At 42.5% G+C, this 68994-nt stretch overlaps 1 protein-coding gene across 1 annotated transcript; it reads right to left on the reverse strand.

The window, feature by feature from the left end:
• Window positions 1–35987: 35987 nt before the first annotated feature.
• On the reverse strand, window positions 35988–53315 carry NDUFA10 (NADH:ubiquinone oxidoreductase subunit A10). Its single transcript, XM_073646743.1, has 10 exons — window positions 53160–53315; window positions 47544–47712; window positions 47216–47431; window positions 45525–45611; window positions 41970–42091; window positions 41787–41866; window positions 41635–41689; window positions 39224–39309; window positions 37706–37814; window positions 35988–36258 (listed from the first exon to the last, which is right to left on the reverse strand). Exons 1-10 carry the CDS (start codon window positions 53220–53222, stop codon window positions 36190–36192), a joined length of 1056 nt encoding a protein of 351 aa, XP_073502844.1. The 5' UTR covers window positions 53223–53315; the 3' UTR covers window positions 35988–36189.
• Between the last annotated feature and the right edge of the window lie 15679 nt (window positions 53316–68994).

Here is a 68994-nt window from a genome sequence, read left to right on the forward strand (position 1 = left end):
GCATCAGGGACCGATTTTCCATCCGGCTCCTCAGAATTTGTCTCTAGCAGCTTGGCTTCTGAGACCGCCCTCTTAAAAGCCAGAGGCTTCTCAGTACAGGTGATCCATACACTACAGAAAAGCATTAAACCGGTCACGAATTCCATCTATGGAAAAATCTGGAAAGCTTTCAAGCTGTGGTATGAGCCTTGTCCATTAGATCCTTTTCGGCCTGACGTGGCCAGAATATTGGATTTCCTACAGGACGGTTTGTCTAAAGGATTAAGACCAAGCACACTGAAGGTCCAAGTCTCGGCTTTAAGTTCCTATTTTGATGCTGATTTGGCCCAAAACAGATGGATTAAGAGGTTCATGATAGCTGCTTCTCGGATTAATCCAACAGGAGCTAAAATAGTTCCACCTTGGGATCTCAACGTAGTTCTTAGAGGCCTAACTATGCATCCTTTCAAGTCAATAGCGGAGGCACACATAGACAAATTGTCTTGGAAAGCGGCATTGCTTATAGCTCTGACTACAGCCAGAAGAGTGAGTGAAATCCAAGCCCTGTTTATCTGAGATCCTTATTGTCGTATTTTGGAGGACAGGATCATCCTCCAGTTGGATCCTTCTTTTCTACCCAAAGCGTCGTCTAATTTTCATATGTCTCAGCCCATAATTCTTCCGTCATTCTGTCAAAATCCATCAAATAGCAAGGAAGAAGTATTCCAGAAGTTGGATATAAGAAAGACTATATTCCGCTATTTGAGGGAGACTGAAACCTGGAGGAAGGATCAGAACCTATTTGTCCAATATGGAGGCCCAAATAAAGGAAAGAAAATTGCAAAAAATACGCTAGCAAATTGGATTAAGAAAGCAATTTGTGAAGCATACGTAGTTCAAGATTTGCCTCCTCCGGAATCCTTGAAAGCTCATTCTACTAGAGCTATGTCGGTCTCCTGGGCGGAAAAAGCTAGTCCATCCATCGAGCAGATTTGCAGGGCAGCTACATGGTCGTCTGTCCATACCTTTGCTAAACATTATAGACTAGATGTAATATCTAATAGAGACTTAGCATTTGGAAGGAAAGTCCTTCAGGCTGTTGTCCCTCCCTAAAATTAATTCTTTGGTATTACTGCAGGTGTGCTGTCATGGAGGGGATTGGAGAAAATAGAATTATACTTACCGGTAATTCGGTTTCTAAGACCCTCCACGACAGCATGGGTAATTCCCGCCCTTTCCTTATTTGATTGGAAAAATCCTTAGTGTTAATAAATATTTAGAGCATTCATACTGTGTGGCCCTTTGAAAACACTGGGGATTGTAGCGGGGAGGGGCTATTTAACCTCTTGTTTTCCTGTCCCTAATTAGGATGGGGAGGCTACCTCCAGGTGTGCTGTCGTGGAGGGTCTTAGAAACTGAATTACCGGTAAGTCTAATTCTATTTTTTCCATTAGGTCTATGACATCATGTGATTAAAAACGGGCTAGCTGAATCCATCTAAGCTCTATCTACAAACAGAAGGTACATTTTCCCTGTATGAGTCAGCAGTCACTGCAAAAGTCCCTGGCAGGAGGAGGAGGGAGCAGCTGGGTCAGAAGATTAAGAGGGGAATGATAAATGCAGGGACAAGAGACTTCCTTTTTCTACATAGAGCAGAGAAAAGAGAAGAATTATCTGGTGTGACAGAGTCACTGGTGTTATATGTGAGGGGAGGTATGTGTCACTCCAGCTGCTAGCCTGTGTGAATTGAAACCTACAAAGTCCAGCATGTTATATGTTGGGGGTTAATTCCCTAAAGGGTGTACTTTTATGTGAATGGCAAAGAGGGTGGGAAGTCATTCACCCTACCTCCCCTCAGGGCGCGGCTGAGCAAGCTTAAATGCTCAGTCACTATTTTTTTTCTGTTGTTGTGTCTGCTGAGACAAGGTCTCCAGACTGGGAGGCCATAGTTCAGGAAGGAGCTGAAGGCTCTGATACAACCAGTGTGGGCGAACCCTACATTCCTATGGACTGTGCTATAGTTTATCTTTTGCTTTGTCGTTTTGCCAGTAAGGCCGTGTTTGTTTTTGCTGGAGCTGCAGAGCTTTATGCCACACAATGAAGCCTGCAGAGAAAACCCGGTTCCAGAGTGTACTTCCCAAAGCGGCCGAGCGAGTCCTCTTACCACACCGGGTAGAAAGGCAAAATGAGTAATTGTAAGTACACAATGCCATATAATATGATGATTGCAATATACTAACAAGATAAAAAAATTGATGGGAGAGCTTTAACAATCAGTCCAGGAGGAGAAAGAAGCTGATTTCTCTAATATATATTTCAAAATTTCTTCTTTTTGTATGTACTATTGATTTATGAAATAAAAATTAAAATGATGGTTACTCTTTAAATATTCTGCATGTACCAGGGGTGATATGAGAAGAGCCTATTCTGAGCACATTCACGGCCCAGTTTAATTGCCAGTGAGACACATTACATTTTGGACACAAGGAGAGCATCCAGTCTTCTTATGGACTTCGCTCTGATCATCATAGCGGTATTATTTTATAAAACAAATGCAGCCACAAATGCTGAGTATTTCCAGCTCTTCCAAGAGATGGCAGCCAATCACCTGCTCTAATCAAATAAGTTATTGCAAGTTTTTGGAAGCATGTGAAGTGGAAACAGACATTTGTAGATTCATTTAGGGCTCCAGTGAAGTGACCGTATACAGTGGCATGTAAAAGTTTGGGCACCCCTCGTCAAAATTGCTGTTATTGTGAACAGTTAAGCAAGTTGAGGATGAAATGATCTCTAAAAGGCCCAGAGTTAAAAATTACACATTTCCTTTGTATTTTCTGGAAAAAAAAAGACAAAAATGAAAATGGGCCGATGCAAAAGTTTGGACACCCAGCATGGTTAGTACCTAGTTGCACCCTCTTTTGAAAGTACCACAGCTTGTAAACACTTTTTGTAGCCAGAAAATGAGTCTTTCAATTCTTGTGTGATTGATTTTCATCCATTCTTCCTTGGAAAATTCTTCCAGTTCTGTGAGATTCCTGGGTCATCTTGTATGCACTGCTATTTTGAGGTTTAGCCACAGATTTTCAGTTTTGTTCAGATCAGGGGACTGTGAGGGTCATTGTAAACCTTCAGCTTGCGCCTTTTGAGGTTGCCTGTTGTGGATTTTGATGTGTCTTTATGATCATTATCCATTTGTAGAAGCCATCCTCTTTTCAACTTCAACTTTTTTACAGATGGTGTTATGTCTGCATCAATAATTTGTTGACATTTCATTGAATCCATTCTTCCCTCCACCCGTGAAATGTTCACTGTGCCATTTGGCTGCAACACAACCCCAAAGCATGATAAATCCACCTCCATGCTTAATGGTTGTCGAGATGTTCTTTTCCTGAAATTCTGTGGCCTTTTTTCTCCACACATACCTTTGATCCTTGTGGCGAAATAGTTCTATTTTAACCTCATCAGTCTACAGCAGCGGTGGGCAATTCATTTTCCAGAGGGGCCACATGAGTGACCGTGACTGTTGTGGAGGGCCAAACCAATAGGCTGAAATTAATTCTGCTCAATATTAATATTAACATTAATTCTAATTATTATATTAATGATTATATTAATATTAATTTTGCTCAAAATGAAGTGATACAATTAAGTATGCTGACATCCCAACTATATACCGTTTGCGCCCCAACAGTGCCCCCTATTGTCCAGCACGAGAACCCCCCCCATTGTGCATCATGAGAGCCCCCCCATTGTCCAGCATGAGAGCCTCCCAATATCCATTCAAGGGCTGTGTGCCCACTATGCGTTTTTTAAGCGTTTCCGCAGCGGCAATTCTGCTGCAGAAACGCTTAAAAAACGCTTGGTAGAAGGTCTGCTATGTTCCCCAATGAAAATCCGCATGTGCTGTGCACATGCTGCGGAAATTTCCGCTGCGGATTATCACTGCGGAAAAATCCGCAGCACTACTGATTTTGCGTAATCGCTGCGTTTTCGCCGCCATTGACTTGCATTGAATCGCTTAATATCCGCATGACTACATGTACACATGCAGATATTAAGTGATTCAATGTGCGGATGGTACCCTCGTCTGGAGAAGAGGAGACTCTCCTCCAGAACCGGGTACCATGGTACCTGTAAAAAATAAAATAAAATAAAAAAAAATATATACATTATACTCACCTTCTGATGGCCCCCGGTCTCCATAGCGATGCGTCCTAGCTTCCCGGCTGCTCGCGATGGTCTAAAAGGACCTGCGGTGACGTCATTTAGTCATGTGACGGGTCACGCGACCGGTGACGTCGGCAGTCGCGTGACCTGTCACATGACTAAATGACGTCATGGAAGGTCCTTTTACACAACCGCGAGACACCGGGAAGACCTGACCCATCGGATAAGGAGACCGGGGGCCATCGGAAGGTGAGTATATGTTTTGTTTTTTATTTTTTTACCATTTTTATTATTTTTTTTTTAACTAACTTGGTCACACTATATAAAATCCATGCCGCTGGCATGGATTTATATAGTGTGACCAAGTTGTCAAGCACTTTCCAAGTGATGCTAAAATCAGCATCATCGTGTCAGCTATTTCTCACGCTGATTGGTGGAAGAGGGGGGCGGCTGCCCCTCCTCCACCAGTGCATTCACCGCGGATGGAGACAGCTGTGACGGCGGGCGGGGAAGGACACAGTGTAGCCTTTGGTTCACTGTTATCAGCCCCCCAGCTGTCTTGGTCTGCGGGCCGGACTAGAACAGCCAGAGGGCTGGATGTGGCCCGCGGGCAGCACTTTGCCCAGGTATGGTCTACAGGACTTGTTACCAAACTACATCAGGCTTGTTTAGATGTTCTTCTGCATACTTCTGACGCTGAATTTTATGGTGAGGACATAGGAGAGGTTTTCTTCTGGTGACTCTTCCATGATGGCCATATTTGTGTAGGTGTCTCTGAACAGTAGAACAATGTACCACAACTCCAGAGTCTGCTAAATCATTCTGAAGGTCTTTTGCAGTCAAGCGGGGGTTCTGATTTGCCTCTCTAGCAACCCTTCGGGCAGCTCTCATTGAAATTTTGTTCAGTCTTCCAGACCTTATCTTGACCTCCTCTGTTCCTGTTAACTGACATTTCTTAATTACATATCGAACTGAGGTAAGTGCAACTTGAAAACGCTTTGCTATCTTCTTATGGCCTTCTTCTGCTTTGTGGGCCTCCACCATTTTCATTTTCAGAGTGCTAAGCAGCTGCTTAGAAGAACCTATGGCTACTGTTTTTTGGCACAAGGTTAGAGGAGGCTGGGTTTTTATAAAGCTGGGAAATTTGCATCACCTGGCCTTTCCTAACGATGATAGTGAACAAGCCATAACCCTAACAGGCTACTTAAGGTCTGAAACCTTGGTCAAAGTTATCTGAGCACACACATCTCCAAGGGTGCCAAAACTTTTGCATTGGCAAATTTTCCTTTTTGTAATTTTTAAAATGTAAAAAATTACAAGAATTTTTTTTTGCCTAAAATACAAAGGAAATGTGTTATCTTTAACTTTAGGTCTTTTACAAATAATTAAATCTTCAACTTGATTAACTGTTGGCACTTGTCACAGGTGCCTCCATATTTACCTCTAATAATACTGATATTAGACAAGCACGTGGCCTGGATTGTTTACAGCTAGAAATAGGCATAACTAGTCCCTGAAAAAAGGCTGACCGTCCAGCCTCCTGTCAGCAGGCCTGGTGTGGAGAGATTACAGGCCATTCTAGGACAGGTATATCAGTTTCTGCCCTAGACTGCAAATAAACGTCACTTGTCTAGCGTAGGTGTTGGCACCACGCTGAAATTTTGAACAAGACTGGTAATTACTGTTTGTTCAGTTAAATGTATTTTTTGTAACTAACTAAACAGACAACATCAGATGTAGAGACTTTCTCTATTTTAAAATCCGACATCCCACATTTGTTTAAACTTATTAGCACCAGAAAAATGAACGTGAGAAGTCATTGGCCAATCAATCTCATCCAGGGTTGCCCAAAACTCACAAAAAAACAAACAAGCAAAACAGAATTAAAAGGATAGAGATGTTCTAGTATATAATGTTAAGATGATGTGTTCACTTTGAGGTTTATTGTGAAGTTATATATAGTTGTTTACACTTCAGCTCTGAAAGTGACTGGAGTATAAGACATGATGCAAAATAGTGACTGCAGCTCTGGAGGTGACTAGGGCAGGGCCGCCATCAGGGCATTACTGCCCTTACTGGCGTATGGGGCCCGGTAAACAGAGAGGGCCCAGTCGGGACCTTGTTATTCTGCTCACCGGGACCCAGTGGCAGCATTCTGCCAGTTTAGTGAACATGCGTCCTCGGACGCAAGTTCACTTTAAATCTATTGCCATGTGGGAAACTTCCCGCATGGCAATAGTTAACAGCCGCCGACCAATCACAGTAATTGGCCAGCGACTGACATCAGCGCACGTGTCGCTGGCGTATGACATCACTGCGATCGTGCTTCCGGCGATGGCAGAGCAGGACACCGCGGGAGCTCCGCAAGGTAAGAAGAGACTTTTTTTAAAAAAAAAAAAGCAGCACCAGGACTGGTGGGCAGAAAACATGGTGGCAAGATGAAAATATGGGGGACATTGGTGGCAGGATGAAAACATGAAGCACATTGGGGGCTGAAAACATGAGGGCAGGATGAAAACATGGGGGACATTGGGGGCAGAAATCATGGGGGCATGATGGGGACATTGGGGGCAGGATGGAAAAATGGGGGCAGAATGGAAACATGGCAGAATTGAAACGGGGCAGGAAGGAGAGACGTGGGGCAGAATGGGAGACATTGGGGGCCGGATGGAGAGACATGGGGGCAGGATGTGGGACATTATTACTGTGGGGGCTAATTATGGAGACAATGGGGGCAGAATGGAGACATGGCAGAATTGAAACTGGGCAGGAAGGAGAGACGTGGGGCAGAATGGGAAATATTGGGGGCAGGATATGGGACATTATTACTGTGAGGGCTTATTATTGAGACAATAGGGGCAGAATGGAGACATGGGGGCAAGATGTGGGACATTATTACTGTAGGGGCTAATTAAAGGATATTATTGCTGCTGTGATTTATTTTATTTCTGAGGATACTGTTTTTAGTGCGGGGGGTCGTGTTATTGTGCAGGGCGACACTGTCACTTTTTTTCTTCATCTGGTATAGTGTAGAAGTTGGGAAAAATTGGGGAATGTGCTCTGTAAGCTGCTCTAGATAACTGTTGTTTTATGCAGAGACACGCTCTGGATGGAAGAAGTGATGGTAGTCTGCGCTGGATAAAGAGGAAAAGCGAAGATGAAAGACTTCAACTAGAGACGTCACCAGTGAGTCAGTGTGTTATCTGTACACTGACACTGTATACTATGTACAGATCTCCTGTGTATAATGGTACTTATGGTAATATTAGTATTCTGTTTTTTTTTATTAATGATCAGTATTGTAGTATTCAGTCACTATGTGGTGGTAACATGTGGTCTGGTCATGATGTGGCAGTATTTGTCCCTTGTATATGGTATTATTCGGTCACTATGTGGTGGTAATATGTGATATGGTCATAGTGTGCTGGTATTTGTCCCCTGTATGTAGTATTATTGGTCATTTTAAAAAATGTACAGTACAGACCAAAAGTTTGGACACACCTCATTTAAAGATTGTTCTGTATTTTCATGACTTCGAAAATTGTACATTCACACTGAAGGCATCAAAACTATGAATTAACACATGTGGATTATATACTTAACAAAAAAGTGTGAAACAACTGAAAATATGTCTTATATTGTAGGTTCTTCAAAGTAGCCACCTTTTGCTTTGATGACTGCTTTGCACACTCTTGGCATTCTCTTGATGAGCTTCAAGAGGTAGTCACCGGAAATGGTCTTCCAACAATCTTGAAGGAGTTCCCAGAGATGCTTAGCACTTGTTGGCCCTTTTGCCTTCACTCTGCGGTCTAGCTCACCCCAAACCATCTCGATTGGGTTCAGGTCTGGTGACTGTGGAGGCCGGGTCATCTGGGATAGCACCCCATCACTCTCCTTCTTGGTCAAATAGCCCTTACACAGCCTGGAGGTGTGTTTGGGGTCATTGTCCTGTTGAAAAATAAATGATGGTCCAACTAAACGCAAACCGGATGGAATAGCATGCCGCTGCAAGATACTGTGGTAGCCATGCTGGTTCTGTATGCCTTCAACTTTGAATAAATCCCCAACAGTATCACCAGCAAAGCACCCCCACACCATCACACCTCCTCCTCCATGCTTCACGGTGGGAACCAGGCATGTAGAGTCCATCCATTCACCTTCTCTGCGTCGCACAAAGACACGGTGGTTGGAACCAAAGATCTCAAATTTGAACTCATCAGACCAAAGCACAGATTTCCACTGGTCTAATGTCCATTCCTTGTGTTATTTAGCCCAAACTTGTCTCTTCTGCTTGTTGCTTGTCCTTAGCAGTGGTTTCCTAGCAGCTATTTTACCATGAAGGCCTGCTGCACAAAGTCTCCTCTTAACAGTTGTTGAAGAGATGTGTCTGCTGCTAGAACTCTGTGTGGCATTGACATGGTCTCTAATCTGAGCTGCTGTTAACCTGCGATTTCTGAGGCTGGTGACTCGGATAAACTTATCCTCAGAAGCAGAGGTGACTCTTGGTCTTCCTTTCCTGGGGCGGTCCTCATGTGAGCCAGTTTCTTTGTAGCGCTTGATGGGTTTTGCAACTGCACTTTGGGACACTTTTTCAAAGTTTGCCCAATTTTTCAGACTGACTGACCTTCATTACTTAGCTGCTTTTTTCTTGCCATAACACAAATTCTAACAGTCTATTCAGTAGGACTATCAGCTGTGTATCCACCTGACTTCTGCACAAGACAACTGATGGTCCCAACCCCATTTATAAGGCAAGAAATCCCACTTATTAAATCTGACAGGGCACACCTGTGAAGTGAAAACCATTTCCGGTGACTACCTCTTGAAGCTCATCAAGAGAATGCCAAGAGTGTGCAAAGCAGTCATCAAAGCAAAAGGTGGCTACTTTGAAGAACCTAGAATATAAGACATATGTTTTCAGTTGTTTCACACTTTTTTGTTAAGTATATAATTCTACATGTGTTAATTCATAGTTTTGATGCCTTCAGTGTGAATGTACAATTTTCATAGTCATGAAAATACAGAAATGTCTTTAAATGAGAAGGTGTGTCCAAACTTTTGGTCTCTACTGTATGTGACACATTCCCATAAATAAAAATATACCTAAAAGAGTATTGGATATTATAAGAAATGTTTAATAGGTTAGAGTAGAGTAGGGTCTGGCCAGAAGAGTCTCCGTGTCGTGGTGGTTGCTTAAAAAATCTTTTGGCCAAAACAAAAGCTGCTGGCTATGTATGTGATCTGGTGTTTGATGGAACTGTTAATTGGTGAAGACGTGGTGCAAAAAGTAGAGTTTTTCCAAGAGTGGGCGGTAGGACTGTGGAACATTCGAGGGGTGGAGGCAGGGCTGGGGTGGAGCCTGGGTGGAGTCTCAAGGGGGCCCGAAAATGTTGCCAGTATGGGGTCCCGAAATTCCTGGTGGCAGCCCTGAACTAGGGTATAAGGAATGATGTAACAGCAGGATTGTGACTGCAGCTCTGGAGATGGCTGGTGTATAAGACACGATGTAACTTGCATACCCTCGCAGAAATCTCAAACACCTTGACCTACACTCACTCTCTGAATTCCTTCTCCTTCTTACAGACATAAGCTCCTTACATGATACAGATGTTCCTGCCGCTTTATATAACACCACAACAGCTGCAGCCCTCAATTCGGTCACCCCGCTCACACCAAAGCTCGCACAATCAACAGGCAACCCTGGCACATCAGCCTGACTAAAGAACTGAGACAGGCCTAATGGGTTGCTGAGCGTAGATGGAAAAAGTCCCACTCCAACAAGCACTTCATCGCACTACTTTCAAGTTCACACTCACCGCAGCAGAACAAACATACTTCTCATCTCTCATATCCTCCCTCTCACACAACCCTAAACAGCTATTGAACACTTTCAATTCTCTCCTCCGTCCCCCATCGCCTGCTCCCTCTCAACTCAGCTGAGGACTTTGCCTCATTCTTCAAGCCAAAGATTGATACCATCAGACAAAGCCTTTGCCTAAAGTCCCCACAGCCCCTTCTCATATCTACTCAGTCCTCCTCCTCCAAAACCATCTTCTCCACCATTACAGAAGATCAACTTTCCTCCTTACTCTCCAAGTCATACCTCACCACCTGTGAACTTGACCCTATCCCGTCCCACCTCATCCCTAACCTTACTACAGTCTTCTTGCCAACTCTAACCCACCTCTTCAATCTGTCACTAACAACTGGTGTCTTCCCCTCATGTTTCAAACATTCCTCAATCACACCCATCCTCAAAAAAACATCCCTTGACCCATCCTCTCTGACTAGCTATCGCCCCATATCACTTCTCCCATATGCCTCAAAACTACTGGAACAACACGTCCATTTTGAACTGTCCTCCAGCCTCTCCTCCTGCTCCCTCTTTGACCGGTTACAATCTGGCTTCTGATCTCATCATTCCACTGAGACTGCCCTGACTAAAGTCACCAACGACTTACTAACTGCCAAATCCAAGCGACACTATTCTGTCCTTCTCCTCCTGGACCTGTCATCTGCCTTCGACACAGTGGACAATTCTCTCTTATTACAGATTCTCTTATCTCTTGGCATCAAAGACTTGGCCCTATGTTAGATCTCCTCATACTCACTTCCCGGGCATGTGCAAAGCGCCGCTCACATAGAGTGCGCTTTGTTTCCTCCCGGCCCCGTCTGTCTGTGTGCTGCACCACAGGGTTGTATTGTACAGGCGCCCAGAAGTCAGAGACTCCCCAGCGCCTGCGCAATAGAACCCTGCGACACAGTGCACAGACAGACGGGCCGGGAGAAAACAAAGCGCGCTCTATATATGCGGCGCTTTGCACATGCCTGGGAAGTGAGGGAGACCAGGGACCTGTGACGTGCAGGGGAGGGGGGGTAATATGGTAAATAAACACATAGGCGGGGATTACTAAGAAGACAGGCGGGGATTTCTTGGCGTCGGGGGGACTCCAAGCCTGTGCAAAACCAAGTTGATAAAAACACATTTCTCTGCAATCAAACTTCTACTATAGGCCATACAGGTATGTATAGATTTACTTTTCTATAACCTGTATGCCAGTAGTAGAGGTCTGATATCTCCCAGGGGGTGACAGATTCCCTTTAACGAACAGGACCTTCAATGTCTCCCTCTCACAGACCACCTCCTCCTCTTCCCCTCCATCTGTTGGTGTCCCCCAAGGTTCAGTCCTAGGACCTCTGCTCTTCTCAATCTACACCCTCAGCCTGGGGACAGCTCATACAGTCTCATGGCCTTTATTATCACCTCTATGCTAATGACACACAGATCTACCTCTCTGGACCTGATATCACCTCCTCACTAACCAGAATCCCACAATGTCTGTCCGCTATTTCATCCTTCTTCTCTGCTAGATTTCTGAAACTTAACATGGCTAAAACAGAATTCATCATCTTTCCACCATCCCATTCACCCCCCCCATCTGACCTATCCATCAAAGTCAATGGCTGTCCACTTTCTCCACTCCTACAAGCTCGCTGCCTCGGGGTAACCTTGGACTCTAACCTCTCCTTCAAACCACATATCCAAGCCCTTTCCATTTCACGCCGACTCCAACTCCTAAACATCTCCCGGATCCACACATTCCTCAACCACGAATCTGCAAAAACACTAGTGCACGCCCTCATCTCCTGCCTCGACTACTGCAACCTCCTGCTCTGTGGCCTCCTCTCTAACACTGTCGCACCCCTCTATCCTAAACTAACTGCCCAACTAATCCACCTATCCCCCTGCTATTTCCCGGCCTCTCCTCTCTATCAATCCCTTCACTGGCTCCCCATTGCCCAGAGACTCCAGTTCAAAACCCTAACCATGGCATACAAAGCCATCCACAACTTGTCTCCTCCATACATCTGTGACCTAGTCTCCCGGTACATACCTAAACGCAACCAGACGATCGCATACAAGATTTCTCCCGTGCATCCCCCCTACATTGGAACTCTCTACCCCAACATATCAGACACTCGCCTACCGTGGAAACCTTCAAAAGGAACGTGAAGACCCACTTCTTCCGACAAGCGCACAACCTGCAGTAACCCTCGCTCCACCATACCGCAGCATGACCAGCTCAGTCCTCACCTACTGTATCCTCACCCATCCCTTGTAGACTGTTAGCCCTAGCGGGAAGGGTCCTATCTCCTCCTGTACCAGTTTGCTGTTGCGTTTTAGATTTCTATTATTGTTTTTGCTATGTATAACCCCTTTTTCACATGTATAGCGCCATGGAATAAATGGCGCTATAATAATAATAATTATGACTGCAGCTCTGGAGATGACTGGTGTATAAGACATGATGTAATAGCAGAGTAGTGACTGTAGCTCTGGAGGTGACTGGCGTATAAGATTGATATAGCAGAATTGTGACTTCAGCTCTGGAGATGACTGGTGTATAAGACATGATGTAATAGCAGAGTAGTGACTGTAGCTCTGGAGGTGACTGGCGTATAAGATTGATATAGCAGAATTGTGACTTCAGCTCTGGAGATGACTGGTGTATAAGACATGATGTAATAGCAGAATAGTGACTGCAGCTCTGGAGGTAACTGGGGTATAAGACGTGATGTATTAGCAGAATAGTGACTGCAGCTCTGGAGGTGACTCAGCTCTACACTATATACTATTATATGTGCCGGTTCACATTGTGGAGCTCTGTATATAATATAGAGGGGAGTCCATACTATATAGTATATACACAGCTCCTTTGTGCATTGCTGAAGGCTAGATTCACACATCTATGTGACACATCTGAGTGCTGTCTGATTTTTTTTTTTATCTCAGACAGCACTCGGAGCCATAGAGCAGAATGGATTTAGTCACAGATCCTTGAGTGATACTTGGAGCAGGTCCTATTCTGACCTGCATTTGTGGATCAGACACGGCCATTCAATTCTCCAGGGATCCGTGAGACAAATGCAGATTGGAAGTCTTCTGATTCGCTTGCATTTTGCATCCGTGTCTCTCGGATCTGTTACTTAGTGATAAACCTTAATAAAAATGTGACCTTCCACGGGGTTTTTTATGGGCTTAGAAGCAAGCACACTTTTTCATTGAAAACAAAAAAAGGAAGCAACTAGGATGACACCTGAGAAAAAAATAAATCATTTCAAAATTCATTTGCAATGGCAGATCGTGGACCTCTGACTAAAAATGTAATCTGCTGGTTGGATTTTTTTAGACGTTTGTCGTGACTTTGTATAACATATTGCCCCTTTTTTATTTCGGTTAGTCATGTTGCTGGTGGGATTGTTTGTACATACAATATTACAGATGATTGACAAAGTGTGTGGCTAGCTTTAGACTTGGCTTTATTAAAGGGGTTTTCCAAGTTTGGGGTTGACGTCTGCAGTCATTTGAGGTGACTGCAGGCTTGTGAATCCTCACAGCGCGCAGTGTGCGCACTGTCAGGATTCTCCAGTACTGAGAGCAGGCGTGTGTATTCATGTAGTCACATGCCGACTAGACGTGCTCAGCCAAACTCAATACAAGATATCGACATTCTTCTATAAGTTCTCCTGAAACGACAGTTACAGTTCTCCATAGAATTTTATAAACACCAACTGTTATCTCCTATCTCAGTAATGGGAAATTATGTATTCACTGAAGACAGATTTTACCAGTGTGTTTACAATTCTGAGAATGAATGCTCAGTCCACCAGGAGGCTGAAGCAAATTTATCCAATAAGATATATTGCAAAGTTTATTATTTTCATAAGTACTATTGATATATGAAAAAAAAAAATGATGGTTAGTCTTTAAGTGTCATTTTGATTTCCTAGAGATAGAGGGGGCCCAAATATACTTTTCTGTGCTGCCGGAGGACAGTGAGGAAATGGGTATGGTGTATCACATGCTGTACACCATGAACAAAGACCATTTTTGACCTTAACTACAAAAGAAAATATACAGTATGTTTGGTCACCTTTATTTTATAAATGTTATTTTATTGGGAAAAAATTTTATTTTATTTTTTTAAATTACCAGAGCTTTATTTAAATGGTATTCCCATATGTGCCTTCATGGACAAGACAGCCATAATTGCTTCTGCTAGAAGTGGAAGGGCTATGAAAACAGCCAAACTCTGTTTGTGTAAATCCCATAGAAATGAATGGGAGTTACAGAAACAGTGTTGCACAATGAGGCGAGCTATGCTATAGATAAAGCGGAGAAAGGTATTTCTGGTAGTGGCTAACTGTGGCACATCTGCTCACAGAACAATCAAACTGCCTAATCCTTTTTTCTAAATCAGAAGGCCCTCATACACATTAGATAGTCCTACAGAAATCAGTAGGTTTAGTCAACTTTAAGTCTGAGCTAGAACAAGGTAGTGGCTTCAACACCATCTACCTAAATACTCAGGTGGCATCCCACTGTCCGAGTCAGTAGAAGAAAGAAATCGGCCAGACGAGAAGTATGATGTAGTGCTTTGCACTGGCATCAGAACATGTGATTAACATTCAGCCTATATTACTGGAAGAGACACTCCCACAATATAATAATTTGAAACTTGGATCAGGCTCCAAACTGCATATCGAGTGTGAAAATGAAGTCATGAATGAAGATTGCAGACTGAAACTTAGTAGCATTTCATTAACTAGAGGTAACCACTGACATGTAAAAATCATTTTTCTCCATTTCAAAGGTGTTTATAGTCTTTAACTTTTTGCCATGTTCCTCTAGGAAACTTCCATTTGAATGTAATGCAACCAAAATTAACTTTTTTTTTTTTTTTTACCAAGATGAGATGGACATAAATGTCTGATAAAAACCCTTTAAGGCTAAGTGCCCACGATGCAGAAATGCGGCAGATTTTTTCCGCATCTCCCTGGCAGGAAAAACGCATGCGGTTTTTACATGCATTTTTCCCGCCAGGCAGAAGTGTTTGTCGAGCGTTTTTGCATGCATTTCCGCATGCGGGTTATCAAGCGCTTTTCCAGGCGATTTTAGCATCACTTGGAAAGTGCTTGACTACTTGGTCACACTATATAAATCCATGTAACCGGCATGGATTTATATAGTGTGACCAAGTAATAGTTAAAAAAAAAGAACAAAAATGGTAAAAAATAAAGATTATACTTACCTTCCGATGGCCCCCGGTCTCCTGTACGATGCGTCCGGTCTCTTGTACGGCTCGCAATGGTCTAAAAGGACCTGCGGTGACGTCATTTAGTCATGTGACAGGTAATGTTTATTTTTTATTTTCAATTTTTTTTTTAACAGGTACTATGGTACCCAGGTCTGGAGGAGAGTCTCCTCTTCTCCAGACCCGGGTACCATCCCCACATTGAATCGCTTAATATCCGCATGTGCACATGAAGTCATGCGGATATTAAGCGATTCAATGCTAGTTAATGGCGGCAATTACGCTGCGTGTCCGCAAAATTAATGGACATGCTGCGTATTTTTCCGCAATGATAATCCGCAGCGGAAATTTCCGCAGCATGTGCACAGCACATGCGGATTATCATTGGGGACCATGGGGCACGTATTACCAAGCGTTTTCGCTGTGGAAATTCCACAGCAAAAATGCTTGAAAAACGCATAGTGGGCACGCAGCCTAACAATAAGTCTTGTGAGAACCTCCGTATTCCCCTGGGTGCCACATCTAACCAATCACATTGCAAGGAATGGCGGCACAAGAGCAAAGGCAACCACCTGCCATCGTTTTAACGCACTTAGATGCTGCAGTAATAATTGATCTAGGGCAGGCCTGCAAAACATGCATTTGGCCCACCAAGCATTGTTGTGCGGCCCCCAGGCTGGTAAGCTCTTCATGGAGGAGCTGAAGAAATGTGCTTTTATTTTACATGAGGGGGGCCGGGGCTGAGGGCACATAAAGGGGCAATGGAGGACATTGTGGGGCAGTTGGCAGACTGGTATATTATGGAGGCGGGCAGTGTGGGGATTTATTATATAGAGCGGCTGTGTGGGGGTTGTAATGCAGCGACTTGCTGGCATTACGGTAATGGTCCAGGATGTGTTTTACCTGACCATGTACCTTCCCCCTCAGGTGACTGGTCACATGACTGTGACATAGCACAGGTCCTGCGCGCACAGAATGTCTGTCTGATCACATGACTGTGACATCAGCAAGGTCCTGTCAGTATGTGTGTGTGTGCACGGGATGCATATATAAACCCTGCTTGATGGGAGACAGGTGTGTTCTGTGAGAGAGGCGTAAGGCCTGTTCCCGTGTGTGTGGGACACCGACCGTGTGAGGCCTAGTGAGGCCGAGTGAAGCCTGGTGCCTGAAAGGTCGAGACTGGATCCTGTGTGGATGCTAGTGGCCTTGGAAGGCTGAGGCTTGAGGAAGAGTCCTGAAAGGCAGAGCCTGAATCCTGTGTGGATGTCAGTGGCCTTTGAGGGAACGACGGCTAGAGAACCCCACCTGGGAAGCCGCAAAGCCACAGTGGTGGCGGATTATGGATTAAGAGTCCTGAAAGGCAGAGCCTGGATCCTGTGTGGATGTCAGTGGCCTTTGAGGGAACGACTGTCACGGGTGTGTTGCCACGAAGATCGTCACGAGTACACAGCCTGACTTCTCGCAGCTGACTTGTTGGTGCTTTGTGTTTTCTCGGCAGTGAAGGAGTTAATTCTCTCTCTCTCTGGGCTAGCTGAGGTCCAGCCTCGCCCAGCTGCAATCAATGCTTCGTTAGTGAGACTCCTTTATATTCCTGCAGGTCTGTTTGTGAGGTGTCGGTGAAAGCTTTTCATTCTGACTTACAGAGCGGATCGTGGTGTTTGGAGTTGCTGAGATAAGTGTATTTGAAAGTGTTATTTCCCTTTCCTCGCTTTATCATTTATCTCCTTTCCCGTTGGTGTTCCCTCTGTTGTAGTTTTGTTGAAGTTGTATGCAAGGTGGTTTTGGTTTTTCCCTTGTACTGTCTCGTTCGTCTAAATACTGTGTGTGGGCATATTATTGCTGGTTCCCTATTGTTGTGATCGGGGTCCTTCTCAGGACTAGATTACTGTGGTGCAGGGATCCTCAGGAGGTAGGGGTTACGCTGGCGGCCTGGACCTCTGTACCTTTAACAGTACCTCCAGGATGAGGGATTAGTCAGGGCCCCAGCTTAGGGTCAGCTTAGGCCCCCTACCTCCAGTATTCTGTGACAGTGTGACATTTTCACCGACCATCTTAGTTTTTCTCCAGCTACCATGGATCCAGTAGCCGGTCTAGCTCAGCAGTTGCAGAGTTTGTCCATGGGGCTGGCGGACGTTAGGTCCAAGGTTTTGCATCCTCTGGAGCAAGCCGGACCAGAACCTAAAGTAGCTCTCCCTGACAGGTTCACTGGGGGGCGGGACAAGTTTTTTGTTTTCCGGGAGGCATGCAAATTGTACTTTCGGCTGCGGCCTCGGTCATCGGGCAGTGAAGAACAAAGGGTGGGAATTGTCATCTCGCTCCTACAAGGGGACCCACAATCTTGGGCGTTCTCTCTTCCCCCTAGCTCCCCAGTTCTCCAGTCAGTGGATAGGTTTTTCGCTGCTTTGGGACTCGTGTATGATGACCCAGATCGGATCTCCCTTGCTGAGTCTAAGTTACGTAGGATTCAGCAGGGAGATCGTCCGGAGGAGGAACGATTTTCCTCATCTCTCGCTTCAGTATGGAGAGGGGTGCTGAAGAATCTGAATACTATGGGGAACCGATACAAACGTATGGCTGATAGGAGGAGAGTGTCTGGTCCGGACCTAAGTGTGAACGATCAGGTATGGTTGTCTACCAGGAATATTAAACTTAAGGTTCCCTCCTGGAAACTGGGTCCCAGGTTCATCGGGCCGTACAGAATCAGTTCTGTTATTAATCCGGTGGCATTCCGTCTTGACCTCCCCCCTACGTTTAAAATTCACAACGTGTTTCACAGATCATTGCTTAAGAGGTATGTGGCGCCGGTGGTACCGTCACCTTTACCTCCCCCTCCTGTGGTTGTCAATGGTAACTTGGAGTTCCAGGTATCGAGGGTCATTGATTCACGCTTTAATCGCCGGTCCCTTCAGTACTTGGTTCATTGGAAGGGGTATGGTCCTGAGGAGAGGATGTGGGTTCCTGCGTCGGATATTAACGCAGACCGATTAGTTCGGGCCTTCCACACGACTCACCCGGATAAACCTGGCCCTGAGGGTCCGGAGGCCCCTCGTAGAAGGGGGGGTACTGTCACGGGTGTGTTGCCACGAAGATCGTCACGAGTACACAGCCTGACTTCTCGCAGCTGACTTGTTGGTGCTTTGTGTTTTCTCGGCAGTGAAGGAGTTAATTCTCTCTCTCTCTGGGCTAGCTGAGGTCCAGCCTCGCCCAGCTGCAATCAATGCTTCGTTAGTGAGACTCCTTTATATTCCTGCAGGTCTGTTTGTGAGGTGTCGGTGAAAGCTTTTCATTCTGACTTACAGAGCGGATCGTGGTGTTTGGAGTTGCTGAGATAAGTGTATTTGAAAGTGTTATTTCCCTTTCCTCGCTTTATCATTTATCTCCTTTCCCGTTGGTGTTCCCTCTGTTGTAGTTTTGTTGAAGTTGTATGCAAGGTGGTTTTGGTTTTTCCCTTGTACTGTCTCGTTCGTCTAAATACTGTGTGTGGGCATATTATTGCTGGTTCCCTATTGTTGTGATCGGGGTCCTTCTCAGGACTAGATTACTGTGGTGCAGGGATCCTCAGGAGGTAGGGGTTACGCTGGCGGCCTGGACCTCTGTACCTTTAACAGTACCTCCAGGATGAGGGATTAGTCAGGGCCCCAGCTTAGGGTCAGCTTAGGCCCCCTACCTCCAGTATTCTGTGACAGTGTGACAACGACAGCTGGAGACCCCTACCTGGGAAGCCGCAAAGCCACAGTGAGGCGGAGTAATGGACTGAGACAGCTAAACCCGGCAAAGGTAATACCCTGTGTTATATGTACATTAATATGGACATTGCTATGTTATTACCTTGCTGAAGGCTGTACCTGGAGCAAGTGGGCCGGTGTGTCACTTGGCTCGTGAATATCATATATATGTGTGCCGGCGTGCCACTGAGTTGGACCCAGTCATATGCGGTTTATGAAGTAATAAACTGCTGAGCATTGTTTAAAAACGGAAAGACATTGCAAGTGTGCATTGATTGTCGCAGCGAAGCGAGTATCCCCCATTATGATGTCTAGCGCTGCCTTACAGGGTATATTAATGAGAGGGGCAGTGTGCCGGTATATTATGGAGAGGGGCAGTGTAGGGGGTTTATTATGGAGAGGGGCAGTGTGCCGGTATATTATGGAGAGGGGCTGTGAGGGGGTATATTATGGAGAGGGGCAGTGTAGGGGGTTTTTATTATGGAGAGGGGCAGTGTAGGGGGTTTTTATTATGGAGAGGGGCAGTGAAGGGGGTTTTTATTATGGAGAGGGGCAGTGTAGGGGTTTTTTATTATGGAGAGGGGCAGTGTAGGGGGTTTTATTATGGAGAGGGGCAGTGTGGCGGTATATTATGGAGAGGGGCAGTGTAGGGAGGTTATTATGGTGAAGGGGCAGTGTGGTGGTAAATTATGGAGAGAGGCAGTGCAGGGAGGTTATTATGGAGAAGGGGCAATGTGGTGGTATATTATGGAGACGGGCTGTGAGAGTGGACATTATTGAGAGGGGCAGTATGGGGGGGTATATTACAGAGGGGCAGTGTGGCGGATATTATAGAGAGGCGTAGTATGGGGGGATATTTTGTGCAGGAATCACAGTGAGGGGTAATTTATTCAGGGACGCAGCATAGGAGATATTTATATTTATGGAGCAGTATAATGATACTTTTATTTTTAAGGCCATCGTGTCGGGAATCTCATCATGGCGTCTGAACAAAATAGAGAAGAAAAGAATTACCGTTACATCATCAGTCAGAACAGATGTCACCTATAAGGTATCTGGATGTAAATATGTGATGCTGCCTGCGTCTCATCAGTACTGTGGTTCTTGTATTATGAGGATTTGGCGAGTTTCAAAAAACTGAGTTTGTTAGTGTGTTCACACTGATTTTTTTTTTTAGCAGAAACTCTCAAAATACTTCGCAAATATTCAAAACTTGATTCTGGGGATGTATTAATGTACTACTGGTTGTTCTGGTGATGTATTCATGTAATTTCTAGTGTTGAGCGAGCATGCTCAACACTGCTCGTTACTCGCCCGAGCATCTCACTACTCGGGATGTTCGGTGAGCACCGAGCATTTCCGGGTTACTCGGGCGGGAGCTCGGGTCTCCGCCCTGCACGTTTGGCGCTCTTTACAGAGCCAATGAACATGCAGGGATTGCCAGCCAGTCACTGTAATGCCGCAGCCATGTTGTTTGTGGGCATTACAGTGATTGGCTGGCCGCACAGCGTCACCTCGAGTATTTAAAACCGGGCGCCGCCATCTTGGACACAGTCGCTCCAGATCAGACAGTGTAGAGAGGGTGCTGCTGAGTTAGGGAGAGATATATAGTGCGAAATAGGTAGTGTAGGGTCTCTAAAGCCTGCCAAATCAAACAGTCCTTCTCAGGACTAATATCCATCCCAGATATCAGGCAGGCAGGCAGGCTGTATAGGAGACGCAGTAGTTATACCAGCAATCGCTGCATTACAGTCCTGTGTGCTTCTTTTGGTCAAATTGCTAGACTTGTCACCCCAAATTTTTTTTTTTTCACATAAATCCTGTTTTTTGGTTTTTTTTTTTTCTCTCAGTCAGACTGTACAAATACGCGTCTTATTAACCTTTTGGTATTTCCCCCTCCCCCCAAAAAAATTGAGTGTGTCTGTGACTGTTCAGACACCAATATATAAGTTTAAAAGAGTCTGGTGTAGGCCAGAAAAATAGAACTGTGGTTTTGCAGTTCCACGGGTCAAATCTCTGTATTATCCTGCTTTTGGCATTTTTTGCCCTAAAAAAAACTGTAATAGTGTCTCCCTGACTGGTCAGACACCAATATAGCTGTTTAAAAGATTCTGGTGTAGGCCAGAGGAATCTAACTGTGGTTTTCCTCTTCCACGGTTCTAATCTCCTTTTTATTACCCTTTTTCCATTGATAGTGCGAGTGTAAGCTATTTTACTTAATTTACAATGGGCTAGGCGCGTGGCAAGGGACGTGGAACTGGACATTCTGGTGATGGTGCGTGTAGAGGACGGGGCCGTGGCCAAGGTGAAAATGAGCCACAACCAACAGCCACATCTTCTCGCTCCCACTTCTTGACCGAATTACTAGGGAAGCACACTACAACACCAGTATTGCGAACTGATCAGTGTGAACAGGTTATTAATTGGATAACAGATAATACTTCCAGTTACCTGGGCACCACCACCTCCGGTGTGTCTTCCACACGGTCAAGTTTTAGTAGCCGTGAGTCTCGACCGCATACTCCTCCTCACCCTGATGCTCCTTCCTCCCAGCATGCCGAGTGTCGTCAGACAGCAACTGATCCCACACTTGGACACTCTGAAGAGCTGCTCACTGGTCCATTTCCATATTTGTGCCCTTCGCCTGCTCTACTTGAAGTGGTGGAAGAGGAGATCCCATGTAGCGATGCCCAAATATTTGAACAGCCACGGCCACAGGAAGTCAAAGCTGGCAATTTGTCACAAGAGGTGGACGATGACGAGACACAATTGCCACGAAGTGAGGAGGAGGATCGTGGTGCGCAAGTGGAAGAGGAGGAGGTGGTGGATGATCTAGTAACTGACCCAACGTGGCAGGAGGACACGCAGAGCGAGGCCAGCAGCACACAGGGGGAGGGAGGCAGAGTACCCCAACAGGCAGGAAGAAGCAGTGCGGTGGCCGTACACAAAAGGCGGGCAACAGTTCCCCGTAACACCAACACGAGGGACGTTGCCAGTACAACCGGTAGGTCTTCCAGAGTCTAGAATTTTTTTAAAGACTCTGCTGATAACCCCAAAAAGGCCATTTGTACCACCTGCCATGCCAGCATCAGCAGGGGTGACAAAACTACCAGCCTGACCACCACCAGTACACATGGCAGCAAAGCACCCGACTTTATGGGGCGAACCCCAGGGTCCACGACCAGTGTCAGCGGGTGTCACCACTGCTTCTTCCACTGTTGTGCGTGTAATAGAACCCCCTGTTCACTTGATGCTGTTTCTTGAGAAACTGCCATAACAACGTCCACGTCCCACCGCAGCATTCAATTGTCCATATCCCAGAGCTTTGAACGAAAGCGCAAATTCGCAGCCAAAGGCCCCACAGGCCACAGTCCTAAATTCGCACATTTCACGACTGCTTGCGTTGGAAATGCTGCCTTTTAGGCTGGTGGAGATGGAATCCTTCCGCAACCTTATGGCGGTGGCCGTCCCTTGGTACTCAGTCCCCAGCCGACACTATTTTGCCCGGTGTGCCATCCCCGCACTACACAAGCACGTGTCCCAAAACATCTGCCGTGCCTTCAACAACGCAGTTACTGGGAGAGTCCACCTGACAACGGACACGTGGACAAGTGCTTGTGGCCAGGGATGGTACATCTCCCTGACGGCACACTGAGTAAACATAGTGGAAGCCGGGACCCAGTCGGACCTTGTGACGGAACACATCCTCCCCACACCGAGGATTGCGGGCCCTATGTCAGTCAGAGTTGCCCCCACAGAGTACAGCTCCTGCGCATCATCCTCCTCCTCATGTTCAGCCTCCATCTCAGATATCACCACATCAGTTACAAGCTGGAAGCACTGTAGTACTGCCTCAGCCAAGCGGCAACAGCCTGTGCTGAAACTCATAAGCTTAGGTGATAAACCTCACACTGCTTTTGAGTTGTGGACAGCTGTGAAAGAGCAGGCAGATATGTGGCTGAGACCGCTGAACCTACATCCAGGCATGGTCGTGTGTGACAATGGCCGTAACCTGGTGGCGGCTCTGAAGCGAGGCGAGATCACACACGTACCATGCCTGGCTCATGTGCTTAAACTTGTGGATCAGCGGTTTCTTAAATCGTACCCCGAGTTGTCAGATCTGCTCGTCAAAGTACGCCGCCTGTCAGCTCATTTTCGGAAGTCGTCTACAGCTTCCGCCGCCCTTGCTGTGTTGCAGCAGCGTTTGCAGCTTCCGGCACACCGACTGGTGTGTGATGTCCCCACATGTTGGAACTCTACCCTCCACATGTTGCAAAGGATTTGTGAGCAGAAGAGAGCAGTTGTGGAGTACCAGCTGCAACAAGGCCGTCGATATTCAGGTCAGACTCCACACATAAGACCTCAGGAGTGGACCTGGATGTCTGACATATGTACCATCCTGACAAACTTAGAGGAGTCCACCAAGATGGTGAGTGGCGGTGACGCCATCATTAGCGTCAGCATCCCACTTGTCTGTCTTTTGCAACGCTCTCTGCAGAGAATTAAAGAGGAGGCATTGCAGCCAGAGTATGATGAGATGGATCAAGAACCCGTAATAGGCGATTACACACAGCCCAGCCTCATCTCATCCCAACGTGCATTGGGGGATAATGAGGGAGAGGAGGAGGAGGAGGAGGAACAGGAGCTGGTATCATGCGCTGTAGACGGTAGTACCTGTACAACTGTCATACAGTCGGTTTAGTGTGGGTGGCCTGAGGACAGGGGGGAGGAGGAGAGCATGGTCAGTCGTCATCTTGGTGAGGACACGGAAGTCTTGCCCGTTACCAGTCTGGCACACATGGCTGACTTTGTTACGCTGCGTTAACCGTGACCCTCGCGTTGTCAAAATGTTGAGTGACAGTCATTACTGGTTGGTGACACTTTTAGACCCCCGCTACAAGGAGAACTTTCACTCTCTTATTCCTGAGGTGGAGAGGTCTACAAAAATGGGGCAGTACCAGAAGGCCCTTGCTGCAGAACTGTTAAAAAAAATTCCCATCTGAACACGCTAGCGGCAGAGGTTACAGTTTGTTGACCAACCAAGGCGTACAGGCGAGAGAGACGCAACTCCAATCCAGCAGAGGCAGGGGAACACTGTCAACATTCTGGGACAGTTTTCTGAGACCCGCCCAGCTTACAAGCCCTGAGGCGCGGGGTACTCTCACAAGGAGTGGAAAGTTTCAAAAGATGGTGAGGGAGTACCTTGCCGACCGTACCAGCGTCCTCCGTGATTCCTCTGTGCCTTTTAATTATTGGGTATCCAAGCTGGACACTTGGAATGAACTCGCTCTGTATGCCTTGGAGGTCCTGGCCTGCCCTGCCGCTATCGTGTTATCGGAGCGTGTTTTTAGTGTCGCTGGGGGAATTATAACTGATAAGCGCACTCGCCTGTCAACAATGCTGACAAGCTGACCCTTATCAAAATGAACAAGGGCTGGATTGGGCCAGATTTATCACCACCAAATGACAGCAGAGTAACATAAAGTCAAATCCACTTTGTTATTTTGGGAGGTGTATTCCCATGCACCACTTCACACCCACACATGGGTATACGCTTCCTCATTTCGGCTGTATTTTGCTCTTCTCCTTAGCCTCAGCCTCCACCACCACTATACCACCAGGGTGACCGTGGTCCGTGTTGCCAGCATTGCAAGTTCCTCCGTCCTAATTTTTGGCAGCTTTTGCTTGGAAGGCATAGGCAAAGACTATGGGAGACCCACTCCCCAATAATGGGAATAATGTTTTTAATATGCTGTACTGCATGTCTCTTGCATTAAAACCGTCTTGTTAAGCTACTGCGACCTCCACGTGTCTTCCAAGGCGCATTAAAACCGTCTTGTTAAGCTACTGCGACCTCCACCACTTTTCCCAGCGGCATTGATATTGTCTTTTTATTCCACTGCGACCTCCACGTCTCTTCTAAGGGGCATTAAAACCGTCTTGTTAAGCTACTGCGACCTCCACCACTTTTTCAAGGGGCATTGATATTGTCTTTTTATTCCACTGTGACCTCCACCACTTTTCCCAGGGGCATTAAAACCGTCTTGTTAAGCTACTGCGACCTCCACCATTCTTCCAAGGGGCATTAAAACCGTCTTGTTAAGCTACTGCGACCTCCACCATTCTTCCAAGGGGCATTAAAACGGTGTTGTTAAGCTACAGCGACATCCACCACTTTTCCCAGGGGCATTGATATTGTCTTTTTATTCCACTGCGAACTCCACCATTCTTCCAACGGGCATTGCATTTCCTCCTAATTTTAGTCAGCTTTTCCTTTTCAATGCATAGGCGAACACTAAGGGAGACCCACTCCACAATAATGGGTAGAAGGTTTTTAGTATGCTGCAATCCCCGTCTGTTTCAAGGGTCATTGCAGTTCCTCATAATTTTTGGAAAGCCTTCCATTCACTGCTTAGGCTAACAGTGCACAGGAGACGCAGTTGCTATAAATGGAAAAAACGGTTTAGTTAAGGCCCTCTGACCTCCATGTCACTTCCAATGGGCATTGGAGTGCCTCGAAATTTTTGGTAGGCATTGCACTCACTGCATGCCCTATAACTGTGTAGCCGAACCGCTCCTTTTGGTACAGAAACATATCCTACAAGACATTTGTGGTTGACTGGCCTGATATTGATGTGAATGGTCCCTGTTCCTCCTACTCTTTCTCCTTTGCCACCACCTCATCCATCATTCATCACCTGAAGCTTTGTTTTAACGGGAGTCATAGAACTGGGATAGTAGCAGGAAAACATCCAGCAATCCTCGGAGGAGGTAGGATATGCGCCAAAACGCTGACCACCTCAGGCCTAGCCGCTACTACATACATGCGCTTGCATTCCAAGAAAACAAAGCAGATGCTAACTTCTATCATCATCATCATGCTCCTTACCTTGGCACTCTCAACTCCCCTGATGGAGAAGCCAGGGCTCACTGGAGTCGTCTGGTTCTCTGGTGGGCTCGTCCAATGCAGCCCTAAAGCAGGCCGGGCTAAGAAACGTGTGGGGGGAAATTCCAAGGAGAAATAGGGGCGGCTGGGGACCGAGTATGGACACCCGGCCGCCCGGGGCGGCTGGGGACCGAGTATGGACACCCGGCCGCCCCTGGCGGCTGGGGACCAAGCGTGGACACCCGGCCGCCGGGCGGCTGGGGACTGAGTATGGATACCAGGCCGCCGACGCAGCCATGACATGGTGGCCGGCGTCTGCCTCCACATGCCTAAAAGGCCCAATTTCAAGTGCAAGCAAGCTAGCAGTATGGTATTGCAGCCTGGGGGTGGATGGGTGGCAGGCTGCATATTTGCGCTTGCATTGCAAGGAATGGGGGAGGTACAATTGAACACTGCCCTTGGACAAGGACTTGCATGGGGATAGTTGCAAGTCTGCATCTTCTGATGCGGAAAGGATCACTTCTGATGGGCACACTTTTAGGCAATGACCTGGGTGTCAGAGATGTTTCCAGGGGTCTTCCCCATGCTGTTCCCATGTCTTTTCAGCGCTGTATGCATGTGTCACACAGCACATGGCCAGATAAGATTGTAAAATGTTAAAATGACATTTCCCGGTGAATGCCTTTGTCACGGTTGAAAGCAATACAAAAGTGCAAAAATGCATAAAAAATGCTACTTGTGAACATAGCCCAAGGTGTGGAGGAGTATTTTTGTTTTTGGTTATTTATTTTACCTTATACACAAGTCTTTACCCTGGAAAGGAAGTTCCATAAGATATTTCACAGGAAAACCGTTTCAGTTTCGTTTTTGAACGTTTTATTGTGAGCCCGTAAAAGTGGCTTAATACCTCTGACCACGTTGTTGACAACAGTGACCTGGGGGTCAGAAATGCTTCCTGGAGCGATGCCCATGCTGTCCCCATGTCTTTTGAACACTGTCACTATCGTTTTGGGCACATTTTAGGCTTTCTACAGACTGCTGGGGGTGCCGCCGCAAAAATGCTCGGGTCTCCCATAGACTAACATTGGGCTCGTTGCTTAGGTCGAGCACCCGAGTATCACGGTGAGCTCGGCCCGAGCTTCGAGCACCCGAACATTGTAGTGCTCGCTCAACACTAGTAATTACCCCTTTAAATCTTTTTGCAGCCCTTGGGATTGGTTCAGTATGACAATGTGGCCTTTGGACCAAAAAATGTTGTGCACCTCTGATCTAAGGGGTGAAAAAGGCTGAAATAAGAGTTATTGCTGTGGGTAGATGGCTGATAATCACAACTCTTCTTGTGCCCTGTCTCCGTCCTGTCTCTGTAATGGTTCATCCCTTTCTGCCTTCATGCAGAGTTAATGACCTCCTGGATGCCCCCCACCACAGCAATAACATGCCCCTTTACACAGTATTAGTGCCCCAAAACGGATACTCACCTAACCCAGTTTCCAAGATGAACAGATCAGATTATGAACGCTGGCTTTTGAGAGTGACGGCAGGCACAGGGAGCATTTTTAAGATGTATTCATGCCCTGAGGATGTTGTACTGTTTGTCCTATGGTTCAAAACAAATCTTTCCTCCAAACCCAATAGGCAGAGAGGAATCTCTTGGCTGAGCTCCGTTTGCAGAAATTGGACACCTCCTTATAAAGAACATAAAAACTAGCACCGAATAAAAAGGCCCAGATCTCTGTAACTGTATGGTGGGATCAGCGGAAATAAAATAACAGCAAAACTACCAATTTTTGCCCAAACTGCCCAAGCTTTTAACATAGAATTCTATCTATAATTTTTTTAAATTATGATAAAAGGCGCACACTGTCGCTTTAGACTTTATTTGCACACTGTAGTTTAAAAATGGATTTTTATGGTCCTTTTAAACAGCACACCTAACCTCTTCTTCATTTGGTGAAATCCACTCTGACCAAATCTAGGCTACTAAAAAAAAAAAAAACACCATGTTTGATATCTTCATACATAAATATCAATTCTGGATTTATGTTTTTAATGGATGAAATTACAAATTTAATAGAAGTCTGTTCATTACATCCACCAGTAATTTCGAAGATGCTGCAGGTGAAAGAAAAGAACGTAGCACCACCTGCAGGGTATTAGGTAGCACTGCAACCTTAAAATGTTCCATAGTAGAATAACTTCAGGCCTTATTCACACTTTTGAGCTGAATCAGTATTTTTCATCAAGGTAAATATAAAAACAGAATTGGATTCAGAACAAAGAAAAATAGAAAAAGAAGAATTTCTCTTTCTAGAATTCACTCCTGAGTTTCATTCAAAGAAATAAAAGTACTGATTAAATACATGGTAATATGCGGATGAGTTCTTGTATATAATGCAGATGTCTAGGCATTTGGCATCTAAGTCAGTTTCTTGCAGTATCTGACTATGCAAGACTTTATTAACACATTGTGGTCCAGTCTCTTTTTTTTTAGATTGTTTGAAATTGGGTCATAATCGCTGCAGTTCTGCAACAATTTATTAAAACAGGAAAAAAAAAATGTGACATGACCATGATATGTGAATAAACCCTAAATATGGTGATGGTTACCAACATAGCTACCTCTGAAGGTGTAGGAAAAAGAATACTGGGATAACCTCAGTCCATTTTAGTAGCTCCCAAGCATTTCCATGACGCCCATTGTGCAAGCAAAGAACACACTGTCGCTGCTATGAAGCAGCGTAATCTTAGTGAATAAGGCTGTGACAAGCAAAAAATAAAATCTTGTCTCCTCAGTATCCATTGCTGCTTTTTTTTACGTAAAGTAAAAGATGGTCAAGTAAAGCAAAATTGCAGCGGCACGTATGTTATATATGGCAATTAAATTTATAGCCCAAAAATGGACAGCAGATCAGGAGCCTATGATATCAGAATTTATTGATAAAGTTAACTGGCTAGTAAATTTGGAAAAAGCATCTCTTTATGCCTATCTCTAAATTTGACAAGATATGGGGTCTACGGATTGATGGCTCTATTTTGACATCTTGGGAACTGAAGAGATTTCCCCTCGGCTTGCTTTGAGTTATGTTTATATGATGCCTCAAATTAAACTTCTTTGAAAATTAATAAAAATGTTATTAGTACTTCCACAAGTTATATGTAATTGGATTGACTACTGTTACTATGTTCAAATATTTGTTCATCTAATTATGCTGGTTTTGCAGAGCCAAGATGTATATATAACTCTTGTTTAATGCTTCTTAAGGGTGGAGAACTATGTTTCTCCAATGTTTGTCTGGCTGTTGTTGTTTTTCTTACCTTTGTGAAAATCTTTATAAAAATTATTAAAAAAACAGTTGTTGTAATAAAATAAAAGTTGGTCTTTTTTTCCTGTTTCGAACTGTCTTTATGACTTGGTAGTGAAAAAAGTTGCCCGTTTTTGCAAAACATTAAAAAAATAAAAATCGACTAGCGTACTCAAAAAAATAATTGAAGGAGCTGGTGTTTTTGCGCCAAATTTTGCAACTTTTTAAAAAGTCTCAATTGATGAATTAGTCAAATATATATGGAATCACTAAACTCTGCCCACGAAGTGGGAAAAAAAAAAGTGAGTGCATTTAAAATAAACATAAAAAGGCGCAAATAGAATAAGGAACTGGGTGCAAACAAAAAAAGGCACAAAACTAGACTAAAAACAGGCGCAAAGGCAATGATGAATCGGGGGCCATAGTGTCTGAACAAAGCGCTTTAGTTCACATTCTTTCTTCTGGACAAATATGGCTGAAATGCAAAAAAAAAAAGTAATTAAATTTATATCTCAGCATATCCATAGTTTAAAATGTGCACAATGCAAGCAAAAAGATTGTCTGTTTTGTTAGGTTTTATGTCGTATCATGTTTTAGGTTTCATAAGATACAAAATAAGTAAATGACAATGTATTCTTGGTCCCCTCAAAAAAACAAATGCAAGATGTATAGGTTTTTTTACTCTTCCATTATTCTCAATGGAAGATGTATTGAAATTTATAGAAATACATCTAAAACGTACATGTTTTCCTGTCTGTACCATTATAAGCTAGATGAGAAGAGAATAATAAAAATAAGATATAGACAGATGGACATGCAGTACATCGAATCTCAAAACAGACACAGGTCAATGCATGGCTTACGTTTGCATACGTTTTTGACATATTGGTCCTACGCAGACATACAAGTGTGAACCTAGGCTTAGTCACATACTACGTAAGTGTTCCATATTTCGCATCAGTGTTGTACATACTATTATAGTACATTTATCTAATGTTCTGATTCAATTTATACTTTTAAAGAGTCTATTATGGGTTGAAAAAAGTTACAGGTGCGTAAAGATCAACCTTTCTCGATCAATTATACATTATCTGACATTAGATTAGCTATAATCCTCAATACCATTTTTTATGTAGCCAGCAATCTATTATAAATATTAGAATCTAATAAAATAAATATGGTAGTCTCTCTCTTAGTTCTTGGATCAGCCAGAAAATACAGGATGTTGAGCGGCGGAATAATGGAAAAAAAAATGCCCTAATCTCAACTTCTCAATTCCTTCTTTGCTGGTTTCCTGTTTGTCCATTTGATATCAGAAGTCCTTCATGGTGTAGGAAAGCTTACATGATTATAATTTTTTTTTTTAATATGATAACTTTTAATGGATCATCAATGTACAAAACAATTCTGTTCTCCCTGGGACTTAGAGTTTAATGTGTGCACATTATTGTCTTTTGAATTATGCAGGATACTTAGTGGAAAACCTGTTTACGAGTTCAGTGAAGGCAAATTAGCACAGAACCCCGAGAGCAAAGGGAATAAACAAAAGTTAATTTGATCCATCCTGCAACGTTCTCTATTTGAAGTAAATATGGATGTTCTTCGCAGAGCAAGTGTAACCACGATCTGTAAGAGACACAGCAGTTCACGGATTACCATACCAATAGGGCACAACATACAGCTTTTGCTATTACGCATAATTTTATATACTGTAAAAAAAAAAAAATTAACATATAGTATTGGTCAAAAGATTGGATACACTAGTTCATGCAAAGGATTTTCTTGTGCATATTGGAATGTGCACGTTGTAGATTCAGACTGAAGGCAGCAAAACCAGGAAGGAACACATAGTCTTTCCAACACCTTGCGCAACAAAGTGCAACACGAAGGGACGAGGAGGAGGAAGCCCAAACACTAGGGGAAGGGGTAGTGGAGACCCCTAGGCAGATCTAATAACACCCTGCCTACCCTATCATCCGTTTATAGGTTCCACAACTGTCGCCGAGCAGGACCCTAAACCCTGTATGTCCCTAGAGCTTGGCCCTAGATAGGGAGGGGGAGGGGTTAGCACTAGTCAGGCCTCACTACAAACTAAAGACAACAAGGTAGACAAACAAAGGGGATAAACTTAGCTTGAGCAGACACCAGAGGAGTAACGCCAGCTGTCCTCAAAGGGCACCAGAGAAGAAGCTAGCCGACTATTAGTGCTCCAAGCATGCACAAAGATACATTGAAGTATCACCGGTGATTGGCAGGAGCAAACTGAGTGTTTTTAACTCCCATGCAAGAATGTGTCAATCAGCAGCAGGAGGGAGGTCGCCGCTGGGTCTTACAGGAAGTATTAAGAAGGTGTCTGCAATGCCAAGCACAGTGACGTTGTACAGCCAGATTCAGAGCAACTATTACACCTGACACAGCCGTGACACACATATGAAAACAAGGATTAAAGAAACACGTGTGGAACCTTACCGATTCCTCAGAACAACTCCCCACTTTAGGGTGCAGTCAGATGACCATATAAATCAGACCATAATCGGAGCACAATGCACGCACTGGCTGGCGGCTTTCCGAACCCGAACATGTTAGCTGCATAAAAATACATGCTTGGGTAAGTAGAGCCGCCATTCAATCCGTGTACTGCGTTCCGATCACGGCCCGATTTATATGGCTGTCTGACTGCACCTTTACTTTGATGACAGTTTTTCACCCTCTTGGCATTCTCTCAAGCATCTTCATCAGATCGTCACCCGAAATGGTTTCCAACAGCTAGGAAAGAGATCCCAGAGGTGCTGAGCACTTGTTGCTGCGCTGCTTTGCCTTCACTCTGTGTCCAACTCACCCCAAATCATCTCAATTGGGTTAAGGTCGGATGATTATGGAGTGTGTCATCTGATGCAGTCTCCATCCCTCTCCTTCTTGGTCACATAGCCGGGAGGTGTTTTGGGCCATTGTCCTGCTACAGTCAGGGTAGAAATTGTTGGCACCCTTGAAATTGTTCCAGAAAATGAAGTATTTCTCCCACAAAATTATTGTACTTACACTTTTTGTTATACAGTCCCCATCATCGTCTGTTAAACTATACTGGGGTTCGCCAGTGTATAAGAGGAAGACGTCACTATGCTGGCGTGTAAACGTGCCTGTGTGTCTGATGTCACTTCTTGTGGATCTAGAGGAGAAGCAGTTTGGATTTAGCTTCCTTCTTAGGTCTAAGGGGTAGCATTTCTCCTTATGGAGAGTGACGCACCAGCTCTAGCACGTCAAGGTAAGGAGGCTTATTCGCCGTGCAATACTCCTCTGGGAAATTTAATATGCACATTGCCTCTTCAGAGAAAAAGAGGACTTGTACTCTATAGCGCCACCTATTGGAAGCAGCAATCCTACAAGTCACAATCAACCCTTTAACGAGTCGTGCAATAAGACTTAGGATAAAAGCCAAATCAGAATCTCAATTTGCAGACACGGTGTATCGGGCTGTTGGCCCTTGCTCCAAAATTTCAGGTGAGAGATGTAAGAAGCTTGTTGATGGTTATAGGAAGCGATTGATTGCTGTTATTTATTCCAAAGGGTGTGCAACCAAATATTAAGTTGAAGGTGCCAACAATTTTGTCCGGCACATTTTTGGGGTTTTGTGTGAAATTATGTCCAATTTGCCTTTTTTCTTTTTTTCTTGTGTTGTTCCAATACACACAAAGGAAATAAACATGTGTATAACAAAACATGGGTAACTGCAATATTTTTTGGGGGAGAAATGCTTCATTTTCTGGAACAATTTCAAGGGTGCCAACACTTACGGCCATGACTGTATGGCTGGAGTCGTGCAGCCAGTGTTTGATACATGCAGCCCGTTGATCAGCATGCATCAGCTGTTAGGTACACTTTAAGAATAGGGTCAAAAAGCACTGTCGTATACTATAGTAATCGAAAAATCTATTGACTACACTTTATATACATTCGGAGATACAGAATTCCGATATATTCCTAGCAAGCAGCCCAGTAAGTGACACTTCGCTAGAATCAGAGTCTCTCTCTGAAAGATTCCCTTTAAGACAGTTTTGATGTAGAATCAGATCCAGCATAAAACAGTGAAGTTTTTGTTAAAACCATTAGAAAAGATTTCCCTACTTTTTCTAATGGGTTCTTCCTGATTTGCTGCTGTAGAGCACAAATTATACGACTCCTGTATGAGAAGGGGTTTTAACTACGGTATGTTTTTCAGTATATTATCACATTTATTTTTTTTACAGAAAACAAAAAATACCTGAATTTTTTTCCATCATGTGAGTTTCACAACAATAATGTTAAATATAAAAAGCTGTGAAGCTAACTCCCTATATCAATGTCTTACAGCTGCCATATTAAAAGCAGTGTTCTACCCCGTAAAGCTTATAGGGAAAGTAATTAGTTTTTCAACCCAATTTTCTGAATTTGAAAACTGCAACTGAAAGCAGGCATCAAATATTAAATATAAAACTAATTACAATATTTAATTATTTAGCAGCCATGACACTTTTTGCTTTCTCAGAATTAATATTTTAAACCAGACTTGGTAACACCTTAAATTCCATTTCCTACTTATTTACAGCAGTGTGAGGCAGCCTTCTCTGTCAGGGGGCAACTTGTAGGGTCCGATGCAACAATGGGCCATATTTGCTGCCTATTTGATATTGTTGCAATAATGGTACAGTGCATTGCAGAGGATGAAATCCAGATTAGTGGCAGAATACGGTAACATGTTGTGGATTTCACATCAGCAGCGTCAGTCAATTTATACTGCGGATTTTCTCCTCAGCCATGTGCAGTAGATTTCTAACACTTGCACACTGCAAAAACTTTGTTGCATTTGAACTTGTGGGTATGTACCTTTAATGTTCCCCCAGAAAAAAAATCCTTTTCAGCATGATGCCAGGCATAATTAAAAGTGGGTGTCCAGTGAAAACAAGTTATGTCCTATCCCATATGGGAATAAAAGTTCCCCGCACTGCCGATCGGTGCAGGTCCCTGCAGTCAGGCCCCCATATAACCTGCAGATTGGTGATAAAGGAGTTCTCCAGTAAAACTAAGTTAATTTCCAAAACTTTAGTTCTGTAGGGCACCATTGACATCTGTGCTAATCATTTATGTTAGTCTGCTGCATCAAAAGATGAGCACCCCACAGACCTCATCAATTAGAATGGGGTCCGTCAAGTTTGCACCTTTTACCCCATGAAATCATGCAACATGCTTCGCTTTTTTGTTGAAAATTTTAGCAGGATCTGTGACGCAAGTTCCAACGCATTTTGAGCTACCTTTGATTATTATTACTTTATGGTTTACATTTAAAATTAATCTACAACCCTCATAGCTGAAATCTTCCGCCATACTTTGCTGGATTGATACGTGCACAGAGCTCGAATTGACTATCTGAATTCTAAGAACTGTTTTCTTTATAACAACCATATCGTGTACTGGAAAACGGGAAAAAATTCCAATTGCGGTGAAATTGCAAAAAAAGTGCAATTCCACAATTGGTAAAAAAAACAAACATGTTCACTAAGTGCTAAAACTGACCTACCATTATTATTCTCCAGGTCATTACAAGTTCGTAGACACCAAATATGTATAGGTTCTTTTTAATTTAAGTGGTGAAAAAAAAATCCAAAATTTGTTTAAAAAAAAAAAAATGGCACCACTTTCCGAGACCCGTAGCATCTCGATTTTTTGGGGATCTGGGGCCGGGTGAGGGTTTATTTTTTGTGCGCTCAGCTGACATTTTTATTGATCCCATTTTGGGGTAGATCCGATGTTTTGATCGCCCATTATTGCAATGTTGCGGCAACCAAAGAAACGTAATTCTGGCGTTTTTATTTTTTTCCCGTTACGACATTTACCGATGAGATTAATTCTTATTTTATATTGATAGATCGGGTGACTCTGAATGCGGCGATACCAAATATGTGTATGTGGGATTTTTTTTAATTGTTTTATTTTGAATGGGGCAGAAAGGGGGGTGATTTAAACTTTTATATTTTAATTTTTTTAATATTTCTAAAGTTTTGTTTTTTTTACTTTTTGCATGCTTCAGTAGTCTCCATGGGAGACTAGAAACTGCGATGAGCAGATCACCTGCGTGTAGCAGAAATGCTCACTTGCTATGAGCGCCGACCCAACGAAGCGAGGGCGAAACGCTTGTAGGGGCGAGGGGACGCACATTCCGTATCTACCCCTTTATGTAAGTATTGCTGTTTGTTACAGAACAAGTTGGTATAAGAGATTCAGGCTGGAAGAGAGCCTGTCTTTTACAATATCCGTGCACGTGTTATACGGTGGGCATTCGATTTTATTATTCCCCCATTTCCCCTTTGAGTGCTCCATGTGGTGATTTAGTAATCAATTATTGTTTACCTAATTTTAGCACATAGAACTTTATTCCAATGCTGGGGGATGACCAACTTCTGGTCCTGTGGTTTTGTTACACTACATATCCTAGCAATTTAGCAATACAGGGTAGGAATTATTTAGGTATGGACTGTGTCTCCTCTCCTAGCAGCATTGTGTTATTTTAATGTTTTTTCTATGAGTGTTCAATAAAGAATTATTGTTTGGTCAATTGAGCTCTGTTTTTTAGGCTCAGCTGGTGCTATATTGTGATCTACATGGAGTTTAAGTCCGAGATTGCTTAAAGGATACCTTGTGAGTATAATGTTACTTACAGTGCCGACAGTCGCCCTGTTTAGTAACACACCCAGTGTGCCAGGGCAAGAGTGGCATTAGTGAACAACTGTGTGCCAGGGCTAGCACCTGGGTGTAATGCATGCAACTACAGCTTATGAATGTACTGTAAAAACAATGACAATTTCAAAGAAAAGTTTAGATATTTATTCATGACTGACAGATGCATTAAATTACGTTCTTGGCGATATTCACCATATCTTGTGGCTTCAACTTCACTACTCCCCGATTGCAAATAGTCTGATGTAAAGAGTATTGCTAGTCAGTAGTGGAAACATTTATGGGAGTAGAGGCTATGAACAAAAAAAAAAAGGCTTCAAAATCATTCACTTAAACCAAATGTTCTTGTCTCCCATATCTTCATTGTATCCTTTTGCATATTTTCTTCCAGGAAGCTGCAAAAGAATAAAAAAAAAAGTGATAGAAACTCTTACATAGCACTAAAAAGACCATTCCCAAAATTAAATACGGTAAATAAAAAAATAACCCAAATATCTTCACATCTGTGCCCTTCTGTTAACGTTCTGAAAAAAATCCATTTACTGTCTATTAGTTGTGTCCGTTCCATGGAAAGCAGGGTGACAGCAAATATGGCGGCTATTGTATCAGGAAGGCCCGAATGGTAAATCTGCTTAGTTATGCTGTGATATGTTAGTGTGGGATGGATCACTGTAGCTAAGGTTGGCCATTCAGAAGTCTTATTTCCGGTCACTAAGCTTTTCCTACAAACAGGGAATAACCAAGGCTGAAAAGCAGTTTGCCGAGTGACTTAAGAGTCATAGTAAATATTGGTTATTTTTTATTTTAGGAAGACATTATCTTTAAAATGTCTATTTCTCGTTATGACATTGGGGGGCAAGGAGGTAAACACTTAGTACGGTGTATCCTGCTCCATTAGCACGGGAAGTGTTGATGTCCCGTTCCTTTGGATGGCCGCAGCGGTAGAGTTATGTGAACAGCGCGTCATCACAGGACCAACTGATAACTCGCCGTTCCAGGCACCTGTCATGGGTGTATCAGGTTTGACAGACAGTCGTTCTGGATCCGGCTGTAGAAGGTCGATGCGCTTGGCTTTGCAGACACCTTCTTGATCCTTTCATCTCCGTAGTGCAGTGGTATCCTTCTCTCGCTAGGACCCTGCAGTGATCTCCACCTTCCGCTGCTAATTGACACACCCTTGCTTGATATATAAAAATCCTCAGTGTCTCCAGAGTCACCCATGATATAACTATTTTCCCCTGCTCAGGCCTGGAGTACTATCAGTCAGATAGTTTCTTCTTGGAGGATTATTGTCGTCTTCTCAAGCTAAGTGTATCCCCTTGACTGTTTTCCTTGTTTGTCTTTAGTTGCAGTGGGGGCTGACTAGTGCTCACCTCATCCCCTCCCTACCTAGGGCCTAGCTCTAGGGCTAGTAAGGGATTAGGTATCCTGCTTCGCGATAGGTGCGGAACCTATTTTATGGACGGTAGGGGAGTCAGGGTGTTGTAAGATCTACCTAGAGGTCTCCACTCTCCCTTTACCTAGCTGTTAGGTTTCCCCCCTTTTCCCATCGTTGTACACTTGGTCCTCGCCTCACCTAGCGTGACAGCACCTTGATGGCTGCAGCCTAGCACGGACCATGGCTTCCTGTCACACCAGTGGAGCAGCCATCGCTGGAGTCACAGGGTATACAGCGAGTAAGCATCATTTTGATATTTTGTATCCATCCCTTACTTCTTCACTCACCCCTCACTTTAATTCAGACAACCATTTTACAAATACTTTTAGGAGTTTTAAAAAGTCATTTTAGCAAGAAGGCGAATTACAAACATCTGTAAAAGAAAAAGAGCGCAGGATTCTTACATCTTTGTACTGATAAAACAGCTTGTCGTAATCTAATCCACCAACTGTGACTTCTGGGACGAAGGTGGGCAGGTTGTAGAGATCAATAATATTGTATTTGTCCTGGACCCTAAAATTAAGTTGGCACAAGATACATAAAAAAGGTAAGACGATACATTTATACATGTTCACACCTTGTAACCATTTATATGGAGTCATAAAGTTACATAAATATGTACATAGAATAACCTAAACAAAAGACAAAAAGTTGCATCAAGTTCATCCTTCCTCAGTACTATGTGAAAAGGTGAAAAGCGCTGCAAATGAGCTCACTGCGGTCAGATTTCCCTAAAAAAATTTAATATAAGGTGCAGTCTCATATGTTCCTGGATCAAAATAACAGCAATCTATTTGTGTCTATAATTGATTTCGCCCTTACTATTGCTCTCTGTACATCATGCCATGTATAACCCGCTCTGTACCAGAAGAGATGACCCCTAGTCCCTAGTAAACAGTTCATGTGTTGTCCCATATCATATATACCCATGTTGTCCATATTTGTCAATAAACCATCGTAAGAAGTATCACTTAAGTGCCTCCAAATCCCACACCCAAGAGGGAGCAGCCCAATCTGAGCAACCTTTTCTTGAAAGAGGGCAATCATTGGATGAGACGAACTCAAACTGGTACAAAGCAGTACATGTGAATGGCAACTAATCAGATTCCATATGTCATTGTTCAAAAATAAATATGACCTGACCCGATACCACAAGCAACTACTTTAACTCTTTTTTATGATTCTCCCATTGTTTTTAATCACGTTTTTATTAATGTTGAACACATTTGAGCTCTGTTTGATCCTCCGTTGGCCTATGTTTAAGGTGTGGCATTTATACAGAATGTAAGCAAACAGAGACACCATCTGACATTTAAAAAAAAGGCCACTCTGAAGAAAATAAAAGAAATACCTTTAAGATGTTGAACGATAAAACTATACAAATATTTAGCCAAAATTGGGAAAGAATGGGCCACTAGCATGCAATACTTTAACATAACAAGCATTACTCACCTATTGAATCACCACCTCTATGCTGCTCCAGCACCACCTCTACGCTGCATCAGGACTACCACCACACCGCTGCTCCAGCACCATCACCACGCTGCACCAGGACCACCACCCTGCTGCTCCAGCACCATCACCTCACCACTGCTCCAAGTGAGTTTTTGCTTACAGGGCTGCAGCAGTGAGGTGCGGTCAGTGTCTACAAGTGACTGCTGCAGCCTTAGCAGTCTACCTCACCATTATTGCTGAGTCTAGTGACTGGCTTTAGCGATCATGTATTGTAGACGGGATGTCACCGCTACAGCCAAGTAAACAAGAGCAAACAAGGGCAACAAAAGAGGCAGCAGTGAAAAATCCTTATCCGAACCTCCACGTTTTTTTTTTTTTGTTTTTTTTCAATCAGACTCCTTTCAAAGAGTTCAAGAACGAATTATCCACCTAACCTTTGCGAAAAACAAGAATATAAAAACACTCACAGTATACGTAAATGATGGTAGGTGACGTCATTCTGATCCGTCCATGGAGCTTTAGTAATTTTTACATTTTCAATGTCTTCTGCAATCTACAAGATAGGAATATCTCAGTATAACCTCAATGACCCAAAGGATAGCGGAAGACAAATTTATATAAAAATTCATTAGAATTTTTGCAAATGGAACAAAAAATTTACTGTGGCAACTTTAACCCTGTATGGGTGCCCATATTATGCCCCCTGACATTTTTTATATTTCCAAAAGCAGCATTAATTTTATTTTTCTGTTGATGTGGACAAATGTGGGCTTTTGTTTTTTTTTTCACCATGAGTGTATTTTTTAATGGTGTTACATTGAGGTACAAATAATTTATATTCATTAATTCTTATTATTTTTTTTTTAAAGATGCAAAAATAACAGCAATTTTACCATTTTTCGTTTATCTATTTTTTTTTTTTTTTTTAAGATTTCAGTTTTACGACATTCACAGCAAGACATAACTGACATGTTAAATTAATTTTGAGAGTAGACACAAAGAAAGAACAGTTTTTCTTCATATTTTATTACTTTAGCACAATAAAAACAACATTTTATAATAAAAAACACACATTTGTTTGTTGTGGCTTCATTTTCTGACAGACATAACTTTTTAATTTTTCTGCGGATGTTGATATGCAAGGGCTTATTTTTTCGCAAGATGAGTCCATGTTTTTAATCAATATAATTTTGGGGCACGTGAATTTTTAAAACACTCTTTATTCCATTCTTTGAGATGGATGAAGAAAAACAACAATTTTGCCATCATTTTTTATTTTAATTTTTTACAGTAAAGTTTAAACAGGGCAAATAATGTATAGCACAGACCATTCAGACATGGTGACATCAATTAGCTGTTATGTTTTCACTTTTTTCTACCTATTTTACCATTTTTTTTTTTAAGTCCCGTTCTGGGACTTGAACTTGTACAAAATTGATCGCTCATATTATACCCAGCAATACTTCAGTATTGCAGTGTATTGAGGCAGTCAGTATAAAACTGACAGGAATTATATTAGGCCCAGCCTCATACAGACTCTAACAGGTGTCATAGGAAGACAGATTTGGGGGTCATTATTAAACCCTCGGCTGCCATAGCTACCCATCTGTACCCCACGATTGCACTTGAGAGAGGGATAGAGGAAGCCCCCCTTTCTCTAGCTACTTAAAATGCCCCCATCACCATCGACAGCAGCATCTAAGGAGTGAAACTGCTTTGTCTGAAATTAGATTTGCTCCTGGCGGTTGCAGGTTGCGCTCCTGCTGCCGATCTCGTGAGTGCTGTAAGTGCGACTGCAAGATCAGCACGAAAAAAATGTGCGGAATTGTGCAGGAACTAAGACGTGACCATGACTTACATTTACTTTTTGGGTCTTTATAAGGATTGTCCACCCTTAAATGCGTGTCTTTTGGACTAAAACTGATTTTTGCAATTGGGTTACATTAAAAATGTACCGTTTGGCTTTTACAAACTCTTTGTTTCCCTGCACAACTTTGATGTGGTCATGATTCAGATGACAGGAGTTCAGGAAAATACAAACTCTTCTGTCAGACTGACAGAACGAGCTCACTGACAGATTCCCATCTGGCTCATTCTGCAGCTAGCAATAGACAGCACAACACAGAAGTTGTAGAAGGCAAACAGTGAAAAATTTTAACTGAAGCCTAATTGCAAAAACGATTTAGCATCTTTAAATACATGCACTGTAGTATGTATAATACACACACACACAATATTATATATATATATATATATATATATATATATATATATATATAGTACAGGCCAAAAGTTTGGACACACCTTCTCATTTAAAGATTTTTCTGTATTTTCATGACTATGAAAATTGTACATTCACACTGAAGGCATCAAAACTATGAATTAACACATGTGGAATTATATACTTAACAAAAAAGTGTGAAACAACTGAAAATATGTCTTATATTCTAGGTTCTTCAAAGTAGCCAGCTTTTGCTTTGATGACTGCTTTGCACACTCTTGGCATTCTCTTGATGAGAAGGCGTGTCCAAACTTTTGGTTGGTACATACATACATATATATATATATATATATATATATATATATATATATATATATATATATATATATATATATATATATATATATATATATATATATATATATATATATATATATATATTTTTTTTTAAACATTCAATGCTGTGAAGTACAGTAGCTGTCGTACGTCAAAATGTGGTGTTGCTGACATGATCCAACTCAAAATTGAGCAGTTTTCCGGATATTTTCTTTTAAAAACATTGCATCCCCACTCAATTATGTTTTTATTTATTGACTTAAGTGAGAACAAATAACCCTAAACTTTTGACCATTTAAGAGTTCAATACAAATTCCTTACCTGCTCCGCATTCTCAGCTTGGGCACTACTATACTGCAATACCTCTGATGTCTCACTAGAGTGGAAACATAAAAAAAGATCAACAATGACTACATCAGCTAAGAAATCAATAAAGGGCACAAAGACTTATACAAAAATGTTAAAATTCTCACCTGATTTGTGGAAGGAAGGATGTTTTGTATACATCCTCAATATTCTGCAGGTAAGATAGCTCAACTTTCTTCTCAATTGTCTAAAAGAACAGAAAAAAAACACATGTAACAGACATTACACCAGTGCCACCTGAAAAAGAAGAAAAAAAAAAAAAAAAAAAAATCAAATCGCAAGTTATATACATTTCCTCTGTCTTGTATTTTCTTGTAGACATCGGCTGCTGGAACGTCCACATATATAACCATGTGTGGAGGCAGGAACTCGTCAATGCTCACTTTCTTGATCTCATTATAATGATTCACGCCTGAGAAAAATAAGAAAAATCTATCATTGATATTAATAAATAGGACTTAAAATTTCAATAGTAAAAAACTACACTTATTTTTTCATAAATAATTAGAACAAGTGACGATAAGAAACTTTGTAATATAGTTGTGCTCAAAAGTTTACATACCCCGTCAGAATTTTTGCTTTCTTGACCTTGTTTCAGAGAATATGGATGATAACAAAAACCTTTTTCTCCACTCATGGTTATTGGTTGGGTGAATCCATTTATTGTCAAACTACTGTGTTTTCTCTTTTTAAATCTTAATGACAACCAAAAACATCCAAATGACCCTGATCAAAAGTTCACATACCCCAGTTCTTAATACCGTGTATTGCCCCCTCTAACTTCAATGACAACTTGAAGTCTTTTGTGGTAGTTGTGGATGAGGTTCTTTATTTTCTCACATGGTAAAGCTTATTATTATTCTTGGCAAAAAGCCTCCAGTTCCTGTAAATTCCTGGGCTGTCTAGCATGAACTGCATGCTTGAGATCTCCCCAGAGTGGCTCAATGATATTGAGGTCAGGAGACTGAGATGGCCACTCCAGAACCTTCACTTTGTTCTGCTGTAGCCAATGATAGGGCGACTTGGCCTTGTATTCTGGATCGTTGTCATGTTGAAACGTCCAAGTACGTCCCATGCGTACAAATTTGCCTCCAGTATTTGCTGACAATGTGCTGCATTCATCTTTCCTTCAACTTTTACCAAGTTTCCTGTGTCTTTGTAGCTCACACATCCCCAAAACATCAGCGATCCACCTCCGTGCTTTACAGTAGGAATGGTGTTCCTTTCATCATAGGCCTTGTTGACCTCTCTCCAAATGTAACGCTTATGGTTGTGGCCAAAAAGTTCAATTTCGGTCTCATCACTCCAAATTACCTTGTTCCAGAAGTTTTGAGGCTTGTCTCTGTGCTGTTTGGCGTATTGTAGGCGAGATACTTTGTGGCATTTGCACAGTAATGGCTTTCTTCTGGCGACTCAACCATGCAGCCCATTTTTCTTCAAGTGCCTTCTTATTGCGCATCTTGAAACAACCACACCGCTCGTTTTCAGAGAGTCCTGAATTTCAGCTGATGTTATTTGTGGGTTTTTCTTTGCATCCCGAACAATTTTCCTGGCAGTTGTGGCTGACATTTTTGTTGGTCTACCTGACCGTAGTTTGGTTTTTACAGAGCCCCTGATTTTCTATTTGTTAATCACAGTTTGAACGCTGCTGACTGGCATTATCAATTCCTTGGATATTTTTTTTGTATCCCTTTCCTGTGTTATATAGTTCAACTACCTATTCCCGTAGATCCGTTGACAATTCTTTTGCTTTCCCCATGACTCACAATCCAGAAACGTCAGTGGCTGGATGAAAGATGCAAGAGTTTGTCTGGATCCCAGAAACTCACTCAGCTTTTATGCACACACACTGACTACAAGCAAACAGGTCACAGGTGAGGATGTTACCTTTAGTAGCCATTCAAACCCATTTGTGTCAAATTCTGTGCATGTTATCAAGCCAAAATCACCAGGGTATGTGAACTTTTGATCAGGGTCATTTGGATGTTTTTGGTTGTCATTAAGATTTAAAAAGAGAAAACACAGTAGTTTGACAATAAATGGCTTCACCCAACCAATAACCATGAGTGGAGAAAAAGTTTTTTTGTTATCATTCATATTCTCCAAAACAAGGCCAAGAAAGGAAAAATTCTGCCGGGGTATGTAAACTTTTGAGCACAACTGTATATCTTATCAGAGAAACAGGCTTCTTTCTTCACTTATCAGTCATTTTATAAGGGGATGTCCGGGACTTTTATATTGATGATTATCCTTAAGGCACAGTCAGACGGCCAAATAAATGGGAGCGAGATTGGAACGCAGGGCACGGACCAGCCGGCGGCTCTCCCGACCCGTGTGTGACAGCTGCATAAAAACACATGAAACTGTGGTGCTCAGGTCAAGAGAGCCACCGGCCGGTCCGTGCCCTGCGTTCCAATCAGGGCTGTGGAGTTGGAGCCCATGTTGGTGTGGAGTCGTAGTCCGTATAAAATGGACCAACTCCGACTCCTAAAATATATAATAAATTGGGTACAGTAGTTCAATGCAGTTTGTGGGGAATATTTTTTCATAAGAATTTGGGCAAGTTAAGAAATGTCCTATAAATGTCTGTCCTATTCCTGATCTAAGGGTCTAGACTTTTAGCTGAGATTAATCTGTGCTACAGTAAATTTATCACTTAAACATGAGCCATGTATGAGGGAGTCGGAATAGGTGTCATGGAAATTGAGGAGTCGGAGTCTGAGTTGGAGGTTTGGCTTAGCGACTCCACAGCCCTGGTTCCAATCTTGCTCCGATTTATAGGGCCATCTGATTGCACCCTTAGGACAAGTCATCAATATCAGATTGGTGGGGGGGTCCGACACCCAGTATCGCCACCTATCAGCTGTTCCCAGTGCCAGCCAGGTTTGATCAGGTGTGGAACGGATCAGCTCGGCTGTCAACTGTATAGTAAGAGCAGCGGATACTGCACATCCACCCATATTCATTTGAATAGGGGCATATGTGTAATACCAGGCCGCAGCCACTATACAGTTGACGAAACTGACGGCAGTGAGCCATTGGAGAGGGGAGTGGGAAGAAACTGAAGAGGGAAAAAAGGCAGAGTACAAAGTGAAAATGCTTAAGCTTCTGATGCAAAATAGGAAAATTGCAAGATCTAAGTCACATAATGGGCAGAAATAGTGTTATTCCTCATGTACACACAACATCTTGTACTGAAAGTCATATGACATTGCCCATAGAAATCCACTGCAGTAAGAACAGCTTCAGTCATTAATCTGGCTCAACTATACCTCTCTGTACTATGAGCTTGTGGAAATTTCTGCACACATTACATAGAATACCTAATCTATCATTGTCCAGTGCTTTAAAGGCAGAAATGCTCTCACTTGCAGTGGTGGGTGAATCGTTGCATTTATCGTCCTCGGCTTCTCTTTGCTTCTTCACGACGGCGCCGCTCCTATTTCTTGATTGACAGTGGAGAGCAGAGGTGTTGTAGTGCAACAGAGTCCTTGTCTCCACTGTCACTTAAGAAGCGGGGGCCTCACACAGCACTACAAGTGCACAGATACGCCCCACCAGGGCAACGATACGCCCCACCAGGGCACTTGAGAGCTTAACTGGCAAATGAATAAAACACAAATTTGGGTGCATCAGATGATGACAGAATAGGTATCCTTGAACATGTGTTACCGTGCTCTATCCTGCAGCTTTCATTGGCACATTCTCACTTACAGATTCCCTCGAAACAAAAGGGGCAATATGTACACGTTTGATAGAAGATAATAGGAATGCCACAGGAGGCGACATTATAAACTTTACATAAGTATTGAGGCAAAAAGAAGCTTCAGCTGGAATCTACTTACATTCTTTGCGGATGTATTTGCTTTTGTACATGGCGTCAAGGAAAACGTAATCACTGAAGGCCGAGCGCTCCAGAACCACCCCCTGACCTAAAGAGGAAAAAGCAAACACTCCAGTTATCTCCACTGCATTCCTCTCTATGCTATACTAGCCCATTCTTAAAAAGTGTGCTAGAACCCTATAAAGACGACGACCCTAATGGAGAACCCCTTCTCAGAGACAGCTGCTCCAGAGATCAGCGGCAGACAGATACTGACCGGTCCCTTGTGTCATTCGTCCTAATGAGGACCTCCTTATACTGGAAACTAAGTATCAGCTATATGGAACTGGACTCTATTATTTTATACATAAAAGCTACATAAAGTATACATTTAAAATATATAATTCAATACCCACAAGTAAAAATACACATTCTGACACGTGGGAACTTATTACATTGATATAAAAAAAATTGAAATCAGACTTTCGTGAAACAGTCTGATGCACGGACTTGTCAGAGGGTCTTCCACCCAAACCCAACAGCCTCATATATGCTTCCAAACACATGATGAATGCCATAGTTTGGAGACCTATCTATTTACAAAAATATTAAGTAAAGCAGCAGCAACAGGGAGAAGGGACGCAATAACCGAAAATAGGAAAGTTATTTATCTGGAGGGGACTGGGCACCCCTATTGTGTGGATTGTGGTGGGACCGATTACCTTCATGGGAAAACCATTTATTCCCTTTCCAATTTTTTATACCTTCATTTTTTCCTCCCCAGCTTCCAAGAGCCGTAACTGGTAAGAGGACTTGTTTTTTTTTTGCTGGTAAAGTTACAGCTTTGATTGACGACATTAATTTTAGCTTTTGATGTACTGATAAAAAAAAATAAAAAAAATTCGTTTATCTTTGTCATTCAAAGCGGTAACTTGACCAGCAAAAAAAAGTTGGGAAAAAAAGAAAGTTGGCTAGTGTGAACATTTTCAGAGATCCGTAACATTTCTGTTTTCCCATTGATGAAGGCTTTTTTTTTTTTTTTTTTTTTTGTGGCGAACTGAAGGACATATGGATACCATTTCTTGGATACATACGACCTTTATAATTGCTTCTTATTGTATTTCTTTTACGGAGGAGTGGAGAACGAAAAAAAAAAAAAGAAGGCATATCAACTTTTTTTTCCCTTCTTTACGGCGTTTACCTTATAGGCTAATTCATTGTATATTTTGATTGATTGAACTCTTACAGACTCGGTAACACTAAATCTTTTTAACTGGAAAAAAAAACGGGTGATTTTAATTTTTTTTTCTGACCTGCAGGAGACAAGAACTCATGATCACCTATTCGATATACAGCAATGCCACCATATTGCAGTATAAACAGCAAATGACATCCTCCTATAGAGCCCAACTACAGGCTGATCTTTACAGGAGGATGAAAGTCACAGCAATGGGGGCTGTCAGCCATGACGATCCATGCAAATCCCATGATCACATAATTTTAATGCCACTGTCAGTGATAGACAGCGGAGTCAGACAGCAGCGATAGGAGCTAGCTCAGGTTGCTGCTGTTGCATGCTGTGTAATGTTATCAGAATTTGTCAGGTATACTGCGGAGTCAGCTACTGAACCCACTCCATACATGGGGACCCGATGTAAGACATACTATTACATCCCATATTGAGAAGGGATTAACATTATATCTTTTATGTACCTGTGCTCAGCAGATGATCCAGGGCATCAGCATACTGCAGCATGCGCATACAGTACATCCAGATTTGCATGCGGTATGAGTTCCCGTCTGAACACTTGGGGTCCTCATAGAACTTCTCCAGGCTGTAGAGGCCACAGAACTTGTTCGGCAGGGTGGTTTTTTCACCACTGGTTTTGTTTGCATACTTCTGATCGGCTTCTGGCATATATTTCATACCTGGGAAACGGAAGAAAAATCAGAAGATGGAGGACATTACTCCATCATCAGCTAGTCAGCAAACCGCAATCAGATGTATCTACACCACAGAGATGGCTCGCTCTCATCTCACCCAGTTTCTCAGCCAGTGCCTCAGCAAGTTTGCCTTTGCCAGAAGCTAAGTTTCCATCAACGGTGATGATTTTGCTGTTCGGCCCAAACCGCTTGGTGGTCCTCTCACCAAGCATGTAGGCCAGGTAGCCATATTTCAGACCATGTCTTGAGCTCACATGGAGCTGGGCCTGTTTCAAACCCAAACAAAAAGAAGCCGAGAATTAAGGGTTGCTCCTAATAGATGTGGCAATTCTAATAATAATAATTATTATTTTTATTTATATAGCACCAACATATTTCGCAGCACTTTACAATTAAGCGGTGACATATACAGACAAATTCAATACAAGGTAAGACAGTTTAAACAGTTACATTAGGAGTGAGGTCCCTGCTCGCAAGCTTACAATCTACAATGAAATGGGGGACACAATAGGTGGAAAGTGCTTGTTATTTCAGGTCTGGCAATTATAATAAATAGGGATTTTCATATAAAGCTGCATGATCCGGTCATCAGCCCGTATGTTAGTGCAATAATCAAGTATCGAGTGCAGTTATCGAGTGAATGGAGGGTGTGGAGACAGATGAATAGTAGGGAGCAGATTCTGAATAATATTTAGAAGGAGGGAAGAGGGGAAAGTTAGGTTAGTGAGTTGAGGTGGTAGGCTTGTTTAAAGAGATGGGTTTTTAAAGCGCGCTTAAAAGACGTGGTGGCTAGGCATCAGTCGGATCGTCTGGGGTAGAGCATTCCAGAGCACAAGAGAAGTCTTGGAGAAGGAGGTGCGAGGTTCGGACAATTTTAAGGAATTGCAGAACATCTAGTCCTTGAGTTGCAAAAAGTGAAATCCATGGTGACATTTGCAGCATAAATTGACGTACTGTCAGTTTCAAATCGGCAGCGCTGGTCCATTTACAGTGCATGACATTTTGTGAAATCTCATCCACAATATTGTTACTGTAATATGCAGTGTATTTTTCACCCAAATATCCACTCCGTGTTCACCCTGTGGGAGCCTAGCCATCAAATTCCTTAGTATTAGTATGGAAAATATTAACAATGAAAATATGGAAAATACAGATCCCTGATAAATATCACAAGATGAAACATTACATAGACATTGGGAGACTCCAAATCACACTGACAGCTATATGTATATACAGTACAGCACCGATCACACTGACGGCTATATGTATATACGGTACAGCACCGATCACACTGACAGCTATACGTATATACAGTACAGCACCGATCACACTGACAGCTATATGTATATACGGTACAGCACCGATCACACTGACAGCTATATGTACATACGGTACAGCACCGATCACATTGACAGCTACATGTACATACGGTACAGCACCGATCACATTGACAGCTACATGTACATACGGTACAGCACCGATCACATTGACAGCTACATGTACATACGGTACAGCACCGATCACATTGACAGCTACATGTATATACAGTACAGCACCGATAACACTGACAGCTATATGCATATACAGTACCGATCACACTGATATATATATATATACACACACACACACACACACACACAGTACAGCACCGATCAAACTGACCTATATGTATATACAGTACCGATCACACTGACAGCTATATATACAGTACAGACCAAAAGTTTGGACACACCTTATCATTTAAAGATTTTTCTGTATTTTCATGACTATGAAAATTGTACATTCACGCTGAAGGCATCAAAACTATGAATTAACACATGTGGAATTATATACTTAACAAAAAAGTGTGAAACAACTGAAAATATGTCTTATATTCTAGGTTCTTCAAAGTAGCCACCTTTTGCTTTGACGACTGCTTTGCACACTCTTGGCATTCTCTTGATGAGCTTCAAGAGGTAGTCACCGGAAATGGTTTTCCCAACAATCTTGAAGGAGTTCCCAGAGATGCTTAGCACTTGTTGGCCCTTTTGCCTTCACTCTGCGGTCCAGCTCACCCCAAACCATCTCGATTGGGTTCAGGTCTGGTGACTGTGGAGGCCAGGTCATCTGGCGTAGCACCCCATCACTCTCCTCCTTGGTCAAATAGCCCTTACACAGCCTGGAGGTGTGTTTGGGGTCATTGTCCTGTTGAAAAATAAATGATGGTCCACTAAACGCAAACCGGATGGAATAGCATGCCGCTGCAAGATGCTGTGGTAGCCATGCTGGTTCAGTATGCCTTCAATTTTGAATAAATCCCCAACAGTGTCACCAGCAAAGCACCCCCACACCATCACACCTCCTCCTCCATGCTTCACGGTGGGAACCAGGCATGTAGAGTCCATCCATTCACCTTTTCTGCGTCGCACAAAGACACGGTGGTTGGAACCAAAGATCTCAAATTTGGACTCATCAGACCAAAGCACAGATTTCCACTGGTCTAATGTCCATTCCTTGTGTTCTTTAGCCCAAACAAGTCTCTTCTGCTTGTTGCCTGTAATGAGCAGTGGTTTCCTAGCAGCTATTTTACCATGAAGGCCTGCTGCACAAAGTCTCCTCTTAACAGTTGTTGAAGAGATGTGTCTGCTGCTAGAACTCTGTGTGGCATTGACCTGGTCTCTAATCTAAGCTGCTGTTAACCTGCGATTTCTGAGGCTGGTGACTCGGATAAACTTATCCTCAGAAGCAGAGGTGACTCTTGGTCTTCCTTTCCTGGGGCGGTCCTCATGTGAGCCAGTTTCTTTGTAGAGCTTGATGGTTTTTGCAACTGCACTTGGGGACACTTTCAAAGTTTGCCCAATTTTTCGGACTGACTGACCTTCATTTCTTAAAGTAATGATGGCCACTCGTTTTTCTTTACTTAGCTGCTTTTTTCTTGCCATAATACAAATTCTAACAGTCTATTCAGTAGGACTATCAGCTGTGTATCCACCTGACTTCTGCACAACACAACTGATGGTCCCAACCCCATTTATAAGGCAAGAAATCCCACTTATAAAACCTGACATGGCACACCTGTGAAGTGGAACCCATTTCCAGTGACTACCTCTTGAAGCTCATCAAGAGAATGCCAAGAGTGTGCAAAGCAGTCATCAAAGCAAAAGGTGGCTACTTTGAAGAACCTAGAATATAAGACATATTTTCAGTTATTTCACACTTTTTTTGTTAAGTATATAATTCCACATGTGTTAATTCATAGTTTTGATGCCTTCAGTGTGAATGTACAATTTTCAAAGTCATGAAAATACAGAAAAATCTTTAAATGAGAAGGTGTGTCCAAACTTTTGGTCTGTACTGTATGTATATACAGTACCGATCACACTGACCGCTATATATATATATATATATATGTACATATAGTACAGTACCGATCACACTGACAGCTACATGTATATACAGCGCCGATCACACTGACAGCTCTTTATATGTATATACAGCGCCGATCACACTGACAGCTCTTTATATGTATATACATGCACACTGACTATATGTATATACAGTACAACACCGATCACACTGAGCTATATGTACAGTACAGACCAAAAGTTTGGACACACCTTCTCATTTAAAGATTTTTCTGTATTTCCATGACTATGAAAATTGTACATTCACACTGAAGGCATCAAAACTATGAATTAACACATGTGGAATTATATACTTAACAAACAGTGTGAAACAACTGAAAATATGTCTTATATTCTAGGTTCTTCAAAGTAGCCACCTTTTGCTTTGATGACTGCTTTACACACTCTTGGCATTCTCTTGATGAGCTTCAAGAGGTAGTCACAGGAAATGGTCTTCCAACAATCTTGAAGGAGTTCCCAGAGATGCTTAGCACTTGTTGGCCCTTTTGCCTTCACTCTGTGGTCCGGAGCTCACCCCAAACCATCTCAATTGGGTTCAGGTCTGGTGACTGTGGAGGCCAGGTCATCTGGCGTAGCACCCCATCACTCTCCTTCTTGGTCAAATAGCCCTTACACAGCCTGGAGGTGTAGAGATGTGTCTGCTGCTAGAACTCTGTGTGGCATTGACCTGGTCTCTAATCTGGGCTGCTGTTAACCTGTGATTTCTGAGGCTGGTGACTCGGATAAACTTATCCTCAGAAGCAGAGGTGACTCTTGGTCTTTCTTTCCTGGGGCGGTCCACACGTGAGCCAGTTTCTTTGTACAGCTTGATGGCTTTTGCAACTGCACTAGGGGACACATTCAAAGTTTTCCCAATTTTTCGCACTGACTAACCTTCATTTCTTAAACTAATGATGGCCACTCATTTTTCTTTACTTAGAATTTGTATTATGGCAAGAAACAGCAGCTAACAGTCTATTCAGTAGGACTATCAGCTGTGTATCCACCTGACTTCTGCACAACACAACTGATGGTCCCAACCCCATTAATAAGGCAAGAAATCCCACTTATTAAACCTGACAGGGCACACCTGTGAAGTGAAGACCATTTCCAGTGACTACCTCTTGAAGCTCATCAAGAGAATGCCAAGAGTGTGCAAAGCAGTCATCAAAGCAAAAGGTGGCTACTTTGAAGAACCTAGAATATAAGACATATTTTCAGTTGTTTCACACTTTTTTGTTAAGTATATAATTCCACATGTGTTAATTCATAGTTTTGATGCCTTCAGTGTGAATGTACAATTTTCATAGTCATGAAAATACAGAAAAATCTTTAAATGAGAAGGTGTTGCCAAACTTTTGGTCTGTAATGTACATACAGCGCCGATCACACTGACAGCTCCCTACACGTACATACAACGCCGATCACACTGACAGCTACATGTATACAAAGCGCCCATCACACTGACAGCTACATGTATATACAGCAGCGATCACACTGAGCTATATGTATATACAGCAGCGGTCACACTGAGCTATATGTATATACAGCAGCGGTCACACTGAGCTATATGTATATACAGCAGCGGTCACACTGAGCTATATGTATATACAGCAGCGGTCACACTGAGCTATATGTATATACAGCAGTGATCACACTGAGCTATATGTATATACAGCAGCGATCACACTGACAGCTCTACGTATATACAGTACCGATCACACTGACAGCTCTACATATATACAGTACCGATCACACTGACAGCTCTACGTATATACAGTACCGATCACACTAACTGCTCTAGCTCTACGTATATACAGTACAGCAGCGATCACACTGACAGCTATATGTATATACAGTACCGATCACACTGACAGCTCTACGTATATACAGCACCGATCACACTGACAGCTATATGTATATACAGCACCGATCACACTGACAGCTATATGTATATACAGTACCGATCACACTAACTGCTCTACGTATATACAGTACAGCAGCGATCACACTGACAGCTCTATGTATATACAGTACCGCACACACTGACAGCTATATATATATATATATATATATATATATACACATACATACAGCAGCGATCACACTGACAGCTCCATGTATATACACCACTGATAGTTATTTGTGTACATTATCACAGTGCGGTTGCAGCTGCCACATATAACTGTGCTGTTGCCTATTAACACACAGCACTGGAGGCTGCAGCACAATCACAGTGCCATCAGTCAGGACGCGGTCTGGGCACCGGGTGCGGACATTGCACCTTTATCTCCATTCCCAGCTATTGTGTGCTGCATCCCGGTCCTCACCACGCACAGGACGCCGGTTCTCCCGGTAACTCTCAGGCCACGGAGCACAGTCCTCCCGAACATGTTTCTGCCCTTCCCGGGACAACCTGCGCCGGGGTCCTTCCAATGAGCGACGCAAGAAAGTGACGTCACGGGCTGTCCTCGCCGCCTGCTCAGTCCACGTAGTCCTGGTTACCAGCGGTGGTGTGAGTTGACAGGTCTGCCGTCGGGGAATGTCGGGCTATGTAGTCATGTCAGCCATGTGTATATACATATATATCTCCCTCTAGTCGCAGCCCCCTCCTCCGCTGTGGATTACATCTACACTTTCTGCTTTTCAGACTTGAAAAATTCACGCTTTTCAAAAGTTTAAGATTTTCTGTGGTAAATGCAGCAATAAACCACGAGCCTCAAACCTGGTGGTCTATAAGAATTTACAAGTGGAGACTGAAACTTCTGCATGTAAAGACCCCTTCAGGGATTATTAAGGGCTTGTTCACACGTTAAGATTTTACTGGGAAAATATGCGTTTTGCAGTAACTGCAGCATGCCAATTCTTTCAGCGGTTTTGCAACGTTTTTCATCTGTTCAAATAAATGGGGAAAAAAACACAAAAACTGATGTATGCAGCATTTTTTTCTGACTAGAAACATGTTTTTGGTGAAGAAATGTCTGCTGCAAAACTTAAAGCACCACTCCAGTGGTTTTTATTTATTTCACTGCCAGAGTGGTGTCACTAATACATGTTACTCACCAGCCGCCGTTTTCATCTTTTATCCGTGCCGCTGCGGTTGGTCTTCTGCAGGTTGTGAGCTGCCGGATCGCTGCAGTGTTTGCTGGATGATCCAGAAGTCACAACTCAGTGTAAGTCTATGAGGCCAGAAGAAGGCCACAGAGGCTCTCCTAGACTAAGGCCGGTTTCACATGTCCGGATATTTCAGGTACTGGAAGAACCAGTACCGGGGGAAATCCATGTCCGTGTGCACCTGTGTGTGGCAACCATGTGCCGCATCAGGAGCACATGTACCGGCACCTGGGAAACAGGTTCCCAAGCGCCGGGTCCTGAACACTGCCCTCATCATTGTCCCCTGACGGCGCTGCGATCAGGGAGAACGACCTACTATAGCGAGTGAGCTCCGGGGCTCGCTGAGTGTAGCTAAGGGGGTTGCTCGCTGGAGCAAGTCGTTCTCCTGGCTCCTCAGCGTGAGCAGTCAGATGGGTTACAGCGGGGGACATCTTCGGACAGGTGAGTGTAAGGATTTTTTTATTTTATTTTTACACCAGGACACATCAAGAGCAGAATACTACTCTCAACATTGTCCCTTGCTCGCTGTGATTGCAACGCCGTCAGGGGACGATGATAGCAGTGTTAAGCACCTGGCGCTTGGGAACAGCTCTAACTGTACGCTGCTTCTCAGGTGCCGGTACGTGTCACACGGATGACACACGGATGTCATCAGTGTGGGACGTTTTGCTGCCAGTGCAGCGCGAAAAAAACAGACATATCAACGTGTTTTGCCCATGGATACACGGTCCATGGAAACACACTGACATGTGCACAGACCCATTCATTTGAATGGGTCTGCGTGTGCATGTGTCTCCGGTACGTGTGGAAACTGTCACCACACGTACCGGACACACTGACGTCTGAAAGAGGCCTTACACTGAGAGCTTGTGACTGTTACCTCTGACTTCTGGTCAGTCAGAAGTTGCTGTCACAAGATGGTGACGCGGGTCCGGAGCAGAGTTGTAAGGAACAGAAGACGGCGGCTGGTAAGTATATTGCTAGGGGCAGGAAATATATTAGTGATACCAGTCCAGCTGTGAAATAAAAAAAAAAACTGGTGCTGTAAGGTGTGCACATACCCTCACACAGGACTTGTCAGATGCAGATTTCTGAAGTTAAAAATTAGCAGTGGTAAACTAAACATCAAATTTAGCAGCTTTTTCTGCAGAAAATTCTGCAAATTTATTGCAGATTTTCATTCTTTTCGATGCAAAAGTTAACTCCACAATGAAAATCAATGCTGCAAATGGCAAATCTACAGTGAGTTTTTACCGCCGATTGTTTTTGGAACTTAAGAATGATGTTTTGTATACCTCATCTACAATGCTGACATTGTACAATTATTATACAGCAGATTTGCTGCTGAAAATTTTGACATCTGTGTTAAAGCGCACCTGTCAGCAGGATTGTGCTTAGTAAACCACATACACTGTCAGGTGGGGGACATTACACTGAGTAAAATGATACCTTTGTTGATTAAATCCGTCCAGTGGTTCTTTTATAATCTTTACTTTCATGTCTGACATAATGATATGCATAATGAGAGCACCAGAGCACATGCATATCATTATGTCAGACATGAAAGTAAAGATTGTAAAAGAACCACTGGACGGATTTCATCAACTAAGTTATCATTTTACTCAGTATGAGGGTGCCCACCTGACAGTGTATGTGGTTTACTAAGCACAATCCTTCTGACAAGTGCGCTTTAAATCTGCAGCATAAAAAATCCATACAATTTGGTATGGACTTTGTCGCTGCTGCCAAACACTGAGCTCAGCTTCTCGTGCCATATCCATAGGCAGAGCCGTTGAGCTTATTGATTGGCTGCAGTGGTGATGTGTGCTGTAGTTGTGATGTCAATGCTGCAGCCTGTAAAGAAAGATCAAAGGAGCAGCAAAGAGGCAGCACTAGAGCTCGGGAGGGTGAGTAAAAGCTCTTTTTATTATTTTAAACTAGCACATGAGTTTTCTAAAATCTCATAGCCTTTGCTGCTATTGTAAAAAGCAATTTATCTTTTTCCACATAAAAATATTTTAGTTTATTTTTCAATTGACTTGTACAGATTATGGGTGACACTAAGGTTGTGTGCACACAATGAGTTTTTGGAGAATTTTTGATGCTGCGGAATTTCACTGTGTCAAAAACGCAGCATCTTACAGTTCCAGCAAAGTGGATGGGATTTATAGAAATCTCATGCTCACTGTGCTTTTTTTTTTTTACTCAGCGTAAATTGACCTGCCGTGCGTGTTTCAAATCCGCAACATGCGAATTTCTGTTGCAGATACGCTGAGTTTTATGTGCAGATTTTTCCCATAAACTTGCATTAGATGTGAGAAATCTGCAGGTAAAAAAAAACACATGCATTTTTAGTGTGTTTCTGCGGCATGACTTTATCAATAAAGTTTTTATGAAAGCCAAATATCAGGAAGTATCAAAAACAAAGCAGCTTTATGTAACCCCTTTCTGACATAGTAATAATACGTCTCTGTGCCCTGGTACTTATGGACCAGGTACGTACTATTACGACTTGGCGATTGTACCCGCACACAGGCTGTGCGGGTGCGATCACCGCCGGCTGTCAGATGATTCTGACAACTGACACCCGGCACTCAGTACCAGGAGCAGTGTCCGCACCGCGCCCGGCACGTTAACCCCCTAAATGCTGCGATCCATGCGATCGCAGTATTTAGCGAGCGAGCAGAGGGACAGAAGTTCGGGTCACAAGACACCGGCAAGTTACTTCGATCACGCGCAGTGCATGATCAAAGTAACTTGTGTATGCAGGTCTGACAGTTTATAATGTATAGCAGTGATCCTGCACTGCTATACATTATAACTGCGATCAGACTGCAGAAAGTGAAAGTCCCAAAGTGGGACTAAGTAAAAAAGTGAAAAAAAAAAAAGTTGTAAAAATATTTCCGAAAATAATATATATATATATTGTACCCATAAATAAATATTATTATGAAAAAAATAAACAATAAAAGTACACATATTTGGTATAGCTGCGTCCAGAGCGACATGACCTATCAAACTGTCCCACTTTTTAACCCCTTTAGTGAACATGGTAAAATAAGAAGCAAAAAACGGTGCTTTATCATCATACCGCCAAACAAAAAGTGGAATAAAACACGATCAAAAAGACAAATGTAAATAAAAATGGTACCGCTGAAAACATCATCTTGTCACACAAAAAAACAAGCCATGATACAGCTCCATCAGCCAAAAAATAAAAAAGTTATAGCTCTCAGAATAAAGCGATGCAAAAAAATATTTTTTTTCTATTAAGTAGTTTTTATTATGTAAAAGAGCCAAAACATAAAAAAAAACTATATAAATGTGGTACCACTGTAAACGTACTGACCCGAAGAATAAAGCTACCTTAACAATTTTACCACACGTGGAACGGCATAAAAAAAAACAATTCCTGAATTGTTGGTTTTTGTTTATTCTGCCTCCCAAAAATCGGAATAGAAAGCTATCAAAAAATGTCACATGCCCGAAAATTGTACAAAGAAAAACATCAACTTGTCCTGCAAAAAACAAGCCCTTATATGACTCTGTCGGCCGAAATATGGAAAAATTATTGCTCTCAAAATATGGCGATGCAAAAACTAGTCTTTGCAACAAAAAAGCGTCTTTTAGTGTGTGACAGCTGCCAAACATAAAAACCAGATATAAATCTGGTATCGCTGTAATCGCACCGACCAGAAGAATAAAGTCGTCTAATCACTTACACTGCATGAGGAACAGCGTAAAAGATAAATAAAACCAGTTCTTCACCTGCTGCTGATTTGTTCACTCTGCCTCCCAAAGATCGCAGTATGGCTAGGCTCACATTTATCTTGCGCTCTGTGCTGAGCACTTGCACCATGGTTTCCATGTAAATCTCTGAAATACGTGATTCAGACGGAACCCCTGGCGGAAGATTCCCTGTAATGAGGCAGATGGAGGCATGGTGGACTCCGTCTGGCCTGTGATCCCACGATGTCCGTCTTTTTATTAGGTGTGCATAGAAGTGCCGTCTGCCACAGTTTTGTGAACCTCTGAAACAAAAGGACACATCTGAACAGAGGCCTGACAGAGTCCAGAGTATCTCTGCTGCCTCACTATAGTGAATGGATCCCTTGGGATAGGGTTAGGGTTAGGATTAGGGTTGTGTTAGGGTTAGGGTTGTATTAGGGTTAGGATAAGGGTTGCGTTAGGGTTAGGGTTGGGGTTGGGATTTTTTCAAAAGTAAAGAAAAAAAATGATGACGATATGGCGACTAGTGTTGAGCGCAAGTGCTCGCTACTTGAGTTTGCATCGGGTATGCACCGAGTATCGCAGGTGCTCGAGTGACATGCTCGAGTCTCCGCCCCATATGTTTTGCGGCTGTTATACAGACAAAAAAAACACGCTGGGATTGCCTGCCATACACGAGCAATACCCACATATTTTTCTTTGGGTGTCCAACAACTGTGAAACATGCGGGATGGGGACTCGAGCACACGCGATACATGGTGCATACCCAAGTACTCAATGCAAACTCAAGTAGCGAGCACTTGCGCTCAAGACAAATGACAACTTATTCAATATGATGACCTAACATTATCAAATTCTGTCATACCTCTGGGTTCAAAATGTTCACTATACCCCTTGATAAAATCCTTGAGGGGTATAGTATCCAAAATGGGGTCACTTATGGGGGGGGTTTCCACTGTTTAGGAGCATCAGGGGCTCTGTAAACGCAACATTGCGTTCGCTCTCAATTCCAGCCAATTTTGCCTTCAGAAAGTCACACAGTGCTCTTTCCCTTCTGAACCCTGCCGTGTATACAAACAGTGTTTTTTCCCCACATATGGGGTATCAGCTTACTCAGGAGAAATTGCACAACAAATGGTATGGTGCAATTTCTCCTGTTACCCTTATAAAAATGCAAAATTGGGGGCTGAAAAACATTTCTGTGGGAAAAATGTGATAAATTTTATTTTTACGGCTCAATGTTATAAACTTCTGTGAAGCACCTGGGGGTGCAAGGTGCTCACCACACATCTAGGTAAGTTCCCTGTGGGGGTCTGGTTTCCAAAATGGTGTCACTTGTTGGGGGTTTCCACTGTTTAGGCACATCAGGGGCTCCTCAAATGTGACATGGCGCCCGCTAATTATTCAATCAAATTTTACATTACAAAAGTCAAATGACGCTCCTTCCTTTCCGAGCCCTGCCGTGTGCCCAAACAGTGGTTTTCCCCCACATATGGGGTATCTGTGTGCACAACAAATTTTGTGGTCCATTTTTTCCTGTTACCCCTGCGAAAAAAATATAAATTTGGGTCTAAAGTAACATTTTTGTGAAAAAAAGTTAAATGTTCATTGTTTTCTTCCACATTCCAAAAATTCCTGTGAAGCACCTGAAGGGTTAATAAACTTCTTGAATGTGGTTTTGATGACCTTGAGGGGTGCAGTTTTTAGAATGGTGTCACTTTTGGGTATTTTCTGTCATAAAGGCCTGTCAAAGTCATTTCAAATGTGATGTGGTCCCTAAAAAAATGGTTTTGTAAATTATGTTGGAAAAATGAGAAATCGCTGGTCAACTTTTAACCCCTTTACAACCCAAGGTGGTTTGCACGTTAATGACCAGGCCAATTTTTACAATTCTGACCACTGTCACTTTATGAGGTAATTACTCTGGAACGCTTCAACGGATCTCCCTGATTCTGAGATTGTTTTTTCGTGACATATTGTACTTCATGATTGTCATAAAATTTCTTCGATATCACTTGCGTTTATTTGTGAAAAAAGCGGAAATTTGGCAAAAATTTTGAAAATTTTGCAATTTTTCTGCCCTTAAATCAGAGAGATATGTCACACAAAAAAGTTAATAAATAACATTTCCCACATGTCTAATTCACATCTGTACAATTTTGGAACCAATTTTTTTTTTTATTAGGGAGCTATAAGGGTTAAAAGTTGACCAGCGATTTCTCAATTTTCCAACAAAATTTACAAAACCATTTTTTTAGGGGCCACATCACATTTGAAGTCACTTTGAGGGGTCTTTATGACAGAAAATACCCCAAAGTGACACCAATCTAAAAACTGCACCCCTCAAGGTGCTCAAAACCACATTCAAGAACTTTATTAACCCTTCAGGTGCTTCACAGGAATTTTTGGAATGTGGAAGAAAAAAATTAACATTTAACTTTTTTCACAAAAATGTTACTTTAGACCCAATTTTTTTTATTTTCGCAGAGGTAACAGGAAAAAATGGACCCCAAAATTTGTTGTGCAATTTCCCCTGAGCACGCAGATACCCCATATGTGGGGAAAAAACACTGGGCGCTCGGAAGGGAAGGAGCGCCATTTTGACTTTTTGAATGTAAAATTTGCTTGAATAATTAGCGGATGCCATGTTGCGTTTGGCGAGCCCCTGATGTGCCTAAACAGTGGAAACCCCCCACAAGTGACACCATTTTGGAAACTAGCCCCCTCAGGGAACTTACCTATATGTGTGGTGAGCACCTTGAACCCCCAGGTGCTTCAAAGAAGTTTATAACATTGAGCCGTAAAAATAAAATTTTCACATTTTTCCAACAAAAATGTTTTTCAGCCCCAATTTTGCATTTTCATAAGGGTAACGTGAGAAATTGCACCATGTAGTTTGTTGTGCAATTTCTCCTGAGCACGCCAATACCCCATATGTGGAGGAAAACCATTGTTTGGGCGCCCGGCAGGGTTCGGAAGGGAAGGAGCGCCATTTGACTTTTTGATTGTAAAATTTGCTTGAATAATTAGCGGATGCCATGTTGTGTTTGGTGAGCCCCTGATGTGGCTAAACAGTAGAAACCCCCCCCCCACAAGTGACACCATTTTGGAAACTAGACCCCTCAGGGAACTTATCTAGATGTGTGGTGAGCACCTAGAACCCCCAGGTGCTTCACAGAAGTTTATAACATTGAGCCGTAAAAATAAAAAAATCAAACTTTTTCCACAAAAATTATGTTTTAGCCCCAATTTTTTTATTTTCACAAGGGTAAGAGGAGAAAATGGACCCCAAAAACTTTTGTGCAATTTCTCCTGAGTACGCCAATACCCCATATGTGGAGAAAATACAGTGTTTGGGCTCACGGCAGAGTTCAGAAGGGAAGGAGCACAGTGTGACTTTTTGAACGCAAAATTGGCTGGAATTGAGAGCGGACGCCATGTCGCATTTGGAGAGCCCCTGATGTGCCTAAATAGTTAAACCCCCCACAAGTGACCCCATTTTGGAAACTACACCCCTCAAGGATTTTATCAAGGGGTATAGTGAACATTTTGAACCCAGAGGTACGACACAGAATTTGATAACATTAGGTCATCATATTGAATAAGTTGTCATTAGTCTTGAGCGCAAGTGCTCGCTACTTGAGTTTACATCGGGTACGCAGGTATGCACCATGTATCGTGTGTGCTCGAGTGACATGCTCGAGTCCCTGCCCGCATGTTTCACGGTTATTAGACACCCAGAAAAAACATGCGGGGATCACTCGTGCATGGCAGGCAATCCCCGCAAGGTTTTTTTGGCCACGAAGCATATGGGGCGGAGACTCAAGCATGTCACTCGAGCACCTGCGATACTCAGTGCATACTCGAGCACCCAATGCAAACTCAAGTAGCGAGCACTTGCACTCAACACTAGTCGCCATATCGTCATCTTTTTTTTTTTTTACTTTTGAAAAAAATCCCAACCCTAACCCTAGCCCAACCCTAACCCCAACCCTAGCCTAACCCTAACCCCAACCGTAGCCCAATCCTAACCCCAAACCTAACCCTAGCCCAACCCTAACCCTAGCCCATCCCTAACTCTAACCTTAGCCCAACCCCAACTCTAACCCTAGCCCAACCCTAACCCCAACCCTAACCCTAGTACAACCCTAACCCTAGAGTTTATTTTTTACGCCGTTCCTCATGCGGTGTAAGTGATTAGACAACTTTATTCTTCGGGTCGGTGCGATTACAGAGATACCAGAATCATATCGGGTTTTTATGATTCACAGCTTGTCACACACTAAAAGACGCATTTTTTTGGAAAATCTAGTTTTTGCATCGCCATATTTTGAGAGCTATAATTTTTCCATATTTTGTCCGACAGAGTCATGTAACGGCTTGTTTTTTGCGGGATGACTTGACGTTTTTATTGGTGCCATTTTCAGGCACGTGACTTTTTTGATCGCTTTCTATTCCGATTTTTGGGAGGCAGAATAAACAAAAACCAACAATTCAGGAATTGTTTTTTTTTTTAAATTTTTTATGCTGTTCCACATGTGGTAAAATTGATAAGGTAGCTTTATTCTTCGGGTCAGTACGTTTACAGCGGTACCACATTTATATCGTTTTTCTATGTTTTGGCGCTTTTACACTATAAAAACTAATTAATAGAAAAAATCATTTTTTGCATCGCTTTATTCTGAGAGCTATAACTTTTTTATTTTTCAGCTTATGGAGCTGTATGGCAGCTTGTTTTTACGGGACAAGATGACGTTTTCAGCGGTACCATTTTTATTTATATTCGTCTTTTTGATCGCGTGTTATTCCATTTTTTGTTTGGCGGTATGATGATAAAGCATTGTTTTTTTCTTCGTTTTTTTTTTTTTTTTTTTTTTTTTTTTAACCGTGTTCACTAAAGGGGTTAACTAGTGGGACAGTTTTATAGGTCAGGTCATTCTGGACGCGGCAATACCAAATATGTGTACTTTTATTGTTTTGTTTTTTTTCATAATAATATTTATTGATGGGTACATTATACTCGTATTTTTATTTTTGGTGGATTATTTTTTCATTTTTTTTTAATATTTGTACAATTTTTATTTTATTTTTTTTTCACTTTCTGACACTTTTTTTATTTTTATACTTTGTCCCACTATGGGACTTTCACTTTTTTTATTCTGATCGCCTGTATAGCACAGGAATGCAGCACCATTCCTGTGCTATACAGGTGGTCAGCGCTGCACAGGGAGAAGATAGTTTGGTCATGCACTGCGCATGACCAAAACATCTTCCTGCTGTCTGGTGACCCGGATGTTGTCATGATGACATCGGGTCGTCATGGCAACATCCGTGAAGCCGCGGCAGACAGCGCTGGTGGCCGGAAGAGGAGGTGAGTATTGCGATCACCTCCCCTTGCCACGGCAATGCTGCGATCGACTTCGATCGCAGCATTGCGGGGGTTAATGTGCCTGGAGCGGTGCGGGACCCCTCCCTGCACATAGCACCGGGTGTCAGCTGTGACAATCAGCTGACACCCGGCGGCAATCGCGCCCGCACAGCCTGTGTGCGCGCGCGATCGCAATGACGTATTAATATGGGTCAGGCTCTTAAAGCCCAGGGCGCAGACGCGTATTAGGACGTCTTGGGCTTTAAAGGGGTTAAACTTTATAACTTCCTAACAAAAAAAAATGTGGTTCCAAAATTGTGCTGATGTAAAGTAGACATGTGGGAAATGTTATTTATTAACTATTTTGTGTAACATATCTCTCTGATTTAAGGGCATGAAAATTCAAAGTTTGGAAATTGCTAAAATGTTCAAAATTTTTGCAAAAACACAAGTCATATCGAAGAAGTGTTACCACTATCATGAAGTACAATATGTCACGAAAAAAACAGAACTAGTGGGATCCATTCAAACGTTCCAGAGTAATTACCTCATAAAGTGACAGTGGTCAGAATTGTAAAAATTGGCCTGGTCATTAACGTGCAAACCACCTTGGGTTGTAAAGGGGTTAAAACATGATACACCAAAAAGAGCCAAAAAACGCAGAGTCAAAAGCACGACAAAAATGCAATTAAAAAAACGCCTTCAATACACAATGAAAAAACGCAAGCAACGTACGGTAATTTACTTACTAGGTGCAGAAGATCGCAACATCAAAAACTCACCAAAAGCTCCTCGTGTAGTGCTTGATGGTTTTTGCAACTGCACTTGGGGACACTTTCAAAGTTTTCCCAATTTTTTGCGCTGACTGACCTTCATTTCTTAAAGTAATGATGGCCACTCGTTTTTCTTTACTTAGCTGCTTTTTTCTTGCCATAATACAAATTCTAACAGTCTATTCAGTAGGACTATCAGCTGTGTATCCACCAGACTTCTGCACAGCACAACTGATGGTCCCAACCCCATTTATAAGGCAAGAAATCCCACTTATTAAACCTGACAGGGCACACCTGTGAAGTGAAAACCATTTCCGGTGACTACCTCTTGAAGCTCATCAAGAGAATGCCAAGAGTGTGCAAAGCAGTCGTCAAAGCAAAAGGTGGCTACTTTGAAGAACCTAGAATATAAGACATATTTTCAGTTGTTTCACACTTTTTTGTTAAGTATATAATTCCACATGTGTTAATTCATAGTTTTGATGCCTTCAGTGTGAATGTACAATTTTCATAGTCATGAAAATACAGAAAAAAATCTTTAAATGAGAAGGTGTGTCCAAACTTTTGGTCTGTACGGTATATACCACACTAGTGAGTCTTAGTGAAGCCTATTCAGTCTTCTTCATTCAAAGTTTTACATTATCCTTCAACGCTTCTGTTTTCTTCTAAGGACGAACACAAGACTCATGACAACACAATGTTTTAAAATAAAGCACATTTTTATTCAGACCCCACTTCAAATCAAACACATCCCTCATTCTTGATATAAAGTGTCATAAGGTGATCCTTTTTACATTCTTTTAATCATTATTTTGAATGATCGATGTTTTCGTGCTTTGCTTTTTAATACTTAACATTGACAGTAGATCTTCCGAGACAAATAGGTTTTGTATCCTTTGTTTCATATGAATGGAAAATATGTGTTGGTGGCAGTTACACTACATGCAGTTTTGTAACCTGAAGATAGAGTCCTGGGACTGAGGCATCACTTCAGGTTCCTAAATAATTCATTAAAGGTGTCAGTTGCTGTCAAAGTTATCTCTCATAAGCAATAGACAACCTATTAGACTGATTGTAGCTTGTATCACTGCAGAAAATGACTTTTTCTAGTATTAGTGGTTTATGAACACAACATTTAAAGAGACCACAAATGTTTGGTTTACATTAGGAATCAAAATAATACATATATGACTGTCCCCACAAACAGACTATTGCAAGTCAAGAGGGCTGTACCATGGGAAGATAAGCGGATTCCAGATGATCTGACAGTGGCTGTCTCATAGACAACATAGGAATGCTCGGCTGAATAGTCAAGTGAAACAGCAGTCAGCTGAGCAGTAGTTTGGCCGACAGCTATCTAATGTGTGGTTTATTGGTTATTTATGCCATCAATATTAAACCATAGTGACAAGTTATTAGTTTCAAATTCAGCCTTAAAGGGGTTGTCTGGTCAAAAGATATTACTGACCTATCCTTAGGAGCTCAGTGGTGGTCTGACACCCTGCACCGACACTGATCAGCTGTAATAAGCTCCAGCAGTGGCTTCATTCAATGTGTAGCAGTTACAGCTGGGTAGTGCACATCAGATCCTGTTCGAGAGCCCGCTACATATTAAGTGGACCCCCATCGATTTAAAATGGTTACCTATCCTGTGAATAGGTCATCAAAATCGTATGCGCATAAACCCTTTTAAAAGGAGACATCTTCTCATGGACCTTTGGGGTCCATTATTATGAAATGTTTCTGTCCATTCTAGTTAGAGGGGTATTCCACTACTGTTTGCCCCCTTTTCATATGTAGTAACTCCTAATAATAGAAGTTTTCCTAATATACTTTCATTACAGATGCTTATTCATTTTGCAACGATTCACGTGATGATTTGTAGTTCCTCCTTCCTGCTCTCTTTTGTCTGATCTGCCCCTTTTTATCGCAACAGAATTCAGAAGGAACGAGAGCAACACATCACTCTGCTCCCAATAGGGCACTCTTGAATTGATTGATCGATTGTCTGATCATGCACAAAGCAGATGCGATGATTGATTAGGAAGGGGTTTACATGGAGTTTGGAAGGGGCCTAATAAGTGCTGGCTTAGAGCCGAGTGCAAAACATGATGAGAAATGTAGTAAGAGAGGACTGGAGTGAAAAGGACCGATGTAAAGCTCAGAACTGGAGGTTGGGAACCGGAAGTGTAGTATAGGGTATCAAAAACATTATAAATAGACAAAATGAGAGGATGTGGAGATGTAGAGGCATAAAACAGATAGATTGATGGCAAACAGAAAATTTGTTTGAATAGTGGAGAACCTTAAGGCTCTGGAGACTTTTGACATGGAAAAAAATAATCGTTAGTGGTTACCTTATCTGTCCTCCTTTTATATAGACTGTTTTCTCTGCTTTCCGTAAGACTGTAGATAATTCTCCAATCTCCACTCTTCACAGTGTGGAGATCTGTGTACAACCCCCTTTTCCCTCCCTTCTGCTATCTCTAACATTGAGAGGAGAGAGAGCTGTCAGAAGCTCCAATGGATTGGTAACCTTTTTTGCAAACAAATCAGCCAGATAAAAGACTTACAAACACTCTGCTATTGCAAAATGGTAGAAAGACTGCTTAGAAAGTTGCTTAAACTTTGCATTTTAGAAGCAAAGCAGCAATAATAACATCTGAGAGAAGTTGTACATAGCTTTCAAGCTTTTTTGGGACTGCTAACTTCTTTGTTTTTAAAAGGCATCTCATAGTCCAGTCCGTCTGGTGAAAGATATCCTTTAAACGTCACTTGAGATACCTATTTAGTATTAAGGCCATTTATGTGAACTGAGAAATTAATACCATTGATAGCAAATAGACTGACAGAATAGCAGTGAAGGGTGCAAACATTGCAGTATTGAGTGACACCACAATTGACAATGTTTCTGAAGCGTATAACTCCTCTGGGTGAATTTCACAAGCTCTCTGTGTCCCGTTCTTGTCTTACACACATATCAGCACCTCTCTGGGGGAACAAAAGCTGTGACCGCCTGACCTGCTTTATCCAAGCTCAGTCCCCTAGATACACAGAGACATTCACAATCCATCCAGATGAAGGTAAGCTCTCTTTCTTTTTTTCAAAAATCCATTTACAACACATCACCTAAACATTAATGCAAAATAACCATTTGCAGGTCTAAGTTAAAATATTAATAACTTAATAGTTTAGCAGACAGGTAACGTAGTTGGAAAAACAGTCGAAAAAGTTCCTGTGTTATACCTGATGAAGGTTGGATAGCCGAAACGCGTTGTATTTTTATATTCCAATTTTTATTTAACATCCAAAAACTCTTATCTTGCTCGATAGAGTTATTTTTATTAATAAAATATTTTTATCAAACATCTATTTTTTTTTTGGAACCTCGGTATGATAGAGTGGGAGAGCCCATATCTTGGTTTTTTACTTTGTCTGTGTTCTGAGAGAGGATACGATTGTTTGGTAGAAGACATGACCTGGTGTTACGTCATCAATTGTCTTAATTTTGGGGGGGTAATGAACCATAATGAGTGCTTTGTAATCTAGCAGTATAACCTTGATGTATATTCTGTATGTTCATGTTGTTGCAGAGATACAATGCGCCTCCCTTTCCAGATGTGGCCGTTATCCCCAGTGCAATGGCTTCAGCTGCTGATAGTTTTGCCCACATCTGTTATCTGCACTCACTCGCTTTGCTCTTCTCTATGCCTTTGTGACTCCAGGTCACTGTTTGTAAACTGCTCGGGGACAAATCTATCGTCCATCCTTATCCTTCCTCCATTGGCAACAGAATTTCTGGACCTTTCCAGCTGCTCCCTACACACTTTACCTCCTTTTCATAACTTGTGGAGGCTCCGTACAATTCTTCTGGGCCAAAATGCAATCTTCCGTGTGGGAAATGGCTCCTGGAAGGGTTTACAGAGTCTACAAATCCTGGATCTAAATGGAAATAAGATAGAAAATCTGAGTGTGAGTTTCTCCTTGGGACTTGATTCCCTTACACATCTGTTTCTTGCACAGAATCTATTGCATCGTATTTCTAAGTACAGCTTTCACCACTTGCATAATTTGGAGCTATTGGATCTGCAAGGAAATCTCATTTTAAGTCTGGATTCTGGAGCTTTTAGGTCTCTTACTAAGCTCCGTCATCTTCAACTCCAGAACAATCAGCTGCAAAGCCTAAGAAATGATGACTTTTCAGTTCTGCAAAGACTTGAATTCCTTGATTTGTCAGGAAATCAGATCAATAATCTGCCTCCTGGAGTCTTCACACCTCTCCATTCTCTCGCATATCTTAATCTTCAAAATAACAAATTACGCCACCTACGCTTCCAAACTCTGGGTAGTTTACCCTCATCTGGGACTTTACTTCTGCTGTCATCAAATCCTTGGGAATGTGATTGCGATTTGCAGCGTATGTTTGGCAAGTTGAGAAGTTTGCAAAGAATAAGTCTGCAAGATGGAGAAGAATTAAATTGTGCAGATCCCCCAGCCTTGAAGGGGAGAGCTCTCCGCTCATTGGATACTCAACTTTGCGTAGCAGAAACTGTAACTGTGCTGATGATCACATTAACTGTGGCAGTCACTGTGGTCGGTGCTGTAGTAACTGCAGAAAGAAGCCGCAAAAGGAGCCCTAAGAATCAAAGGAATGAAATGTCTGGGCAAGAATAACGAGGCAATGCATTAGGGATACTACGTACCACTTTTTTTGTCCGTTGGACTAAATAGAAAAATTATTTTTTAAGTGTAGAAATATTTAAAAATTCCTTTAAACATTTTTCAGTTATACAGGATTACCATATACATTGTGTTTACTACTTACATACTGTATAGCCATTAATACACTAGTTAAGGAACCAGTCTAGCATTTTTTATCATCTCTCCACCTGCCTCCTGACTGTTTCTCACACTTTTTTTAATATATAGTATACTTACTACCAGCCACACATGTAAAATCCACTGATGTATGCAGTCCCCAATCCACAAAGTGAAAAGCAATCCAAAAAAAGCAGGAATAACCTGTAAATAATTTTGTCTTTATTTACTGTATGCAAAACCAGCTAGGTTTAAAACACGTCAACCAGTAACGCTTCTCCTGGGATTTCCATGGGACAGAATATGCACAAAATATATGTGTTTGACCTGTCTTTTTTGGATTGTGACTTACTTCCAGGAAGA

Source organism: Phyllobates terribilis, unplaced genomic scaffold (assembly GCF_046119375.1).
Source record: "Phyllobates terribilis strain yellow unplaced genomic scaffold, ASM4611937v1 Scaffold_9__5_contigs__length_417890890, whole genome shotgun sequence".
NCBI lineage: Eukaryota > Metazoa > Chordata > Amphibia > Anura > Dendrobatidae > Phyllobates > Phyllobates terribilis.

Coding starts and splice junctions, on each gene's coding strand:
- NDUFA10 (XM_073646743.1), bottom strand. CDS start 53,222: ATGTTCGGGAGGACTGTGCTCCGTGGCCTGAGAGTTACCGGGAGAACC. Junction 47,432..47,543: donor GGCACTGGCTGAGAAACTGG/GTGAGATGAGAG, acceptor TCCGTTTCCCAG/GTATGAAATATATGCCAGAA. Junction 41,867..41,969: donor AAATACAAGACAGAGGAAAT/GTATATAACTTG, acceptor CTGTTCTTTTAG/ACAATTGAGAAGAAAGTTGA.